The sequence below is a fragment of the Silene latifolia genome, chromosome 3 (genome assembly GCF_048544455.1).
Source record: "Silene latifolia isolate original U9 population chromosome 3, ASM4854445v1, whole genome shotgun sequence".
NCBI classification, from domain to species: Eukaryota; Viridiplantae; Streptophyta; class Magnoliopsida; order Caryophyllales; family Caryophyllaceae; genus Silene; species Silene latifolia.
This window is the reverse complement of record NC_133528.1, coordinates 11,813,871-11,880,833: the sequence shown is the minus strand read 5'-3', so window position 1 is coordinate 11,880,833 and position 66,963 is coordinate 11,813,871. Positions and strand designations below refer to the sequence as shown.

Here is a 66,963-nt window from a genome sequence, read left to right as displayed (position 1 = left end):
AATATTTTAATTAATATGATGGAAACTATACTCAATTGAAAGCAATTTTCGCAATAAAATGTAATGATTTCCGCTTTAGAATTTTTATCAAATAATTTTTTTTAACAAATTTAGAAACAAATAACCATACTTATTTAACGTAATTTAGTAAATCCGTAGCATTTATTAATCTATAATTAATATTTTATTAAGATTCTTGTCTTATTTATTACGTTATATTTAATGATTAGCTGTAATTAATGACCGTAATTAAGGCTGTATAGGACACGTGGCGCATCCACAACGTTTCAACCAGCTTTTATATATATATATATATATATATATATATATATATATATATATATATATATATATATATATATATATATATATATATAAGATATGTCAAAATTGAGTTTATTTTGTAAACAATCTACAAGTATGAGTTTGTTATATTTGCTTATATTATTATTTGTTTTTATTTTTTAAATAAATCTGATTTTGTTTATTTATTTTCGTCTTTTCTTTGAACAGAAAAGGAAGAAGAAAGGGTTGTACTTTGTAAAAGTTGTTGATGTGTTTGGAGTGATCATAGATAATTTTTGTCCTTTTTCTTCGCCATTATTTGTGTAGAGCTAATGTAAACATGATAGCTATCGGGTCATGAAATGGGTCAAGAATCTCAAAAGAGGGTCACCAATTGACCTATTCTACCCAAAGGTCATGCTAATTTGGCCCGTATTTGTGATTAAGGTGACCCAACAAGGTCATAACCTCCTTCATGACCTGGGATGGTCACAAATTGTAGGAAATATGAATTATCTGACCGATATAACCTTAATCTAGACGTCGTGTAAGACACTACCCTAAATCAGTAAGACCCTCAGACAGGTGCTCCTTGAGTTCCGTGGTCACCGATTTGAGGGTTAACGCTTCCTTCCACACAATGGTGCACTTCAAAGACGGAAGTGGGAACTATTCTCAGAATTTAAAAGATAGAAATAAATATAAGAGAGAAAGAGTTTATGTATTTTAGTGTGTCTAAGCTATGGAGGAATGAGGATTATATAGTAGAGAAAAGGCTCCTCCAACAGTCACATAGAAATACCTAAATAATGGTATTGATTCTGGTAGTGATTGACCATAATATCGGACAACGAATGTGGAATTGATTGTGTAATAAAATTGCAACTACTTGAAAAGAATTCGATGTAAAAAATTTAGACCATTAGCAAAAATGGGGCCACCACACCGCACATGTGTCACGGGACGAGCCGAGCCGGACAGACGGCGGTGACGCGCGGGGAGACTATAATCTATCTTCTATAGTCAAGTTAACACTTGTTAACTCACCTTCATATATGAGGTGGTATATCCTCCACTATTCTACTAATGTGGGACAATATTACCACACTTACGTTTTGAAGCAACATCAAACTCCAGCAATCCCCCATTTGGTCCAAACTTAAGGAATAGAAAGAAAATAAAATGAGAAATTAACTATAACTAGGTGAAATATAGTCTTGAACCTGACAATAGCAAGAAATAGGAACAACTCCCTCGAGTAACATAAGTCCCCATAAAAACCCTATCTCATGATTGCATTAGAGAATAACCCACATCTATTCTCATAGGAGGTGTCCAACACTCTGCAATCACGTAGGTGAGTCAATCAAGTGTGTACTGCACACACCACTCAAACTTTTGAGGTATGGAACTCATTAAGGACTACCACCTGTCCAACCTAACTCCGCAGTAAATAAACATGCTAAAAGGGATAAACTGAATAACATCCTTTATTCAACAAAATAAATAATATATACAAGCAATGCTCGACGACTTCCTTTGACCGCATTGAATCTGGTTAACCAGATTGGGTTTCTATCATAAAAGCACTACATAGGTGGGCACAATCCCATCTTTTTAGCAGTTTCTGAAACTAGTTTCATGTTCAAGGCCTTTGTCAACGGATCGATAATATTACTTTGCGACCTTACATAATCTAAAGAGATACCACCAAACTTGATCAAGTTACAAACAATTTATGTCTTAGGCGCATATGCCTACTCTTGCCATTATAAGCCTTATTTTTGGCTACATGAATGGTATATTGCGAATCACAATGTAGCGACACGGATGACACGGGCTTTGGCCAAAGAGGAATGTCCGCTACTAAACTTCTCTACCACTCAGCTTCTTTACCAGCCAATTCGAGAGTTATAAATTCTGATTCTATTGTAGATCTTGCAAAACACGTTTTCTTGGATGATCTTCCAGACACAACCGCTTCTGCTAAAGTGAAAACATAACCACTGGTAGAGTGTATATCATTACTCTCCAATATCTAGTTAGCATCACAATATCCCTCCAAAATTGGAGGATAAACACAATAAGATAATACAAAATCAGCAGTACCTTTAAGATATCTAAGTAAACGAATTAATGTACTCCAATGATCATGACCAGGATTATGCATAATATATCTACGTAATCTCGCAACACAATATGCACTATCAGGACGAGATGAGCACATAAGATACATGACACTACCAAGAATCTTAGCATAACCAGCTTGATCCACACTTTAAGACAAATTCTTCTTTAAGTGTAAACTAGCATCAAAAGGTGTTGTAGGAGACTCAATATCAAAATAACCAACAACAACATCAGAGCCTTAATCCCAAAATGATTTGGGGCCGGCTGATATGAATCATCCTTTAGAACCGTCAATGGGTGAACACACACCTCAAAAGTGTGAAAAAATAGACAAAAAAGTTGAAAAACAAAAGGGGAGTGAAACATAATAAGACAAAACCAGGTAAACTTATAGGTTTTAAAATTGAAGTCCGGATTTCTCTTAGGGTTAATTGACAAGAATAATCCAAACTATACCTCCTTCTCATATTAATCTATACTAAGGTTTAGCTCAGAAAAATCTCAAATATCGCCTAATTTATCCTACATTAAACTCAGCCCAACTTTTACTTGATATTACCAGTAAACTTATTGGTGATAATACAATGAGTCCCATTTTTGCTCTTTCTCTTCCTACATCTATTCGAAATTCCCAAGTCGTCTTTTTCCTTTAATTCTTCCATTTTTTTATCCTCCTTTGTCAAAGTTCTATTATAATTCTTAATTCCCCCTTATTTATTTAAATTTGTTAAATAACTAAGACTCCTTCGTCCCCAAATCTACCTTCATCATTCAAACACTCTCTTATTCCGGTTCTTTTTATTTCTTAATCACCCAAATTAAATCGACTTTTTTTTCCTATAACCTCAAAACCCCATGAAACTATATATGCTGACACAAAACCTTTGCAAATTAGCGACATCATTAGAGGTGTATTTGATTTAAAAAAAATTGGAGGTATTTTGTTATGGCATGGGTTATGTAAAAATGGTGGAAAAGTAGTGAGGAAATTAAATTAAAATGCAGAGGAGAATCAAGTTGGGGTTATGGATATATCCATGTACTGGTAGTGGCCGTAATCAGCGCGCAAGATGGAGCATGGGATGAAGTGGTTCGTTTCGGTGCCACATCTTCGTGAGTGCGGAAGATGCACACCACAAGGTGGTGTCGCTGTTGTTGTGGTGGTCGAGTGGTGGAAATTTGAGGCTGCTCATAGGGTTGCTGTAGATGTAGGAGTAGATCAGAGGTGTTGGTGGTGTGTTGACTGTCGATGCCGCATCGTCGGGTTGAAGAAACGAGCAAGTAATATGAAACTTATGATTTTTCCATCATGGTTTTATGGACATATTTGAGAAAACAACTAGAAATCCACTTGTTCGAACAACCTCAGTGAAGTGTTAATTTAGTGGTGTTAATGGAGGGAAGAGTATGGTGTTGTGAATTGAAGATAATGATTTTAGGAAGGAATGAAGGTGGAAGTGGATTATATGAGTACTAAAAAAAGAAGAAAATAAAGCAATTACCCGATTAGCAGGTACCAGGTTACTTAGTCTATTTTAAGAAGAGGGTATCTATGTTTAGGATTATTTTGAGTTAAAATGTAATTCGGATTAATATGAGCAGGTGAGCAATAGTTTGGATTATTCCTGTAAAATAACCCTTTCTTTTATAAAAACTTCGAATTTAAGAATAAAGATTAAAACGATTTTGAAAATCGGAGTAAAACTTAAGGGTCCGGAATGCTTTAAAAGTGAAGTAAGTATTAATATATAAGAAAGTTGTTGGTAAAAAGGTGTAATAAATCCGAAAAGAACAAATAAAATTTTAAAAATTAAATAAAAACATTAATTATTTCAAATGTCAAATACTAAAAATCCACATGTATCATTATCCTCCATTGTACCCTCTCGGCCACCGTTCCCTTATCAAGCCCGAGAAATCTCATATCGTGCTGTATCATTCTCAGCCATGTCTGTTTTGGTCTCCCTCTACTCCTAGCATCCTTTTCCGTTCCCCAAGTCTCCAACATCCTAACTGGTGCGTCCATAGGTCTCCATCTCACGTGGATAAACCATCTTAGTCGGTTTTCCATCATCTTGTCCTCTATTGGTGCCACTTTCATCTTTTCCCTAATCACCCCATTCCGTAATGGATCTTTCCTTGTATGGCCACACATCCACCTCAACATAAGCGTCTCCGTCACACTCATATTTTGAAATTTCTCAACATAGTGAGCTTGACTAAGATAATAACCTTTACTAGTCTTTAAAATTCTTAAACCAAGAATGACATCAACCTCACCCATGTCTTTCATTTTAAAAGAAGTTTTAAGCATGCTTTTAGTAGAATCAATAACATCTAATGAAGTGCCAAAGATAAGTATATCATCAACATAAAGTGTTATATTAATAACGCTACCACTAGCATTGGATTTCATATAGTTACATGTATCAGCATCACTAGCTTTAAAACCAAGAGAATCAATCACACTGTAAAAAATTTCATACCATCGTTTCAGTGCCAGCTGTTTAAGTCCATACAAAGATTTAACAAGTTTACAAACTTTATGTTCTTGACCGGGCACTTTAAAACCATCAGGTTGATCCATATAAATCTCTTCATCGAGATCACCATTTAAAAACGCAGTTTTCACATCCATTTGATAAACAAGCAAGTTATACATGGAAGCAACAACAAACATCACTCTAATAGAAACAATTTTAGTGATTGGGGAATATGTGTCAAAATAGTCTAAACCAGACTTCTGAGTGAAAGCCTTAGCCCACCAACATGGCCTTAAATTTATCAATAATAGTCCCATAAGATTTGAGTTTCTTTCTAAACACCATTTACACCCTATAGGCTTGCAACCACAAGGTAAGTCAACAATCTCCCAAGTATGGTTAGACATAATAGACTCAATCTCACTATCAATGGCCTTTTTCCACAAGGAAGCAAGTAACTGATATCATAGCCTCATCATAGGTCTTAGGATCTTCCTCTACAATATACATGTTAACCAACTCATCACTTAGATATCTATCATCCTCCTCCATAAGAAAGTCAGGCCCAAAATATTTCTCAACTCTAGGTCTCTTACTCTTTCCAGGTTCTAATGGTAGTTCACTAGATATGTCAACATGAGGTGGGGAGCTACCATCACTATTCTCATGGGAAGAAGCATCAAAGAACAAATACGGTCCCAAAGAAGATTTCAAAGGAAAGACGATATCATCAAAGAAAACGACATCTCTAGATTCAACAGTAGTACCATAAAATCCCGAATCCGCATCTTTGGTCATGAACCTATAGGCTACACTATTAGAAGCATAACCCATAAAAAACGAGTCAAAGATTTTAGGTCGTATTTTGTCTCTTTTGGCAACTTTAACTAAATATCTCCAAATCTTTAGAAACCTCAAATTAGGTGGATAACCCTTCCAAATCTCATAAGGAGTCACATCAAGTTTTTTATGAGGTACACGGTTTAGAACATGATAGACACATAGAATAGCTTCCCCCCACATAAAATCAGATAACCCATAATATAATAACATAGCATTCATCATATCCTTTAAAGTTCTTTTTTTCGTTCAGCTACACCATTCTATTCGGGGGTATAAGGGGTTGAAAACTCATGTATAATACCATTTTTCTGAAAATATTCCACCAAAAAATCAGATTTATATTCTCTACCATGATCAGACCTTACACGCTTAATCTTCCTATCAAATTGGTTTTCAACCTCAATCTTATAGATAATAAACATATTCTCAGCTTCATTTTTATTCCTTAACAAAAAAAACCTTAGTATATCTCGGATAATCATCCACAAAAGTTATATAATATCATTTACCTCATTTACTCTCATGTCTCTCACAACTCTTATAATCAGCCAAATCGGTATGAATTAGTTCTAACAATTCAGTTTGCCTATTGGTCACTTCCTTAAAAGACTTCTTAGATTGCTTTGCTTCCACGCATACTTGACATTTATCCATGTCACAAGAAATCGGATTAGGCAATAAGTTCATTGTTTTCCGTTTAATGGATTTAGTGTTAACATGTCCAAGTCTAGAATGCCAAATATAAATGGACTCAATGATGTAAACAAATTAAAAGAAGTAGATGTATTCATTTCAACATCAAAAATAAATAGACCACCATTACAAAAACCTTTGCCAACAAACTGACCATTCTTAGACATAACTAAACTTATCAGACTCAAACGTACGTAAGTTTAAGACCAACCTTATTAAGTAAGGCACTAGAAATCAGATTTCTACGCATGTCAGGCACATAGAACACATTGTCAAGAGCTAAAACTTTGCCATATGTGATTTTCAGATGCACATTGCCAATGCCAAGGACTGGAACCTTGCTGGAATTGCCGATATACACGACCTCTTTCTCACCAACACCTTTGAGCTCCTTATAAAGATCCCAGGTGGTGTAGATATGGCGTGTAGCTCCTGTGTCAACGATCCATTCCACCAAGTTTCCAATCAGATTTATTTCCGACACCATTACAATAATATCATCACCTTCACTTGAACCCTCGACAACATTTGCTTATGGCTTGTTGGATTTAAAATTCTTGTGCCCACCACGTTGATTGTTGTCTTTCTTTTGGAATTTACGACAGGTGCAATTATTGCGATTCCCTTGGATTTGTTGTCTTTGCTCATATGCTTTCTTTGCATTGCACTTGAAAGCGGGATGGCCAGGCTTGTCGCACCACCAACAATTTTCTGTCATTCTCTTGTTTGCTTTATCAGAACTTTATGGCTTATCGTACTAATCATAGCTCCTCTTGTTTGTACCTATATTTCTGTACTCAACAACATTAGCTTTAACAGTGTTAGTAGCATTAGTTCTGGCGCGATCCTGGCTCATAGTAGCATCCTCTATCTTGATATGACCAATTAGCTCCTGCAATTTCATAACCTTTTTCTTATGCCTCAAATGTTTCTTATAATCATCTCAACTTGGAGAAGACAACTTCTCGATAAGAGCATTAACCTACATATACTCGCACAACACCATCCTTTCACCCAGAATTTCAGAAACCAGATTTCCATATTCATGTATCTGATCCATAATCGGTTTACCATTAGTAATATCAAATTTTAGCCATCTTGCTACAACATATTTCTTAGACCGAAATCATCAGACCCATACTTAGTTTCTAAGGCATCCCAAATTCCTTCAGCGGTCTTAGTTTTGCAATAGATGTCAAACAGATTATCGACCATATAGTGTAACATGATACCTCTAACGGTCCCATTGTCTTTTGTATATTTGTTATCGGGTTTGACAATTTCAGACGAACTGAACTCTTCAGTGGATTGTGGTTCTTGAAATAGCACATAATCAATCTCATATTGCGAGAAATAAAACAAAAAAAATTCAGACCATCTCCTATTTTCCCATCTAAGGGTTCCGGCCATCTTATTAAGTTCATGAACAATTTTGTGTGGCATTGTGAAATGGTTAACATGGTTATTAGGAGTGGTGGTAATAATTTCTCGATTAACAATGGAATCATCAGAATTTCCGGATGGGTTTGTCATTGTTAAAGACGAATGAAAGCAGTAAACAATAACAAAGATCAGAAAATTCTCTTACTGATTTAGATTGTAGGATATATGAACTTATCTGACTGATATTACCTTAATCGAGACGCCGTGTAAGACACTACCCTAAATCAGCAAGACCACCACACAAGTTGATACGTGCAATTCATATAGACTTTTTAGCCTCTTATTGCACGCATTTCTATGCTATTTGTATCGCTTTATATTGCAAAATGCCCGAATTGGCTACTTTGGTTTGTTTTGTCTTAATTGCAGAAATGGACTTAAAAGTAGTGGAATCGTACCTTAGTCGTTCCATTTTGCATGCATTTTAAGGAGACGGAGATTTAGAGCAAGAGTCGTACCTCGGGAAGCGTGAGGGAAGGTCTTTGAAAGCTGACAAGACGAAGTCAAGGCTGATCTCAGTGGAAAGGGCTCGATCGAGAGCTTCTGGAGTTCGATCGAGTAGTTTGGCAGATTCTGGAGTTCGATCGAGTGATTTATATGCTCGATCGAAATATGCTGAATTGGGAGTGTTCGATCGAGAGCCTAATGTGCTCGATCGAATGGTTTTTCTGAAGAAGTCCTCGATCGAGTTGTCTGAAAGGACTCGATCGAGTAGTTAGCATGTTTACACGGGTTAACTAATCCGTGTTTAGGTTTATTTTTGTAAAATTTTGCTTCTCTATATAAGGAAGTCGTCATTAGGTCTTAATGACGTTTAACAACTCATACTTTACTCTTAAACACTGCTTTGCTTCTTAATTACTGCTGCTTCTTCTCTTTACTCCGGATTCAATCTTGTAACCTTTCTCTTCCTTTAATCTTAATCCTTCTTGTTCTTAATTATTGTTCTCTTATTTATTGTCTTTGTTTAAACTGTTTATGTTGCATCCTTATTGTCTTTCTATTATGTCTTCTCTTAGTTTATTCATGATTATTGTTATTGTTATTGATCTAAAAAGCATGGGTAGCTAATAATCTCCTTATGTTAGGATTAGGGGATCCATGGTAGTGTTGAGACGATGTTATGAATAGGCTAGATGTTTTATATGTGAGAATCTGTGACCGTAGCAATATAACTGTAACATGTTTAGTTGAGTGCACGCTTCTAAATAACTTTAATTTGGTTAACTTTGTTCCTGGATCGGAAGATTGGAATAAACAGACCTGCTATGAACAGTAGACTACCCTAATGAGGACGGAAGTTAAGTTAGTGGAAATCTAGGGTGGATAGCGGACCGGAAGGACCTTTCCCTTGCCCTTCTCACATAGATTGTCTAGACTATTTATGACTTAGTCGATAAACTGCCATGGTGAACCGAAATCCTGACATACCTCTTTTATCTGATCACTTATCTTTTATTTTCTCGCTTTATTGCTCTTAGCTTTACTTCTCTTGCCTTAAATCTTCAGTAGTTTTAGAAAACAATTTCAAAACCCCCCAATTGTGACTAGATAGACGGACTTACAGATAGATATCTTGCCTCCCTGTGGAGATCGACCCTACTTATCGCTAGCTTCTGTTAGTTATATTTATGTATTTATTTTTGGTACATAATGACCATATCACAAGTGCTCCTTGGTTTCGTGGTCACCGATTCCAGGTTTAACGCCTCCTTCCGCACAATGGTGCACTCCAAAGACGGAAGTGGGAACTGCTCTCAGAATTTAGAAGATAGAAAGAAATATAAGAGAGAAATAGTTTATGTATTTTAGTGTGCCGTTGTGGAAGAATGGGGATTATATAGTAGCAAAAAGGTTCCTCCAACAGTCACATGGAGATACCGAAATAATAGTGTTGATTCTAGTAGTAAATGGCCATAATATGGGACAATGAATGCAATGTCACTAGCTGGGCGGACGACGATGGTGGCAGACACGTGAGGAGACTATAATCTATCCTCTATAGTCAAGTTAACACTTGTTAACACACCTTTATCTTTTGTTGATACGCTGTTAACACACCTTTATAATAAGGTGGTATATCCTCCACTATTCTACCAATATGAGACAATATTACCACACTTAAGTTTTAAAATAACATCAAACCCAATTAACCCAAAGCCAAATGAAAATTTGTGATTACAAATACTCCGTACTTAAATCAGGAATATCACAAACAGTCTCCCATGTACAACAAAATTAGCAGAATCCATTTTGAAGAAATGTCAATTGTGAATGGGACCAAACACCAAACTTTGCTTTCATACATTACATTCTTTACTGCACTTTCGGTTGCCCTTCAGCCGACTTTTTGTACATTATCAATCGTTTGTCCTTTTGACCCTTTTTTACCAACAAACATCACACTAGTATCCGTCTTCAATAAAAAAAACGAGTCAAATATCTTACCATATTAATAAATGAGAAAAAGTTTTGAATTTCTTAGGTGTTTTTCCTTTTACTCCTATCTTACCCATCTAGTTGATCTCTTTTTTTTAGTCAAAACGAATATCAAGTTTTAAATACGCACTTTTCAGTCAAAATGGATATCACCGTCTTAAATCCGTAGTTGTAAACTATCTTTTGTAAGTAATGTTTAATACGTGCAGATCTGTCTTCTCACTACTTTTTTGAACTCCCAACTTTACAAATCATCCTTATGAACCTTGATGCACCTCTACCAACTTTTGTTCCCACTTTTATTTCATCAAATTCAGCAACTTAGCTCTTTGATCATCTGCTTTTGTAAAGTTCAATACTTTCTGGGTTTCCTCTACTAAATTTGTAAGAATTCAGGGCACTGATCATTTCTTAATGATTTTTTTGATAATCTCTGTTAGTAAATTTGTGGGTTTTACTTGATTAATCTGGTTATAATGATGTTTTTTTGAGATTTTAGCTGATATGTATTAAACTTAGTAAGTCAATTATGTAGGATTTTGTGTTTTGTGATTGATTGTTATGATGGGTTCTTAAATTGCATTAGTATACTCCCTCCGTCCCAATCATTTGTTTACCTTTCATTAAAATACCCGTTATAAAGAATATAAAAGCTAAACAAATGATCATGGTTGAAGGAGTATGTGATTGTTTTTCCGACCCCCCTTACCTCGCAATTTGCAGGAGTCCTGGAGGCACTAGAGTAATGTTGTTGTTGGTGGTGGTGTTGTTTATCATGTTATGGATTATCTTATTATGCAAAGTATTGATCTTTCCTGATTAAGGTTGAAATTATTGTGTTTATATGTAACAGTCAACTTTTTACAGTCCATTATAAGTATTGATTTCACATGAATTTAACTGTTTTCTATGCATTCAGCTAGAAAACCCTACCCATCTTATTGTGAGACCGTCTCGTATAAGAATTTGTGATATTCATTGGTGTTGGTTTGGCCTTAATTTGATGGGAGGCTAATTTTGCTGTTATTTTTCCTATGTTAGAGAAGCTGCTTCAGCATTCTACCGGGATCCGTAGGTTTGGCTAGGGCAGTTCAGTCGTCGTTATAAAAGCTCTGTATCCTTGTGGCTCACATGATTGGATAATTCTCAAGCCATGGGTGGAAAATTTGTGTCATCCTCAAAATTGGGAAAATTCGGTGGGTCCTTTACTGCAGTACTGGCCTCAGCCCTTCTTGAATGGCTTTTGATTTTTATGCTTATTGTTTATGCACTATTTGGGTATCTGATTACAAAATTTGCTCGTTACTGTGAGTTGCCGATTCCTTGTTTGCTTTGCTCAAGGATTGATAATATTCTTGGTGGAGAAAAGCCTGGATTTTACTGGGATATGATATGTGGGAATCATAAGTTGGATATCTCATCCTTAGTGTATTGCCATTTTCATGAGAAACTCGTGGATGTTCGTGGGATGTGTGAAACTTGCCTTTTCTCTTTTGCCACAAAAGATAAATCAAATGCCGAGACATATAGGTTATTGGTAGGTAAATTAGGGGAAAAGGATCTTAGTGGATATGATGAAGGGACTTCATTTGATGATAATCATGTGACAGAGACCCTCAAGCATTGCTCTTGTTGCAATGAGTTGTGGAACCCTAGACGTCATCCCCAAACTTTGTTTCAGACTAAATCAACTGGTGGTGACGTTTCTTTAAGTCGTGAGGCTAGCCGGGATCTTGATAGTCTGGAGAAAGATGCCATGAAAACACCAGTATCATCGACAATTATTCATGTCAGGGAAATGACAGAAGATTATAGTTTGGAAAAAGAGGCTAATAAAACACAAGCATCATCTACAATAATTCATGTCAAAGAAAAGATCGAAGATCCATTGGCTCACTTTGGATTTACAGAGCTGAAAATTTCCTCTGATACTGAATCTGATATTCAGGCGTCTGATATTCATGATAGTTTAGAGGAGGCTAATAAAACACAAGCATCATCTACAATTATAGATGTCAGAGAAAAGATTGAAGATCCATTGGCTCACGTCGGATTTACAGAGCTGAAAATTTCCTCGGATACTGAATCTGATATTCAGGATAGTTTAGAGAAGGCTAATAAAACACAAGCATCATCTAGAGTTATTCATGTCAGAGAAAAGATCGAAGATCCGTTGTCTCACATTGGATTTACAGAGCTGAAAATTTCCTCTGATACTGAATCTGATATTCAGGCGTCTGATATTCATGATAGTTTAGAGGAGGCTAATAAAATACAAGCAGCATCTACAATCATACATGTCAGAGAAAAGATCGAAGATCCATTGGCTCACATTGGATTTACAGAGCTGAAAATATCCTCGGATACTGAATCTGATCTTCAGGCTTCTGATATGCATGATAGTTTAGAAGAGGCAAAGAAATCACAAGCATCATCTACAATTATTCATGTCATAGAAAAGACGGAAGATCACTTCGGATTTACAGAGCTTAAACTTACCTCTGATACCGAATCTGATATTCAGATATCTGATCTTGAAGATCCTCTTAGAGATCTAATATTAGAGTCCACAGAAGTGACACCCTTTATTTCTATATCAGAGGATGCTTCTGCTTCTGAGAAGCCAAATGATAGGGATGTTTTGTCACGCGAGAGTTCACCAATTTCACGTGATTTGGAGCTATCTGATATCATTCGTCCTCGTGATAGTACATTAGGAGCATCTAGTCCTGCTATTGGTCATGGTCTGGAAGAACTTAACTGGCAGGATATTGATCATACACCTCGTGTAGGTGAATCAAAGGAGATGATAAATGTAATTGATGATATACCAAATCCACTAGTATCAACGGAAATGATAGGTGCCGAACTTTTGCCGAATATACAGAATGGTGTGTTTATCTCTGTTGATTCCGCAAAAGGTAAACGTAAGTTAAAAGATTTTGATCTTTAATTGCCCACTCCGCATGTTGCGTCATTTACTATATCAGCTTTTCTTGTTTGTCATAGTCATGTTATTGCCGTTAGCTTTTACCGAGTAATAATTAAACTGAATCCTTAGGATTGAGATTTTAGTGACTTATTTGGTGTCGGGATTATAAAATGAACGACTGACAATAAGTTTTATGTATTTTTGAGTCTAAATGGTTTATTTCAAGGTTATTCTACCTACAAATATTTGATTGTTTCCTTTTTAAAAATTGTCATTACCTTCTTATACCACATTACCATCTATGAGGTGGTAATCACTGGCCTTGGAACCTTTTGTAAGAAAGAGACGAAGGTTAAGAGCAAGATTGTAGTATCAGACACGATGAAAAGATAAAATCATGATGTTAAACATTCCAAAAAGGATATCCCCTCGCTCCTAGAATAAGATTCATACCTACTCTGGGAACGAGAGTATAGTAAAATAGTGAATAGTGGAGGCAAGCGGGCAATTTGGTTTGCAATTTTTTTTAAATGTGTACCCTTTGTTAGTACTAGGTCGTCCAAATCATTACCTCAAAGGGAAATTGAAGAAAGTGTAACAGCTGAAAGAGGAATATCTAAACCTTATACTGAGACAAAGGAAGTATATGGAGTGGATTTTTTTGTTTGCTTATTGACTATAGGACTATACGTCTATACCTTTTAAATTATACCCGTGCCTCTCGTCTTCATTGCCAACTGAAAATTTTGTATCATATTTCTTACAGTTGATGCTAAGGAAGCTACAGTTGAGGCTATTGCACATGTGAGTGATGTGACTGACAAAAATCAGGATTTGGAAAACTTACAACCTACTACAAATCTCAACTCTTCTGAAATGAGGTCCGATCATACTGATGGCGATGTACAAACGCCAAATTATTTGGAACTTAGTGATGCTTATAAGCTAGCTGTCAGCAGCAGGGGAAGGCAGTTATCTGAAAAATTGTCAGAGCAGCTGGCCGGGAAGAACTCATCCGGTACTAATTTGGACTTGAAACTTTTACTATCACAATTTTCTCGAGGACTCAATTTGCCTTCAACAGGCATATTAAGCCCTAGAGTTTCTAGGAATTTTGATGAACTAAAGACAGATAATTCCTCCGCCTCTATCACGATGAAATTGCTTCAAAAGAGAGCCTCCCTTGAGAGAAATGATTCTAGAAACTCCCTCGAGTCTGCCTATGAGTCTTTGGACTTTAGCACGGTAGGTGAAATGGAAGGAGAAAGCGAAGTTGATCGATTGAAACGCCAACTTGAGCATGATAGAAGATTTTTGATTGCTTTGTTAAAGGAGTTGGAGGAAGAAAGGAATGCTTCTGCAAGTGCTACCAATGAAGCAATGGCAATGATAACAAGACTTCAGGAAGAGAAAGCTGCTTTACAAATGGAAGCCTCACACCATCTAAGGATGATGGAAGAGCAAGCCGAATATGACATGGATGCTCTAGATAAGTTAAATGAGTTAGTCACAGAAAAGGAGAAAGAGATTCAGAATCTCGAAGAAGAACTTGATTATTACCGTGTCAAGTATCCAAACGAGCTGATCCAAGATGATGTAGGGGACCCACATTCAAATGCAAGCCCTCATGATCCATGGCTAGTTACTCAGGAAGAAAGGGAATATCTTTCAAAGTGTCTTAGGAAATTGGAGGAGAAACTTAGCCTCTTTAACGAAGATGGTGAGAATTCGTTTGACTTGATATCGGAGGATGCTGGTCATGAAGTGAAGGGCGAAATGGAAAGCAATTCCTTGGTAACTAAGGAAAGCCTTGAAACACTAGTTAAACAATCCAAATCTAGTGGAATACATAAAGATGCTGAAACTGCTAGCATTGTAAATGAAGTATCAAGACTAAACGAAAGGCTTCAAATACTTGAAGCTGATCGCACTTTTATTGAGCATGCCATCAAGGCACTTAACGATGGACAGGAAGAACTGATACAAGAGATTGCATCTCATCTCCGAGAACTGCATAAGGTTGGGATTAAAAGATATCGAAATTCCTTTGAGGATAAAGACGTCCTATAGAAAGGTGAGTTCTGTAACTGCTTTTTCCACTCTATCGATTTAAAAGTCTAGTTGTCTTTGAAAATCTGATGATTTTGCACATAATTTATTTGTTTCAAAACCTACTCTTTTTTACTTGAGTTTTGCTTGCGCTTCTGAAGTATAGCCGGTGCAGTTGGTTGATGAAATTCATGATGATGCAATTTTCATTGTGGCGGACTTGATTCACGGCCAGTATTCCATAGATCTTTTTCCTCCTAATCGCTGTTAACTGAATTCCCATTTTATTTTCTGCGTTAACCTGTTTAAATGTTTCTTTGCTTTTATGCCTTACCGTGTTCTTCTTTCCATACAGTATAGTGTTTTCCTTTCTCTCGTTTTTCATTGTTCTACCTCGCTTTGACGGGTTCATACGATGATTATAATAGGCTAATAGCCGTTCCTAAATCGTTTTAGGAGTAAGGCTTTGTTGTCTTGTAGACTTGCACTGGCTCACTTCCTTGCTATGTCTTACTTTGAAAATACTTTATACTAAATTGATTTTTGAATACTGGTTTTACTACTTACCCAGTTCTGATTCCGTTTTCTAATGCTGAAGTCATATGAGCGTTTTCTTGAATTGGTTTGACCTCACAAAGAATAATTTTGTTGATCGCAAAACCTATAGATCCATTTGCTAATTGCTGTATTATTTCTTGATTCTGTAGGTAACTAATGACGATGGTATCAGTAAATCCTGAATCTTCCGGATCCCTAGATACTGCATTTCATGATTTGATTATCTCATATCCGCTATCCTTTGGCTTTGGAGTACGGTACAAGAAAGTAAGACCACTTGGTCCTTTACTTACTAAATTATCTCCACTCCCTATAATCTAAATTCTTAAGTTGCAGCTGATAAATGTAGTTACCGGCACAATTTCAAAATGGTTCACCCGGAAACAACTTCGTTTTGGTGCTTAACACTAGTGAAATGAACATGTGACAGATGCATGTTATAGGACTCGTGGGCCGTGGCCCTCGGACACTAAAAAGTTAAACTTTTGTGTACATTTGGCCATTCAGTGCTAAAAGTTTTAAATTTAAATTTATGTGGTAAATATTGTTAGAATATTCGATCGGACAGTAAAGCCAAATTTTTCTAGGTCCGCCACTGGGCTAATGTTTTGGGAGTATCATTGATGTGTTTGCTTTCCATCTCCCCAACATCATATTTTCTAGTCTAGTTCTGTAGGAAGTTATCCTACAATGTCTACCCTATAGGACTGTAACAATTGCATTCATATGTTTCAGGTAGCCGACGGAGTATTATTTCCACACAGCTAATGGCGGTCTATGTGCACCCGTGTTCATATGAAGATGTAAATCTTGAGATAGTTCTCAGTTTGCGGATTTCTCTTGTTTAGTGTGAGTTTTTTTAGTTTCACATTTTTTATATATTGATTTTGTTTGGTTTGATCATTTTGGCTAGATTTTAGACGTCGGAAAGGAAATAGTGTTCATTGTAAACGCTAATATTAGCGGAATATGTAAAGGTTTCCGCCTACCGGAGAATAATTGTCCCTGAGTTGAAAACACGAAGAAGCTGTTGTTGGCCTACTTTGTATTATGTATATTCTGTAAAAGTACATCACAGCAAGTGAATCGGAATGGTTGATAAACTCGCTAAAAGATTTGCAAGTACTAAGAATCATCGTTTAAGCATATAGTACTCATTTTGATTCAGCGTGTCTTTTACAGTTATTTTTTATACTGGGAAATTTTGAACAAATTTCCAAAAATATAGGGACTCAGATGGACTAGCAAAAATTTAAATTATGTTTCATGATAGACGAAACAAAAATTTGTAGGAGCGCAAAATTCGAACTTTTAAATATGTTGTACATTGTGTTATTGTCATCAAAATAAACCTACCAAAGCTATATTTTTCATGAGAACTTAAAAGTTGGAGAAAATAAATGAAAGAAGGTTTTTAAAAGGTATTCGATCGAAATAAAAATAAAACAATAAAAGAAAAATATTGGAGAAAATAAATGAAAGAAGGTTTTTAAAAGGTATTCGATCGATCGAAATAAAAATAAAACAATAAAAGAAAAATATTGGAGAAAATAAATGAAAGAAGGTTTTTAAAAGGTATTCGATCGAAATAAAAATAAAACAATAAAAAAAAATATTGCGGTGAGCGTGGATCGAACACGCGACCTTCAGATCTTCAGTCTGACGCTCTCCCAACTGAGCTATCCCCGCTACCTGGTATAATTATTACTACTATATTATATATATGGTGTCTACTATTACTACTATATTACCCTATATATATGGTGTGTTCGTATTTGTTTACGTTATCATGCTTGATAATGGTTGGTATGATTCTTGCCGGGCATAATGTAATCATCCCTATTGACCATATATTATTATATATGGATTAGTTATTTTTTTTCTTCTATCGAAAATTAAATTAAGGTCATAGAATCGAATCATAATATATGATCCCCATAAATTATGTTAGAAAGGGAGCAAGGAAAGTGTTGGGAAAAAAGAGAAGAAAATGCTGGGAAAATGCTGGGAATGAGGCATGCATGACTTGAGAAGTACAAAATCTGGCTTTCATGTGGAGGAAGACTCATTCTTGATTCCAAAGATTTTGCTTTCCACCATCATCGGATGTAAATAAACACTTACTTATTCCGACTCAATATATTCTTTACGATTTTACTTTTGATAATTTGGATAAACGCATTAACGTTAATGTGCTAACAATGATGGACTCAAAAAAATTTGTTTCAAAACATCCCGATGAAAATATAAAGCTTATTTTTATATTTATATTAAAAAAATACTATAAATTTTGTTATTTTAGCCTAAAAATGCACAAAATATACACAAGAAGTTTGTTTACCAGTGACTCGAGACCCTGGATCAGCCGTTGTGAGCTAAAATGACTATTTTTTTTTACCGAATCTCATTTAGTTTACAAAAATCGTGTTCTTTTCCTTTAATAAATTATTTTAACCATAATGCAGCACAAAATAAGACATCAAGGCATGTATAAACATATGAAACCCTTGAAGAATGCAAGCTAAAATTAATCCATTCCAAACATAACAAAATAATTATCTAATCATATATGTTGATCAGACAAAACCCTAATCGATATTATAGTCAGTTGGTCATCTCTTATTATGATTCAATCTAACTCAAATATATATTTAGATTTTGAATTGACTGGCTTGATATTTGGCATGCAAACTAAGGTTTAACATACCTCCTTATTTGTTAAAACTCTTAAGCGAACAAAGCCTGAACCAGCATCTGATACCTTCTCTCTCTATAACCTCCCCCTTCTCTCTAAAAAAAGAAAACCCTAATTTCCCCCTTCTGACCCGCCGCCTCCCCCTTACCAATCTCTTCCCCTCCTTCTCCCCCTACCCATCGCCGGAGATGGGGTCACTCCTTGACCCATCTCCGGTGATTAATCACGAATCCTCTTTGTGGCGGCCCTTTATGGATTGATCTCCCCCATCTCTTTCGTCGGTTCGTGGTTTCAGTCATGCTCGTCCGGTGGGTTTGAATGGTTTTGCTGTGTTTGTTGCTGAGGTCGATCCGTTCGGCGTTCCCCTGTCCTGTCATTGAAGTATCGCGTGCACTCCAAGGGTGTTTCCCCTCTCCCTCGCCCCTTTCCCCACCCCTGGTAAGTCCTGTTGTCGCGAAGTTGTCGGTCGTCGTTGTGTCTGGTCGATGAGTGGGTGGTCTCTTCTGTTAAGGGTGTTGTTTTGGGGACGATCTGGTTTTTCCCCTTCCCCTCGCCCCCTCCCCCACCAGATTGGTCCATGTTCCTGGTGGTTTTTCTCGGCCTGTTGTGTTTTTAGGTTAGTTGGGCTGCACGTGTGCCGATGGTCCTGGGGGGTTCGTTTTAGAATTTGGAGTCTCAATGTCTGGTGGTTGTTGGTTGTTGGTTGGACCGTGTCTTCGTGGTTGGCTGGTCGCGTCCGGCTGTTTCTTTGTTGGGGTTTGATCAAGTTTGTTGGGGTTCGTTTTCCTGTTTGAGGCGTGTTGGGTATGGTGGTTTTGGGTTTCCGGGGATGGAGTTGGTTGGGTCTGAGGCGGTGGTCTTCTCGTCTTGGAATGGTGTTAATTTTGTTTTTCTTGTCTTTTCTTTATCCTTTAATAAACTTTAGTGGTAAGCCTTGTCCTCTTAATGGTGTTAGTGTTGCGGTGTTTGTGTCTTTGAGGGTTCGTGTTACTCATTGTTCGTTGGCCTTCTCGGACCGTCTGTTCTATGATCAATGGTGTAGGAGATTTATCTCCGTCGAGGGCATACTCCGTCTTGCTTCTCATCTTTTCTTTCTACATTCTTTTCGCAAGAGCGTAAGTTCACCTCGTCATTGTCACTCCGTCGGCTGTATGAATAGACTGTTTTTGGAGGTCTTTCGTGTTAATGATGTTGACATCAACGTTCACAACCAAGTTGTCGTCTTCTGCCTTTCTACTATCGTTTTTCCTGCTTACCTTAATGTTGTAGATTTACTTTTGAATAAAGGTTATGTAATCTATATGTATGGCTTTGTAGTGCTAGATCTAGTTTATGAAGTGTCTGGTGCTATCTAGTCGAGTAGCTTACTTTGTATTGGTACAATAATGTAAGTTATTCACCTGCTGTCAAAAAAAAAAAAAAACCAGCATCAGTACTACCCAAGACACAACAGCGAACCACAAAATTGATAAGCTCGCCTTAGCCGTTAGTATCTCAAGCCAAGACCCTGACGAAACCTGCACACTAATAGAATTGAAGACTGGATTCGTTGACACTGGTAACAGCGGCTGCATTTCCTTATGTAAGCAAACTCATTACTCATGCATTCTATAAAAGAATAGAACTATTATGTTGAAAGACTAATAAGCTTTCAAACTTCCCCTAATTTATAAGTTTTCTTTTATTCTTCTCACCTAATTATGACTCTAACTAGTTTTGTGACCCATGAGAATCACGGGTTTGATTGTTTTTGTTCTTTTATTTTTGCGGTATCGTTCATGAATGTGTTATTCGACTTGTTTGTCTTCTTGCTTATTATCTTGGAGATATGTTGGTAGGATACCTAAGCAAAGCAATAAAGAGGGTCCCTGTCACAGTTCATGAGGGTAAGATATATTATAGCACCAAAACCCATGAATCCCTCATTTTAAAGAATATACGAATGTCCATTATCTGATTTTAAAAACTGGTATTGCATATAAATTAAATGGGAAATTGTATTGCCTTTTGTTTCATTAGAGCACTTTAAACAACTTATTCTCAAAGCCTATAAGGAAAGTCAACACAAATTATGGGAAACGTAAAATTGCATTCAAACAGTGGAATATTAACTTTGAAAACTACTCTTATTTTTCTACGGTCCTCATTGTCTTTGTCCTTTTATTCAATGTTGTCTTGTTGTGTTAATTATTTTAGTCCCTTTTTGTTTTTGTTCTGTACTTTTCTTTTTACGGTGTTTAGATTGTCTTTGGATTTCGAGGGCGCTTGGCTTTGTCATGGTGGTTATTCATTTTTACTCAACATTGACGACTTTTGGCATTCTAGTACTTGATAAATTATTTTTAGTGTTGTTTTGGTGCGTTCGGAGAACCTTGGTCCTATTTCTATCCGACAAATAAACAAAATGTTGAACACTTGGACATCTAATTCTATTCCTTATTACCTAAGGTATTCTAATGAAAAAAGAAATGTAAAATAAAGTAAATATGTAAAATATATAAATGAATGGATGGTAATGATATTTTATAACTGAATTTTACATATTGCCTTTAGTCAATTAGAGACGATATGAATAATGCACAGAAAGCGCTATGTTAAAATACAACTTATGTTTATCTTACTAATTAGGTTAAAATTACAAGTTTATTTTCTTAAATGCAATGGAGTTTGTTAAACTTTTAACAAATAATACATTTACAATTCTTGTCGGCTCGTCGGTCTTGCAACATTGTCCTTGTAAATTTAATTGATTTCCAACGTATTGGGAAAAATATTATTGAAATGATTTTTGTATAACGAAATATCTTTGTGATATACTTAAATTATTAGCAAGGAGTTGATGTCATGTGACTTATACAAATAAAATTTTAGACTAAATACGCATTCAATAATTTTAAAAATAAATTTTACGTGAGCAATTTTTGAGAGGATACACGAGAAAATGTATTTGTTAAACAATGGACATCATTCTAGTTTCATTTCGACTATATCTCTTGTCAATTAGAGTCATCTCTATATCTTTGCTGTTGGTAAACTTTTATGTGAGGAGCTTTAACGCCTATCCCAATGATTTTCAAAGAAATAAGAATACACCATTTGTATTATTATACTTTTTCCATTTTTTAAATTATCACCTTATTTGCTTGTGTGCAATAATTAAGATTAAGAAAAGATAAAAAGTAATTGAAAATAAAAGGAAAAAGTTTGCAATTGGTGGAGTAATGTGAGAATTCTACCCTTAAACGATGACATTATTTTGTAATTTAAAAAAAAAAGTTATAAGAAACGTTGGTAAAAAGTAAGTCCCAAAGTAGAAATTAAAGAAAAAGGGTGATAATATAGAAATGGACAAAAAAAGAGAAGTGGGGTGATAATTAAAAAATATTCGTAACAATTGACTATGAGAAAACAAAAATATATACAAGCAAAAAAATTAAATATTGAGAGTGCTAGAAGAAAATATTTGATGGAAAACAAAAAATGATTTATGGTGGGGTGTTGGGCTCTTTGGGAACACCGGAACAAGGTTGTCTTTGACCAAAGAGAGGTTGATCCGGGGGGTGTGATTAAAAGGGCTTGGGACGTTGTTGAAGAGATCGATGGTGGAGGATGGGGGAATGAGGGAATAGGTGGGAGTGGGAATAGAAGTCAGGGGCAGGTGCGAAATAAGGGGTGGAAGAAGCCACCTGATGGGTTCTTTAAAGTTAACGTCGACGCGGGGGTTAAAGAGGATGCTGGGGTGACGCTGGGGGTGGTGTGCCGTGACAGTGAGGGTAGGGTTCTTTGGGCCGTCTCATGTGTGCAGGAGCAGGTTTGGGAGCCACAAGTAGCTGAGGCCGTGGCCGTTCTCGAAGGAGTCATGGAAGCACGTCGGAGAGGACATTCTATGGTCATGATCGAAAGCGATTGTTTGCAAGTTGTTGAAGCTCTCAAAAGAAAGGCGAAAGGAAGAAGTGTTTTTTCTCTAGTCATAGACGATATCTTAGCTGTTAGCATTTCTTTTCATTCTGTTTTATGGTCTCATGTTTGTCGCATGAACAATAGTGTAGCTCATTCTCTTGCTCATTTAGTTCCTAGGACCGTTGGTAGAGTCGTATGGTCGGATAGTTTACCTCCGATCGTTAACAATGCTGTCTCGTTTGATTTATCTTTAATGCAGTAACCCTTTGGGTTTTCCTCAAAAAAAAAAAATGATTTAAAGGCTTGAAAGCATTCAAAATAGAACAATGGATTGGAAAATGATCATTGGATTCAATAAAAAACCATGCAAAATATTTACCTTGATCCCCATTAAAAGATACGATTTATATCCTTGGTGCATATAACTTCAACACTTCCATTAAGACATTTGATTTATAATCTGTTTATCGACTAATATATTTGATTTATAACATGATTGACAAAATACTAGTTGAAGAGTACACGGAAAACTAATAAAGTGCACGAAAGGGTATAAGACAATTTATTACAATTTACAACATTTGTCAATTAATATTCCAAGGGCTGGAATATATAATGTAACATGTCACCAATAATTATAGATTCATAGTACAATTTGATATTGTGCATACATCATAATAATAATAAAAAAAAGGAAAACACAATGAAACTGAAAAATATATTCAAGTCAAAAGATAATTCCAAAGAAGTTTCATAACCATATATTTCCAGATTTCATGCAATGTTTTTGATATGTGAGTATGTCATCATCCTGCAATTTTAATACAAATACAAAAATAATAATTAAATAAGATTCTGACTATTAATTAGTTTAAAACATAATAAAAATAAAAAAGTTAAATAATTCAATTGGTTATATATGCATACTTTACCTACCAACTTTTTGGATAAAAATGAAAAATAGGATTGTTGTAATATTTATATAAGATTCAAACTATTAATTAATTCAAAACATAATAAGAATAAAAAAAGTTAAATAATTCAATTGGTTATATATGCATACTTTACCTACCAACTTTTTGGATAAAAATGAAAAATAGGATTGTTATGATATTTATATAAGAAAATTTTTGTAATTAATTATCAAATTAATTTCAATAATTTATTTGAGAGAAGAAGAATATTGTGTGAACTAAGGGGGAGATAAAAAAAAAGGTGAAATAAATACAAAGTATAATAATTGTGAGGAAAACCAAAAGACCAAATATTAAATAAAAGAAAAAAAAGTTAAATGAATATGTAAATTAATACCAAATTTATGAGAGGAAAACAAAGAGTTTGTATTAATTTGTTTTTTGTGTTTGCCACTAATATTTTTTTTATTTTTTTTGTATTTTATAAGCATTTAACACATGGTATTTAGAGATTACTTTTAGTTAGATAATTACTTACTTTTAGTTAGATAATTATGTAATTGAATTATTAGTAACCAATAGAAAAATTACACGTGGATTAAAACTTAAATGCATTAAGTATGCTTTTAACTATATTGCATAGATAAAATACAAAGAAAAATAACATAAAATGTGGCACTTAAAATTGCTTAACATGACACACGTCAAATAATAAACTACTCATCTTGCCTTTTTATTATATTGTATAGATACTAATAGTTAAGTCATTCATCATACTAAATTTTGAAAAAACAATTAATTTGGAATAAATTTTAAAGGATAATTAAACAATAAAAGTGGAATGGAGAAGGTCTCATTTAAATTATCATTTACGTGATATAATTTCATGAACTAAATACATGGTATTACTATCCTTTTAAAATTCTATTATTATTAGTGTTTAATTTACTTATGTATTTACAGAATTTGTTTGTAAATTATTTAAATTAAATAAATATTTTCATTTCCATATATTTTATATTTTCCAAAACCTTATCCTTTACGTGAAATAATTTCATGAACTAAATACACGGTATTACTACCCTTTTAGAACTTTATTATTAGTGTTTAATTTCATTTAAGTATTTACAGAATTTGTTTGTAAATTACTTAAATTAAATAAATATTTTTTTCCATATATTTTATATTTTCCTAAGAAAATATTTTATATGATATTTTATATTTTCCAAAACCTTATCCTTTACGTGAAATAATTTCATGAACTAAATACACGGTATTACTACCCTTTTAGAACTTTATTATTAGTGTTTAATTTCATTTAAATATTTACAGAAAATGTTTGTAAATTACTTAAATTAAATAAATATTTTTTTTCCATATATTTTATATTTTTCTAAGAAAATATTTTATATGATATTTAATACTCATTTGTTGATTAATTAGTTCTATAAAACATCTTCTATATACAACAAAGTTATAATAACAACAATAGTGAATTAGTGCCTTTCAAAAAAAAAAAGTAGTGAATTAGTGACAAATCTGACAATACAATTTTTTTTTTGTTTTCAACTTCATTTATTCTTCTTCGTTTTTAATTTCTTATGTATTCAGTTTTTTATTTTATTTTATTTCGAATACATATAATACTAATCCATATGATATTTCTTGAAATTATTAACATATAGTTAATGTGTATTTTTTTATTGTAGTTTTTTTGAGTTAATTAAGTTTAAAGCTAATGAAATATGGATGGATTTTTAAAGAAAATAAGTGAATTAAATTAATGCAATATAATAATAAATTGATAATCCATGTCATATTAGTTTCCCAAGTCACATTGTTATTGTGTACGTGACTTTTTTTTATCCCAGATTTCATGCAATGTTTTTGATATGTGAGTATGTCATCATCCTGCAATTTTAATACAAATACAAAAATAATAATTAAATAATATTTTGACTATTAATTAGTTTAAAACATAATAAAAATAAAAAAGTTCAATAATTCAATTGGTTATATATGCATACTTTACCTACCAACTTTTTGGATAAAAATGAAAAATAGGATTGTTGTAATATTTATATAAGATTCAAACTATTAATTAATTCAAAACATAATAAGAATAAAAAAAGTTAAATAATTCAATTGGTTATATATGCATACTTTACCTACCAACTTTTTGGATAAAAATGAAAAATAGGATTGTTATGATATTTATATAAGAAAATTTTTGTAATTAATTATCAAATTAATTTCAATAATTTATTTGAGAGAAGAAGAATATTGAGTGAACTAAGGGGGAGATAAAAAAAAAGGTGAAATAAATACAAAGTATAATAATTGTGAGGAAAACCAAAAGACCAAATATTAAATAAAAGAAAAAAAAAGTTAAATGAATATGTAAATCAATACCAAATTTATGAGAGGAAAACAAAGAGTTTGTATTAATTTGTTTTTTATGTTTGCCACTAATATTTTTTTATTTTGTTTGTATTTTATAAGCATTTAACACATGGTATTTAGAGATTACTTTTAGTTAGATAATTACTTAATTTTAGTTAGATAATTATGTAATTGAATTATTAGTAACCAATAGAAAAATTACACGTGGATTAAAACTTAAATGCATTAAGTATGCTTTTAACTATATTGCATAGATAAAATACAAAGAAAAATAACATAAAATGTGGCACTTAAAATTGCTTAACATGACACACGTCAAATAATAAACTACTCATCTTGCCTTTTTATTATATTGTATAGATACTAATAGTTAAGTCATTTATCATACTAAATTTTGAAAAAACAATTAATTTGGAATAAATTTTAAAGGATAATTAAACAATAAAAGTGGAATGGAGAAGGTCTCATTTAAATTATCATTTACGTGATATAATTTCATGAACTAAATACATGGTATTACTATCCTTTTAAAATTCTATTATTATTAGTGTTTAATTTACTTATGTATTTACAGAATTTGTTTGTAAATTATTTAAATTAAATAAATATTTTCATTTCCATATATTTTATATTTTCCAAAACTTTATCCTTTACGTGAAATAATTTCATGAACTAAATACACGGTATTACTACCCTTTTAGAACTTTATTATTAGTGTTTAATTTCATTTAAGTATTTACATAATTTGTTTGTAAATTACTTAAATTAAATAAATATTTTTTTCCATATATTTTATATTTTCCTAAGAAAATATTTTATATGATATTTTATATTTTCCAAAACCTTATCCTTTACGTGAAATAATTTCATGAACTAAATACACGGTATTACTACCCTTTTAGAACTTTATTATTAGTGTTTAATTTCATTTAAATATTTACAGAAAATGTTTGTAAATTACTTAAATTAAATAAATATTTTTTTTCCATATATTTTATATTTTTCTAAGAAAATATTTTATATGATATTTAATACTCATTTGTTGATTAATTAGTTCTATAAAACATCTTCTATATACAACAAAGTTATAATAACAACAATAGTGAATTAGTGCCTTTCAAAAAAAAAAAAAAGTAGTGAATTAGTGACAAATCTGACAATACAATTTTTTTTTGGTTTTCAACTTCATTTATTCTTCTTCGTTCTTAATTTCTTATGTATTCAGTTTTTTATTTTATTTTATTTCGAATACATATAATACTAATCCATATGATATTTCTTGAAATTATTAACTTATAGTTAATGTGTATTTTTTTATTGTAGTTTTTTTGAGTTAATTAAGTTTAAAGCTAATGGAATATGGATGGATTTTTAAAGAAAATAAGTGAATTAAATTAATGCAATATAATAATAAATTGATAATCCATGTCATATTAGTTTGCCAAGTCACATTGTTATTGTGTACGTGGCTTTTTTTCATCCCATGTGGCATTGTCTACGTGACATTTTTATCCTAGCCTTTTAATAGTATTTATAGATATACTTTAATTACTACTTCAATACTAATTTTTCTCTGGCCTAATATTATGAATAACTAACAAACCATCTAGCTTCCCTTCATTTAGAAGTCGTTCTTTTGTTCTTCTCAATTATGTCTCCATAATAATGTTTTTTTACTTAATTTAATTATCCAACCATATATATATAATAAAAAGGCAAGACAAACCATATAAATAAATTACCTCAAAACAAATACTAAGTAAATTTTGGGATTTTATTGTTAGTATAAATTTTACGAACAAAATCATCATTTATGACTTTCGCTTTATAATTATCACCACATTCTTTCAAAAGAATGTTAATTATTCAATCTACCTTGAATTATAGTTCGTAAATAAAAATATAGAAATTTCTATTTTGAAATGGATCTTTTAGATTGAATTAATTACATAGCTAACTGTTTTTAATGAAATAACAATAAGAGGTAAACAAATTAGCGGGACAGATGAAATATAATAAAAAAGAGGGGGGGATCAAATATAGCAGCAACAACAATAATAAGAACAATAATCGTAGCAAAATACTAACAAACATGGCAATACTCGTGACAAAAGTTTAATAAATTGCGGGCTTGTGCGTTGTGGCTATATACATATATAACATAAACAGTAAGTCTTGATTAAGGCGAACATTATCTGTCTTAAGCTTAACAAATTGGGTGATTTGATATGTATTTGACTCGTTTTAAACTTATGACGGATAGAGAATTTGTGTAACATAAATATACTTTGACAATATATTATGAAAATATACGTATTGATTACTAAAAACTTTTTTTTCTTACGAGTACTTTTGTCCACAGGGTCCGATACGATCGCAATCCCTACTTGCATAACACCACCAACGTGACAACATAACTAGCCCCGTGAATTTCACGGGTAATAGAACTAGTTACTATGATTATAAACATAATAAATGGAAAATGCATTTTATCACTATTCTAAGAAATAATCATCATAAAATTCATACGATAAATCTCCTTCAATCTTAAACTCACATTACTGATAAAAAGTTGACTATAAAAGGTAATTCTTTCTTATTTTCAAGGTTTTTTCCAACCAATAGGTAGTTTTTTATGTATTAGTTTTTAGTTTTTATATTAATTTTTATTTTAGTGTTGATTAGTTTTATTAAAGCCATATTCTTCATTAGAGTAACCTTATTTTCTTTAATTTTATAATGGTTGTTTTGCAGGAAAAATAGAATCATGACTCATTTTTTTTTAATTAAGGCGTAGTACAATATAACACGTGATGGTTAGTAAGTTGTCCATGTAGTTAATTAATTTTTTTGTTTACAATTAAATTTGTTATTACAAATATAATTATTAAGTTTGTTTGTAAATGTTTTTTTAGGTTGATTTACTTGATCATCTTCATTCTCAAATCACAATTTTTTTAAGGTATGTTGTAGTTGTATATCCATTGAATGTTGGTTAGAATTTTTTATTTTTTATTTTTGAATATTGAATATGAATTTTCATACAAAGTCTAAGCATATTAAAATCATCGGAAATAACCCATAACTACTAGCGACTTTGATAATCTATAGTGAAAAATGAGTTCATATTCGTGTGAGTTATGTGGGATGTGCTTCAACTTTAGTTATGTATGAATGATTTCTTATTCAACGTATAAGTTTATGTTCCTTGATAAGGTTATAAAATCAAGGTTCATGTAGCTATTGTAAATTTTTTAATCTACCTAGTATAAAAGCCAGGTTTTTTGAAGGTTTCCCATTGGCTGAAAATTTTCCAAAATTTGGCAACATATAGGACCCACCACTTTCTATACACCATTTAATTACCATCTCTCCTCTTATCTCCTCTCATCTCCACCCAATTCAAATCTGAAAAATTACTCCGAATAAAACGATTTTAAGTTTATTTTGCACGTTTTTTTATAATAAAATCAATTTATGAATACTAAGCTAATCTAATTTGAACTAATATAATCTAATCTTTTAAATGATCTCAAGTAAGTGATTACAAATATTTAACATCTAAAAATTACTTATTTTTTTGAAAAAATTATTTTAAAATCTTCAAAAAAATCCGAAAGCTAAATTTAACAATTTATTTCAAAAAGTTCTCTTTAAAAATCCTGTAACTATAATAGGAAAAACATGCCATTAAAAACTTATATAAAAATAATATTTAGGAATTTAATTGATAAATACTTTCAGAAAATATCCAAGTCATTTAAATTTAATAGATTTAATTTTCATTCTTAGAAATACTCTATTCGTTTGTCAAAAAAAATAAAAAAAATTTCAAAAAAGGGGAAGATTACATTCAAAATATGGGATTTTTTTAAATTAACGAAAATAAGTTTTAAATAAATGAAAAAATAATTTAAACGTAATATAGGCAACCAAATAAAGTAAAAAGAATATTATTTAAAAACACATACTTACTCATATTGAGTAATTTTATTTAAAAAAATAATACTCATTAGATCTATAATATTCACTAATAATTTTATAAAAAATAAAAAATCAACTTTTAAAAAAATAACCATCAGATCTATGAGAAATTGAATAGAAAAAAAAATCAGAACAAAAAATGAAACAAACATAGCTGATAGTGAGAGAGATTATCAACTGGGTAAACATTATAGAGTAAGGAGATGATATATTGTTTAATGAATGAGGATTATAGAGAGAAATTATAGGTTTGAGGGAGTGATCTAATGACCGTGACTGGTGAGGGCGTGTTTGATGAGAGAGAGCGAGGGAGAAAGAGGCGTGTGAAGTATGTTTTGGAAGTATGTTAGGTTAGCATTGCTAATTTACTATAAGGTGAAGGTGGGGCCTTTGGCGATATGTACTGAGATTTTAATGGGTTAGTTTGAGGTTGTTTAAGCCTATTTTAATCATATTTAGATTTTGAGCCAACAGTTTGTTATTGAGCCTATTTAGATTGACACGAATTATAGAGTAAAACGAATCACCCTATGAGACGGTTCATTTCAACAAATAAACTATTTATCTAATACTAATAAGTAAGTTGTTTTTATATACAACGAAATCGTCTCACCGTGTAAAACCGTCTCATGTAATAACGACTGTATTAATGTTATTGTCTTTACTATATTCTTACTTACTTAATTTTGTATATTTGAATTTCAATATTTCTACATTTTCTCCATTCATAATTTAATAATAACAATTGTTTAACAAGTAACCCCGTGCAATTTTTGCACGGGATTAAAACTAGTTACACTAGTAAAACGTTAAAAAGAAAAGTCACATTTGGCACTTGTAAGTCGGGGTAACTAGCCTTGTGGCCACTAATTAGTCTGACCTCTAGTAAATGATAAACTTGGCTGAATATGTTTGGTCATTAAAAACTAATCCATTGTCAGTAGTCATTATATTTATTTATTACACATAATGGTTGCATAAGGCCGATAAATGAGTCGACATTCAAACAAGATATTTAATTTTTTTTAAAATATCAAGTGCTTAATCTTAGAAATGCAGTTCTTTAGAGTCCGATTTATTGTCATACGGCAAAATCTGGAATAGAGAGAAAGAAATTTCCGACCACCCTAAAATACGGGAACACGCCAATGGCTACTCCTAGTTCTGCCACAGCCATCTACACGTGAAAGATATAAGACCGATCTGCTCATTAATTCTTATATGCGACGGTCTCATCATAATTTATCGGTATTACGAAAAAACACCTAATCGTTAGAATTAGGTTAGACAATCAAAAACGACAAAATTAAATAACTATGGATAATCTCAAAATGTAAAAACCGCAAACAACATAAATTTTGGACAATCTAGTTAATCAAAAAATGACTTCTGACCAAATCAACCAGTAACTATATTAAATTTTAAAAAGACAAAGGAAAAATGAAGATACCTAACAAAAAAGCCCGGCCCACCGGTATCCTTTCAAAACCGATGCTTTTGGCAACGATGGTAGTTCCGTACCTAAAATGATGAGCATAAGCTCAAACCTCGAAAAAAAACAATCAGATAAAATTAACTAAAAGCAGTTAAGATGAGAGAATGACCCAGGGAATGTTGAGCGCGGAGCAAGATGGGTGGCCAGGGGAGTTTCAAAGGTGACATCCACCAACCACTAACGTCACCAATTACGCCACAACCACCCTGAACTATGGCCAATAACGATCGCCACCAAAGAGCATAGAACACTCGCCTACTACAAACACCATCAATGAACCGATCAGAGCGCAACTAGCTTTGTAAAACAGTATTAAGTCGCGAAGGAGGAGAGTTGATGGGTAGTAGTTGAAAAGTCCTAAATCATTGCATGCAATCAATTAAAACCTAAAAATAAACAATAAATTATTTACTTTAACTCAAAATCAATAATCCATCTTAACTCACAATCAAAATCAGAATAATGAACAAGGCAACTTATCTACAACGTGTTCGTATCAGACGGACTGACTTCGTGATCGCCATTGTTGATAAGTGAGTTTCCTCGGAAAAGAAAGAAGAAAAAAGTCAAAGAAAAGGAAAAAAAAGGAATGCTGGTTATTGATTTGGCTAGGTTTGGGATTAGAGTTCGCACAAAGAAAGAAGATTTCGCCATAATATAGATCGCTCTTGATGAAGAAATTAGTAAGCGGATGAAACGAGAAAGGGGAAAGGAACATAGCGCCAGAGTGAAGTGATAATAAAACGGAGAATGAGGGAAAAAGAAAAGGAGAAAGAAGACCCAAAAGGATCGAGAGTTGGAACGAAGAGAGGAAAAAAAATGCAAAGCAATGTAAATAATCAATGACAGAGGGGCAAAATCGGGAAAAACACTAAAAATTACTGTTACGGGAACAGTAGTCATACTTCTGGTTTTTAAAGGAGTATGGATTTCCAGATTTGTTAAAAGTAAGCTAATGAAATTATTTATTTAACCCCTCGATCTTCTTTGTGAGTATGTTTGTGCCATGTTATAGTTGGACATATCAAATGATGTATTTGTTTGATATCTTTTAAGTTCGTAAATATTCACAAGTAAATAATATTTTTCCAATATCTTTCGCTATATTATTAATGTGCATTTTTGTCTTAGCACTTCCAATTGGACACATGTTGCTTTCGAAGACCTCAAGTTAAATTTGAGCAATTGCTATGGATTGCTATGGTACGAATGGTTCGTAGATGGTGAAAGATTGTCATTGAAGGCAAAAATTGTTACTTATTCTTGAAAGGAGTTAATACAATATTTAACTGTTATTTATATTTGACAAAGAGTTAGTTAACATAAAATATATTTCAAATTTGAGTAGAATAGGAATGTACGAGGGAAAATGAGGGAGATGAACATAAATGTTTTGGAGTGATTGTGAATTGTTCTTACTAAATTATTGAAATTTAGAGGTATTTAAAACTTCTCTCACTAGAATTCTCTCTCACTTCTCTCTAAAAAAACCCCAAAACCTTTTCTCTTTTGATCCATCGCAACCTCCTTTCTCCCTCTATCCCCTTCTCTCCCCCACCCGTCGCCGGAGATGAGGCTGTCCTTTGGCCTATCTTCGGCGATCTGTTTCAATGTCCGACCACTATTTCTACCCATTTTTATCCCACAAATTTCTAGTTATGTTCTTTTGATTTAAACTACTGGTCCCTTTAATCGCATTGATAAGGCTTATAGCTTTGTCGCGTCGAGTCGCCATCTTCCCGTTCATCCTTCTCTTCGTTGGATCCTAGTCAGGTTGTCCTGCATTGTGACACCCTTAAATCTAGCCTTAAATAAATACGTAAATTCTACAGAAAAACTGGTAGGATATGATTGTAAATGGTTCAACTAGTCAAAAACCTGCAATTTCAAAAAACATTTCTTCCTAAACCATTCACAACCAATCCAACTCAAGAAGAGTGTCAAAAACCCTGCAACAGCTGATAAACTAATTTACATACATAACTAAAGACGCGGAAATATAAGGATACAAACCAACATAGGAAAGGGAGACATATGTCCCTTCAAATTATATACAAAACCAAAAGGAAAAAGGTTTGCTAAAAGAATAGCCAAACTAGGTCCAAGGTTCCTTGCTCACTAGCTCGTCTGTGACCCCAACAAAGCATCAACAACCTGTCAATCGCATTTTATACAAACACGAAAGCCACAATTCAGTGGGGAGTAACTTCGAGTCCTCCCAGCCACGAATCGTCAAAATTAATGTACATGTAGTAAAACATGTCAACAAGGTGATAAATAATTCAATTATCAATAATAATCTAATCTATGACCCTTAAACTGACCAAACTAAACTATCATGTGAATCATATAATTCAAATAGTAATCCAAACTTTATCAACTGTAACCGGCTTACATCTCACCTATTACAGTTCATAAAATCACCATACAAGAAAGGGCAATATATCAAAGACAGGCATAAGTTCTTAGTACGGTCAATAGTCACTTTGTAACTCGAGTCTATACCACGAGGTAGGGAAGGTAATCGAACCGGTATCTTGGCTCAGCGGTTAATATTAATAAAACATGGCCAAGAGACAACACAACCCTAGCCTAAAATCTGCGCAGACCTAGACACGCGGATACACACCACCGCACCCAAGACCCACAATTTTTCTAAAAACAAAGTGAGTACCCTAAGGAGTCCACCAAAGGGTTGGCTAGTACTTAAGCTGACCCCATACTATCAAAATAAGTACCTGAGGTCATGCCCCAACTTGGATATAAATCCACTAGTCAGGAACACAAAGGCTATCAAGCAGTGAACATATACTCGTCAGAGACTATAAAGACCTATCTATGATGAAGGCCGAAATACTCACCTAGGACCTAGTCCCGACTAGTCCCACTTGAATACTTTAGCCCACACCACACAAGACTCACCACACAAGTCAAGTAAGACACCCACTTAACCTTAAGAGGGCAAAAAGTCCTACTTACCAACATAAATTCTAACATTCTATCATGTGAAAGGCTATATAAATGTCTATTCAGCAGATAAACCAACAGAATCCTCAATACAAATTTCCAATTCCAACAATATTAACCAAATTAAAGGCTTCAGAGAATCTAGGGCCGTTTCTACAATATAAGAAGCTACTTAAATTCAACTAACTACACATGTGAAATAGAGATATAATAAATGGCCTAAAGCAAGAAAAAGGCCGATTATCTAATTCATACAACCGAATTTTTACCCGCAACCCCAGCCTGCGACAGTGCGGTTAAATTGCGGTGACCAAATCACTCAATTAATCGACATCGCATCAGTCAAAGGGACTAAGGCTCAGTTTTCGGCACAATCAACAAATCATTACAATTATCCCTATACAATTCATTTTGAGCCTATTATTTACAAATTCATTTTGTAAACTATCCTAACATGTGATAACTATTAACATAAGCATAGTTTTACCATTAACATAATTTTTATTACTTATATGCTTCAATTCCTAAAATGTACTCATACTAACTATGTCATTAATAAACCTGAAATGACAAATTTTGCAAGGAAAACCGCGAAACAAGCAACGGACCGACCCGGGCCAGCCGTGGGCCAGCCACGGGCCTGCCGGCCTGCTGCCGCCACCCTTATACCCTTTTTTTTTACCGTTTTTCTTCATTTTAACTCGTTTTAAGCATTATCTAATCGTTCCCATATCATTTCCATGCTATTATGATAATTTAATCTAACAATTGACATGCATGCAACCATTTTAAACATGTGAAAATTACTATACAAACAAAAATCATAAAACATATAAAAACAACACAACATGTGACGATCTTTCGTCGAGTAACTCGAAATATGTTACCTTAAGCTAGAAAATGAGCAATTAGCACCTCAAAACCCAAACCCTAACGACAACTAGCCGCTATCCTCTACAATATACGAGTCCCCGAACTCGTCCTCCAACTCTTCACCTAAATAAACAATTAAAACACAAAGATAAGTATATAAAACGAAATTTCCGAAAATTGGTCTTAAAACAACTTCAAGAAAACTGAAATTAAATTATACCAAGTTGTAGATCTCGGCGAGGGGATTCCGGAAAGGTAAATTTCGTGAAAATCCGATAAGAAACGAAGAAATTATGGCCAAAACAGCTTGAATTTTTGTTGAAATTTGTTTGGTTTTGGTTTTAGAGGATGAAGATGACTTAAGAACAAAAAAACAGAAAAAAAGAAAGAAAAGGGGGAAGGGGAGCCGGGTAAGGGAAGAAAGGAAGGAGGGAGTCGGGTTTTTAGTCGGGATTTACGAGTCGGGTTTGACTTGTTTTGATAATAATTAAATCCGTAAGTCAAACGCAAATTCCGTCAAGACCAAAGTTTTTAAACACGAGATTACAAGAAAATTGAATATTCATACTACCCATTTCCAAATTCGTTTACCCAACGTTCAAAAGAATTGTCATTTTCCCTCCGATACGCCCCTAATTCGAAATAAAAGATTTTACACGGTTTAAACTATTTTTAAACATCTCAAAACTATCAAAATAAATACTTTTCTTCAAAATATAATAAAATTATATTTCTTTGAATTATTTTTACTTTAAATACTTAAATATTAACTTTTAATTGATTAATAAATCATTTCCGAAATATATTAACGGTCCGAAATTACGGGGCGTTACATGCATGCTGTAGGGGGTTTTCTCTCTCCCCTCGCCCCCTCCTCCACCCCTGGTAAGGCTTATGGCTATGTCTGGTTCCGTGTCCTGTCGGCTTTCCCATCTAGAAGTCTAAGGGGATAACCCTTCTTTATCTTATGTTGGTCCGTCCTTTATGTGGTGGTTTAAGGTCGATTTAGCGTTTCGCCTTCCCCTCGCCCCCTCCCCCACCAATCGGTTCTAATTCCGATGTTTTCAAGTTAATTAATTCGTTGTTGTCACTTTTCTCTCGTTGTATGTGGGGTTGTAGGCGTCAGTTGTTGTCCTTAGGTGTGTCTTTTGGGTTTGGAAAGGTGGTTGCGTTGTGTTTCATATCTGCAAGTAGGTCTAGCTTGGTGTCAATGGGGATGGTTATGTTGGGTTTTTGTAGTACTAGAACGTTGGGTTGGTGGGTGGGTTTGAGTTGAGTTGATATTAGGTTGGTCGGGTTTGTTGTGATGGATTTCCAACCATTCACAATGTTTTTTCTGGTTTGTTGTTTACTGTTTCTTCTGTTCCTTTTAATAAGTTTCCTTTATGGAAAACCTTTTCTTAGTAACGCTTGTGGTATGACTACGGTGACTATTTCATTGGGTTGTGTTAGACTCTCCCAAAATCAGTGTTTTGGGTTGCTTTTGGCCATGAGTTTGGCAAAGGGAAGCTCCTTATTTGCTTTTTCTTGTCGACTTGGCTTCCGATTTGCTTACCATTTTCCCTTTCTACGCGCTCGCGTAAGTGCATCTTGTTCTTGTCCCTTGACTTCTCATTTGTTCCGATGGATCCTGGGTGTCATTAGTCTTGAAGAGGTGGCGAATGAAGACTCTCGTGCCCATCCTTCCGTACTCCACCAACACGTTGAAGATACCCGTTGGAGTTACTATATATAGTCCATCCATACTATTAGAATGTTGTTTTTCCTTGTCTTATGTAATTTGGTTTTATGTTGCAGTACTATGGTATAACTCACTAAGTTGTACCACTGAAATGTAAAACTCTTTCCATCTGACACAAAAAAAAATGTTTTGTAATTGTTTTTCTTTAATTTAGATTATTCTATATGCTATAAAAAAAGTTAGTAGATAAGTTGTACATAATAAAAAGAATCATAGGCGAGAATATATGATTACAATGCATCAACATACATCTCTTGCCAGACTTGTCTTTGTTCAAACTATATGATTTTTCATACGAAGCACATTTCAACTAATTGAATTAATTAAGTCTAATATCACTGGATTTTATATGACAACAAGATATCCCTAACTTTGAAATTCATAGAATGTATACATGGTTGAACAAAGACTTTTGTCTTAAATGTAGATGATTCATTGATGATTTATACGGTTGTTGTAGTTCATAAAACTTTTGTTACGCAGATAAAAAAATTAGACAAGGAAATTTAATTTATGTTACACTTTTAATGTATCATAATCCTCAGTTATGACAAAAATCTCGCATAATATATTAGGTAACCACGAAATGATATCAACAAGGATCAAACTCACATTAGATAACATTAACGAATCTGCGAATTTCGGGGGCAATAAAACTAGTTGTTTTTTAAACACTTATGTTATTATACCAATAGTTATTTTTTTTTATTTTTTTGAACAATTCATAATAGAACGTCATACGGCACATACAAAGGATAAGGTATAATGGAAAGTCAATCTAATGGAAACCAAAGAAAAATAACTTTCTTATAAACTAGGGATCTCAAAACATGATCTGACAATTCGGCTTGTCCTATTATCGCTATCTTTATATAGTTTTTGAGGGGATCCTTCGTTATTATGAGATAAAATTTACCTCTGACTGATTACAAAGATCGTTGACAAATTACTTGTACCCTTTGAAAGAACACGCTACGAACCATCAACAAGCTACTCTTGACTATATTAATGATGGGACTAAAGCCACGAATGAATGGAAAACCCCTGAAATAAGGGACGGAAAAACGATTCTCACCAAAAGAGAAAATTTTATTAAACAGAAGATAGTTATACATACTATATAGTAGTATATCAATAGTTACTGAGTAAAACCAATAGATCAAAGCTACTAAAAAAAAGTCAAAGCTAGGCAGATAGATACACTCTCGCCTTACCGTCTGAAACCGTCTTTTTACCATAAAAATACTCATAAATTAATGAGTGTTAGTTTAACCAATAAAAACAATCTCACATCAATAATAAAACCGTTTTATTTTATAATTGAATAAATTAAAAATTACTCCCCCTTTTAATCCAATTTTTTAAAATTATTCCCTTATATATATATATATATATATATATATATATATATATATATATATATATATATCAATACTATATATTAAATCCAGAAACCAAGGGACTTCAATATAATTAAAGAAAATTATACAAATTAATTATACTATATAGTTTTAAATCACTAGCACTGTGTGATGGACCCGATTAAGGGATCTCAATGCAAATATTATATAGTTTGGATTAAAATTAAATTATATGATAATTTTCCTAAACATTTTTAAGAGACTAAAACATGGTCAATTTCCTTAAAATAAAATAATTAATTAAGATGATCAATTTCCTTAAAATAAAATAAAATAATTAATTAAGATGATCAATTTCAAGGAGACTAAAAGAAAGAAATGCTTAATTGGTAATTTTCCTAAATATTTATAGAAGACTAGAAGATGGTCAATTTCCTTAAAATAAAATAATTAATTAGTATAAACATGCACACTTATGGTATTAATTATTATCATCATAAAATTATATATAATCCTCTTAAAATTGCATGCCTAAGTAGTAAAAGTAATTTCGTCAGTAAAGAAAAGAATTGTAGTAACATTGGATATATAGTTATATGATAGTAATCACTCATTTGAATAGTAAAAGTAACAATATTATCAGCGAGATAGTGAAAGTGGTAGAAACAACAACGGGAGTAGTGAAATAATCAATATTAATGCGACAATAGTGAAAGTAACAATAATTACGGCGGGAGTAGTGAAATTATCAATATTAATGCGGTAGTAGTGACAATAACAATAATTACAGCGGAAGTAGTGAAAGTAACAATGATTACGGGCAAGTATTGAAATGTTATTACTATTGTTTCATTAATAAGAGTAAAATATTCATAACGGGAGTAGTGAATTTGTCTCAAAATTTATTTTATCGTAATTTTAGGATATGTCATAAAAAAATATATTAATGATAAATTTATGGGTTATGCAACTTTAAGTAATTTTATTTAATGAAAAAAAAAAATTAATGGTAAGTAGAGGTAGCCCGGGCGAAGCCGGGCACCAATACTAGTATATATATATATATATATATATATATATATATATATATATATATATATATAGAAAAGGGATCCTATAAGTCCACCTTATTTAGGTGAGTCCTTGAGTCCTCATCCAAGCCCTTAGATCTAAATAATGGATGGCTAGGATTAGAGCAAAATAAAGGGTTGTGCTATAAATACCACAAAACCCTAATCTCTCATTTCATTCCCTCACAACACAAATCTTTCACTTCTCTCTCTTCCTCCCATCTCTCTCTAAACTGCCGCCAGCCCGCCACCACATTCCACTGCCGCCACACCTCCACCACCACGCCAATGTTGCAGGCCGCCGCCGCCACCACTCGAACGCCGCCACAACTCCACCACGGTCTCCTCCACGATGCCGCATCCCTCATCTTTTCCATTTTTTTCAGATCTGAGAAACCAACAAAACCACCCCCGTATCCCTCACGCCGCCGCCGCCGCAGCCGCAGCACTTGGACCGCAACTCCACCATGCTGCCGCCTCCTCTTTCCCCTTTTTTTTAGATCTGAGAAACCCCCCAATCTCCCTCACCCCGACGTCGCCACACCGCCACCACCATTCCACTGCCGCCTTCACTCCGTGCTCCTCTTCCCCCTTCGTTCTTTCTCATATCTTCCTCCTTGCAAATCTGTTTTTTTTTTCTTTTTTTTTTTATTGCGTCAAAGTTGGCGGTCGTCCTCCTTGCAAATCTGTTTTTTTTCTTTTTTTTTATTGCGTCAAAGTTGGCGGTTGTTGTTAGTGTTGTGGTGGGGTTTTTTGGTCTTTGTTGCAGGCGTGGGTTGGTGGTGGTGATGAGGACGTTTTTTTTTTAAAGTTTGTTGCTGGTGGTTGTTTGGTGGTCGGTGAGAAAGAAGGGTGGTCGTGGTGGTGATGGTCCTGACTAAAGTTACACTCTTATCGGACAAAAGTTACACTCTTACCGAACTGAAGTTACACTCTTATCAGTCTCTTTTTTACACTCATATCGGACTAAAGTTACACTCATAACGTATTGCAGTTACACTTATATCGGACTAAAGTTACACTTATTATGACTATAGTTACAATCGTAAATGAGTAAAGTTACATAAAATTGTGTTAAAATTAAATTTCAACATAAATTAAAAATTACATAAATTTTACATAAAAAATGACTTAAAAAATTAAAGTTACATTCTTAAAATACTAAAATTACACTTGTAAAACAGTAGAGTTACACTCATAACGGATGGAAGTTACATAAATCGTTAAAATTACATAAATGTAAATTTATATATTTAAAATAAGATTATATAACATAAATTCAAATTTTTGTATAAAAAAATGACTTAAAATGAACAAATTCAAATTTTTTATATTAAAAAATGATTTAAATGATTAAAGTTACACTCGTAAAGAATTAAAGTTACACTTAAAATTACATAAATGTAAGTTTATATATTTAAAATAAGATTATATAACATAAATTCAAATTTTTGTATAAGAAAATGACTTAAAATGAACAAATTCAAATTTTTTATATTAAAAAATGATTTAAATGATTAAAGTTACATTCGTAAATAATTAAAGTTACACTTATGGGCTAAAGTTACACTCATAAAATACTGAAGTTACATCTAAAAAATGAGTGGCTAAGATTAGGACTCAAGGACTCAACCAAATTTGTGGACTTATAAGAACTCATCTCTCTCTCTCTCTCTATATATATATATATATATATATATATATATATATATATATATATATATATATATATATATATTTATTTTAAATTACTCCCTTAAAATACACTCTTATAAAAAATCGCTTCAAAACTCAAATTTAAGTAACTTATTCCGTATGGTTTTTAACTTATTGCATTTGTGGCTTAGCCAATTTATACTTTGAAAGTTATAATTATGTAGACAAATGGAGGGCGATTTCAAAACAGGACGGAATAAGTCATTTACGTTAGAGTTTTGAAGCAATTTTTGATAAAAGTGTATTTTAGGGGATTAATTTTAGAAAAAGAAAAATTATATGCAGTATAATACAGTATAAGAGAGTAATTTTAAAAACCTGGATTTTAAAAGTGGGTAATTTTTAATTTACTCTTTATAATTTGTGTATACATTTTAACTTATTGGGAACACAAATTATTCTATAGGACCATTTTATGAATAAGACTAACCCGTTTACAAAAGGCCCAACTAAAATAATTAATACATTTGTATAAAAATATTTTATTTTAATAACCTAATATTATATTTTGATAACTTGCACATTTAAATATGTCCGAGTTCATCCTACGATATTAAGTTTCCAAAATAAAATTAAAATGCAAATATAATTAACTATTAAGTGTGGGCTATTCTCTTATTGGGCCAGTCATATGCTATAGGACGGTTCTATAGAAGAGTTGTTGTATCGGGAATCGAGATACTCAATGGACTTTGGTTTGTATTGCTTATATGGGCTGATCCAGGCCCAAAATATTACAGTGTAACTTGTAACCCAAGACTTCTTTATAAATCTCCTCTTACTAGCCAATATTTAAAGTATTTTTTCTACAATGAAGACTAATTCTAATTCTAATGCTAAATTCCGCGCTTTTGAATTCAAACCTTTTCTTATTGACTTTTTACTCCATCTACTCAAAGTCTCAAACTCCTACTACAAATCTACAACTATTTAAACACTTATTCTCTCAACCTTTACTAACCATCATCTTTTCTCTTTATAACCTCCCAAAAATATCCACGTACCAATTTCTGATAAATCCTCAAACCTAGAGTTATACCTTAATAGCTCCATATTCTCTTGTTTTGGTAAAAATAAAATAAAACTAAAATCTGAAATACTCCAAATTCAAAATTAAATATCACGAATATTAAGAAATTATTATATTTTAGACGAATGACGTCCAATAAGATTATGAATCTATTGAGAACGATATTAATTTTTTATATTATTTTTGGAGTAAGCTTCCAACAAATAATGGCAATACGACCTTTGGTGGTGGCGATGGAGACGAATGAATTATTGGTTCAAAGAGGTCTAGTCTTTAACTCACTTCCGAAGGGCCGGTTTCGACCATCTACAGCCTCACCATGCACATTTATTCCAATCAAAGGCAGAGGCAGGTGCACCATTGAAGTAAATAACGTCGACCTTGTTGGTAAGCTTGAGGCGGGTTCGAAAATGGCTAACCAAGACCAACAATGAACAAAAAACCAAGGTTGTTTATGTTCATGCTTACGAATTAAGTTAGCTAAAACATTGTTTAATTTTTTCCTTAATTTTTTTTTTGGACTACTTTAACGTTGTTCATTAATTGTTTAATTGGTTAGTACTCCATATGTAAATTGTACAAAATATTTCTTACTGATTTATAGACGTATAGTTTTGGTACAAAAGAGGGTAAAAACACGAAAATAAAACTAGCTAGAAACAATACGAGGAAGAGCTACACCGAGTAGATCTTCACGCAAAATAGAACGAAGTGGAGGAGTAGGGGCATCAAGATGAGTTATGTTTGTAGACGAGACGACTCCTTGATTAGCAAGCCAGTCACTAGCTAAGTTTGCTTCTCTGTAACCATTTATAGACATATAGTAGTACGGTAGTAAACCTCATGTACATTATAACCATAGTTATAAAAAAAAAAAACACATTTGTTTTAAGTAATAATACGGAGTATGACTAATTTGATTGTATATAATCAAAATGTGCCATTATTATAATATTGTTGGTATTCTGAAAATCCTCGAAGGCATGGTCTACTAGATAAATTTACGATTACTCGTTTCATATCATTTATTTGTTTACTTTTTTTAATTATTTGTAAGAGTTAGTCTTATGTAAGACAATTTTACTTTAATATAGTTGTATTAACGGTTTTAAACACAACAACATTTATTGGTAAAAGTAATGCCTAAAAAATCTCGTTTAATGTAAAATCGTCTTGCACAAAGCTTGACATCACGTTTTATACAGTGAAAACAATTGATCAACACAGTCTTTGGTCCTGACTCCTGACTTGGAATTCTATGATTTAAATCTCTTAACATAGACGGCTTTTGACTGGGCCGCGGTGAAGTTGATTAGCAAATCGAGATAAAACCCAATCCAGTTTAGAGGCCCAATAAGTTGCTGGCTGGTTGGAGGTATTTGCCTATCACAACTTGTTGCATGAATCCGTTTTTGGCATAAGACTAACCCAATTACAGTACACTTTTGGAAAAAAATGTACTTTAATGAGTAAATGCGTACTGCGAAAATAAATTGCGTATTCCCTTCTATTTTATATTTTCTTCCATATTTCCTTATTCGGTTATTCGGGTTTTCTTCCATATTTCCTTTTTTGGGATGATTTATGTGGCCCAAATTCAATGGCATGTGGGATAGTGTGTTTGTGTGGTCCAAATACATTTTTTTATTTCTTGTGTAAAAAGGAAAGGAGAAGATAATATAGAATAGGAGGGAGTATTTAAATACGTAATAGTCACCAGTAGTAATTTTATGTAATTATTTAGGGGTTTGGGTGGTTAAGTTGCAGATGTGCGGCGTCACAATCGACCAGAGGCGGACCTTGAGTAAAATGTCAAGGTGGCCGAGAATCAAAGTCGGTACCTCTTAGACCATGTTTATCAGTTATTCCTGCAGCCCTACTTAGACCTAGTTCCTGCATTAAAATAATAATATACATTTCTTAACGTACTTACAAGACCTAGTTCCTAATTTTGTTATTTTATCAAGCCCTGCTTAGACCTAGTTCCTATTTTTTAAATATCATATATTTTTATTATATCCTTACATCATAATTTATTTTGATAATAGTTATAAATGTATTTACGATTAATAATATAAATTAAATTTTCTAGATAAAAAAAATACAAAAAAGAAACACGGTTCTATTAAATAAAATATACTCGCTACTAAAATAACGATTACATAGAAACTTAAAAAAAAAACAATTATCTTGAAAAGAAGTACAACATGACACTAGAATATAAGAAACGTAATTAAAAAGATTTTACCATACGAATAACTAAACTAAAAGTCAATTGGCCAATGGTTTTCTAGGGTTTCTCTCCTAGGGTTCGGTCCAGGTCTAGGGTTAGGTCTAGGTTTTCTCCTCCTGTTTTGAGGCTTCTCTCGCGTTTTACGTGAGTGTGGCAGCGTTGTTTCTTTCTTTTTGTGTCGTGTTGTGTCGTGTCGTTTGTGCAGGTCAAGAGTTTGGTGTGATCCGATGGCTACATCTCTGGAAAAGGGTAAAGGAGTTATACACAGTGATGATCGAAGGAGTGCAGATTCATTTTTTTGGGATGAAGGGACTGAGGAGGAAGAAGCGAGGGGACAACTCATGCCGATAGGGCGAATTTGGGCGCAAAAATCGATTAAAGTGAAAGCGGCTATTGAGACGATGATCAAATTGTGGAATACATTGAAGCCAATAATTGGGAATGTCATTAACGCAAAGGAGAAGATGTTCGTCTTTCGCTTTGGGACAATGCGGGATAAAGATAGGGTTTTGGAGAATCAATCATGGCATTTCGGCAAGTTTGTTTGGTGCTTCAATGAACCGACGTCGACAGGTAAGCTAACTGACATCCCCCTTTTTCATTTACCACTATGGGCAAGAGTTTATGATTTACCGATTTCGGGACGGAAAAATGAAGGAAATGTGAGGAAGATAAGGGTGATGTTGGGTACCTATATTAATATGGAGTTACGGCCAAATCCAGAGATGGATAGGGCAATTAGGGTTCTAATCTTACATGACATTCGAATACCTTTGAAGAAGATGATTAAAATTTTGATGCCAACTGGGAAGGAAGTGTGCTTCGATGTGAAATATGAGCGTTTACCGACGTTTTGCTATGGTTATGGGAGGTTAGGGCATGGGGAAAAAGATTGCAAGGAGGGGCCTTATGAAGAAGATGAGTTAAAATTTGGGGAATAGTTGAGGGCATCCCCGTGGAAAATTACGAAAACGGTTAAGGAAGGAAATGGGAAGGCAACGAGGTCGTTGCAACCAATGTTTGATGATATTCGGAGGAGTGATGAGGAAGCTGACATTGCCAAAATAATTGATAAGCTTCAACATATTGCTGCGAGCTTTAAAGCTAAGAAGAAGAGGGACGAGGGGCAGGTGGGGGAGACGCCTGGTGATGGAAGTATGGGGAGGGGTGGGGGTCATACTCGGTATGAAGAGGAGTAAGCTCTGGAGGTGGGAGTGGGGACTGGTACGGTTGCTGAACAGGGGCAGAGAGGTTTAGGGGAAATGGATATGGTGGTGGAGGGGAATGTTAGGGTGGACGAGCAGCATGAAGATATTGGGCAGAAGGTTTTGGTGAGGAGGGAGGTAGAGGATGAAGTGGGAATGCAGGCCGTGGATAATAGGGGTGTGGGGGGCAGTGGGAATGGGAAAGGGCGTACATGGGTGAGGAAGGTGGGAGAGGAAAGGAGTGGTCCTATTAAGGAGAAATTGGCCACGGTAGGGGGGGGGGAACGAGGTAGAGAGGAGGAGGGGGCTGTGTTGTTGGGAAGAAAGAAGTCGAAAGTTGTCAACGACGGGGGCGTCATTGTACCCGAGGCGGTGGTTGAGAGAGCTCAACCCCACCGGGCCCAATGAGTATCCTAAGTCTTAACTGCCGGGGATTGGGCCACCCCGATGCAGTTGGTGCGCTCCGTCATTTATTACGACGGGAGGCCCCGACCATGGTGTTTCTTTGCGAGATGAAACTAAGTGGTCGTGAAATGCGGATTGTTCGCACGAAATTTGATAATTATTATGGTAAGGAAGTGGATAGTGTGGGCAGGTCCGGTGGGCTCGCGTTTTGGTGGAACAAGGAGATCAAATGTGAGTTTTTATCATCATCCGTTCATCATATGGATTTTATAATTAGGGAGGAGAATGGGGACTAGCGTGTAACGAGTTTTTATGGATGGCCGATGGTTGCGGACAGACACCTTTCTTGGGAGCTTTTATGGATCCTTGAGCGGCAAACAACATTGCCTTGGATGTGTATTGGGGACTATAATGAGATTTTATTCGCTAATGAGATAAAAGCAAGGCAACGAGCTCAATGGCAAATGAATAGATTCCGTGACGCGGTGGATGAGTGTGGCTTGGTCGATGTTCAATTTGAGGGATATGCGTTCACATGGGATAATGGGCAAGCGGGCGAAGACAATCGTCAAAGTAGAATTGATCGGGCTATGGGTATTAATGATTGGATGGAGCGGTTCTCTTATGCACGGCTACGACATTTGGGGCGGGAGTGGTCTGACCACTCGCCACTTAAGCTGGTCTTGGATAGGCGGGAAAGTACGGGGCAACACGTGAAGAGGTTTCGGTTTGAGCAGATATGGGTGGGTGCTGAGGGGTGTGAAGAGGCGATTACGAGAGGCTTCGAGCGTGGGAGGTATGATCTTGTGGAGGCTTTACAAGAGAGTGCAGCGGAGTTACAAGCTTGGAAACGGGTGAGTATTGGCAAAATTGTGAATTCCATTGCAACAAAGCGAAGTCAAATAGCGAGGTTGAATGAAGGTGGCCATTCTATCGAGGAGGTAAGGAAGCGGCGAAAGTTGGTGAGGGAGGTGACTGATTTGTGCCGGCAGGAGGAACAATTTTGGAGACAAAGATCGAGGGCTCTATGGCTCAAAGACGGGGATCGGAATACGAGCTTTTTCCATAAGCAAGCGGGACAGCGGAAGGCGAAGAATCATATTAGTAAATTAGTGGATGATGGGGGTATTGTGAGGAGCGGTGATGAGGCGGTTTCACGGGTTGCGACGGACTATTTTACTGAGTTGTTCACGGCATTCCCTGTACGCGAGTTTGGTGATGTGTTTGATGGCATGGAGGGGCGGGTGAATGATGATATCAACCTTCTGTTGACCCGAGAGTATAGCGAGGAGGAGGTCCTTGAAGCGCTTAATAAGATGCACCCTTTAAAGGCTCCTGGACCGGATGGTATGAATTGCGTATTCTACCAGACATATTGGCACATTGTGGGTCCGTTGGTGACGAGTACTGTGTTGGGTGTTTTGAATGGAGCACCAATGCCGAGTGGCCTTAATCATACTCATATAGTCCTAATCCCTAAGAAGAAGGCGCCTGATAAGATCCGTGATTTTCGGCGGATTAGCTTATGCAATGTGGTGTATAAATTAATTTCGAAGATTCTTGCAAACTGGCTCAAACTGTTCTTAAATGATATAGTGTCGGAAAATCAGAGTGCTTTTACACCGGGAAGATTGATTACGGATAATGTCCTTATTGCGTTTGAATTGTTCCACTACATGAAGAATTCGAAACATAAGGAGGGGCATATGGCAGTTAAGCTAGATATGGCGAAGGCATATGATCGAGTCGAATGGGATTTTTTGGAGCAGCTGTTGAGAGTCATGGGATTCGATACGAGGTGGGTTGATAGGGTGCTTATGTGTGTCACCACGGTTTCTTCAGCTGTTCTTATTAATGGCAATATAAAGGATGTTTTTCAACCGGCGGGTGGCTTGAGACAAGGTGATCCGTTATCCCCATATTTGTTTATTTTATGTGCGGAGGTTTTGTCCAGTTTGATGAGGAAGGCTACGGAAATTGGCTCGCTCCATGGGTTATGTATTGCGACCCAAGCACCGGTTATATCGCACTTATTATTTGCTGATGACAACATCTTTTTCCTGAAAGCTGGCGAGGAGGAGGCAACCGAGGTGAGTACAATTCTTCGCCTATATGAACTTGCTTCGGGTCAATTGGTAAATTTGGACAAAACGACTGATTCATTTAGCCGTGGGGTTTCTGAGGGGCGTAAGGCTAGAATAGCTGAACGGTTGGGTGTGGGAATAGTGGAGGAACAAGAGAGGTATCTGGGTTTACCTACTGTTGTGGGACGGTCGAAGAAGCCGATAACTGACATTGTGCGCAATAAGCTCAATAAACGTTTACAATGGTCGGTGGCGTGGGAAAATATTGTCTAGGGCGGGTAAGGAGATCCTTATAAAGGCGGTAGCCAATTCGCTCTCTACCTACGTGATGAGTGTGTTTAAACTCCCTGCTTCTTTTTGTGACGAGCTTAGAGCAATTGTGTCGAGGTTTTGGTGGAGGCATGAGGAGGGGAAGAAGAAGAAGAAAATCTCATGGGTGTCGTGGAAGCGTATGTGTACTCCGAAATGTATGGGGGGTATGGGGTTTCGTGACTTTAACGCTTCGAACCAGGCTCTCTTGGGAAAACAAGCCTGGCGGTTGTTTATGGAGCCAGGGTGTTTGTGGGCTTGGCTTATGCATGGCAATTACTATGGAGGGGGTGACTTCTTGGCGGCGGGGATTGATAATAATCCGAGTTATACTTGGCGCGGGATTATGGGAGCTAGAGACGTGGCAGTGCGGGGGTTGAGACGACGCATTGGTGACGGGCTAGGGACTTTTGTGTGGCATGATGCATGGATTGTGGGCTCTCAAACGGGGAAGGTGTTATCACCGTGTGTGGAGGGGGGTGAAGACATGAGGGTGGCTAAGTTAATGACGAGTGACGGCCGCGGCAGGGATGAACAGAAGCTGGTGGACTGTTTTCTGCCTTTCGAGAAGGAGCGTGAAGACTCGTGGTGTTGGATGTTGGAACGGGATGGAGAGTATTCTGTGAGGTCCGTATACAAGCTGCTCGCGGGTGAGGAGGTTGAGACGGTGGAGACATCGAGTTGGGAAAGGAGTAAATGCTTATGGAATAATTTGTGGAAGGTTCAAGTGTGGCCTCGGATCAAGCTTTTCTTTTGGCAATTGTGCAACGACGCACTAGCAGCAAGGGTAAATTTATACACTCGTGTTGGTCATGATGATGTTTTGTGTCCGTTGTGTAAGTGTCAAGTTGATTCGAGTCTTCATCTCTTTCGTGATTGTGGGGTTGCAAGGGGGGTGTGGGAGGCGGTTGGGCTGCTGGGAGAGGAGGGTGCCGGGGTGGGAGATGTCCGTGACTGGGTGGAGGGTTGTTGGCGTGAGTTGGGGAAGAAGGAGTATGGATTGATGATGGTTGTTTGCTGGGCGATATGAGGGCAAGAAACCGGGTCATTTTCGATGGAGGAGGGGTTGTGGTAGAAGACATTGTGAGGCGGGTGCAGAGGGTGGTGGAGGAGATTGAGGGTGAGCTGGTGGTGCGGGATGGAGGTGGTGTGGGACAATAGGGGGCTGGGGGAGTGCGTGTTGAAGACCGGCGAGCTCCAAATCCGGGGTGGGTGAAGCTTAATCTAGATGCGGGGGTAAAGGACGGTGTAGGTGTGGGTGTTGGGGTGGTATGTCGAGACAGCTCGGGGAAGGTTTTATGGAGCATGGCGCACAACAGGAGGGAGGTTTAGGAGATCCATGTAGCGGAAGCGGTGGCAATCCTTGATGGGCTCGAGCAAGCGGTGGACAAAGGTCACGAACATGTGGTGGTGGAGAGTGATTGCTCGCAAGTTATTGAAGCGTTGAAGCAGCGCAAAATGGGACGGAGTTTGTTTTCGCTTGTTTTAGATAATATTTTACGACTTTGTAATTCCTTTTCTTCAGTTGTTTGGTCTTTTACTAGTAGGCGTAACAATGTAGTGGCTCACACGTTAGCACATGTGTTGCCGGTAGGAACTGGTAGAGTTATTTGGGTCGACAAACTTCCCGAGGTTGTTGATCGTCTTATTGTTTCTAGTTAATGAAAGTACCCCGGTGGATTTCAAAAAAAAAAAAGAATATAAGAAACGTGATTTTATAAATAAATAAACAACTTATAAATAATACTGTGAGATGATCATTGTTTAAAAAGATAACTCATTTATAAATAATAAATCAACAACTATTTTATAAAAGTGAACCGTCTCACGAGATGCAATCGACTTACACTATAATTTTTGTATAAATAAATAAATAACATGTTCAGCGTCAATCATATCATATCATATCATATCATACATTTCTTTAATACAATAGCCAAAAGTGCTGATGTGTCATCATAATTTTTCATTCAGAGTTGATGTGGCAGCTAAATAAAGCACAACTAAATAAGGAAAAAACAAAGACTAATTCAAACCTGCCATTTAATAAAAAAAAATTACTCTGTATTACAAAATATCATATATTTCTTTAATACAATAGCCAAAAGTGCTGATGTGGCATCATAATTTTTCATTCAGAGTTGATGTGGCAACTAAATAAAGCACAACTAAATAAGGAAAAAACAAAGACTAATTCAAACCTGCCATTTAATAAAAAAAATTACTCCGTATTACAAAATATTATATTGAATCCTTATGTTCAATGGCCTTTAATGCTTTATAAATGTCTCATTGAATGATATATTACATATCTATTTTGAAGTACATTTTAACTGAATTTATAAGACTTACAAATTACGACTACAATTGTACTAATTAAAAGAGGATTAAAACGTGATTTTCCAATAACTTTTACGAAATTATTAATTTCTTTTCCGAAAATTAGCAAAAATTATTTTGAAAAATACTAAGTAACTTTTTTTAAATAGACAAAATTTTAGCTAGCCATAGCCTATTTTAAAAATATTTCAACTACTTTAAAATGTTACAGTATAAGATATACTCCCTCCAAGTTTTAATGTTCTTTCCATTTTATTAAAATACTACTCACATGTAATAGAGAAATAGGAAGAACATATATATTTGGAGGGAGTAATTATTTTATGATCCCTATACCATTATTCAAAATATATTAATGGACACAAATAAAGAAAAAACTGTATTTATGCATATAAATTACATATGACAAAACACTTTATATTAAAAAAAATATAAATATCTTATTGGGTTCTTATATATTCGAGACAGCTAAAGTTAATATTATAGAATATTTATATATAGATAGACAAAGTGAACAATCGTTAAGTTGGGATAAAAGAGATTAGTTAATTGGTGAATTTGGTAAGCATTAGTGTCACAATAAAAGAAAATTTCTTAGGTGTACCCGGGAATAGACGTTATCATGCACTTAAACCTATTAGAAGATTGTAGTACAAACAATAACTTCCATTGTCTTAAAAACGAGCGCGGTCTTATTGTTTAGGGCGTACAAAAACATAGTAGACTTATACACATAAGAAACTTTGTGAGTAAAAAATCGAGAATATACATAAGTGATAAACTTTCTTGATGCTCTGACTTCACTTATACCATATAATTTTTTTGTATTTCAATATAAAACAAACTAGTATTGGTGCCCGGCTTCGCCCGGCCAACATCTACTTACCATTAATTTTTTTTTTCATTAAATAAAATTACTAAAGTTGCATAACCCATAATTTATTATTAATATATTTTTCTATAACATATCCTAAAATTACGATGAAATAAAGTTTGAGACAAATTCACTACTCCCGCTATTAATATTTTACAATAATAAATAAAACAATAGTAATAACATTTCACTACTTGCCCGTAATCATTGTTACTTTCACTACTCCCACCGTAATTATTGTTACTGTCACTACTGCCGCATTAATATTGATAATTTCACTACTCCCGCCGTAATTATTGTTACTTTCACTATTGCCGCATTAATATTGATTATTTCACTACTCCTGTTGTTGTTTCTACCACTTTCACTAATCTCGCAGATAATATTGTTACTTTTACAATTCAAATGAGTCATTACTATCATATAACTATATCCAATGTTACTACAATTATTTTCTTTACTGACGAAATTATCTTTACTACTTAGGCATGTAATTTTAAGAGGATTATATATTTTATATAAATATATTACATATATGCATTAAATCAAATCGAAAGAATTATGCAATATTATATAAAATTGCATAGATTTTAAATTTAATATATAATTTTATGATGATGATAATTAATACCATAATTGTGGATGTTTATACTAATTAATTATTTTATTTTAAGGAAATTGATCATCTTCTAGTTTTCTATAAATATTTAGGAAAATTACCAAGTATCTTTTTTCTTTTAGTCTCCTTGAAATTGACCATCTTAATTAATTATTTTATTTTAAGGAAATTGATCATGTTAATTAATTATTTTATTTTAAGGAAATTGACCATGTTTTAGTCTCTTATAAATATTTAGGAAAATTACCAAGCTTCTATATAATTTAATTTTAACCCAAACTATATAATATTTGCATTGAGATCCCTTAATTGGGTCCATCACACGGCGTTAGTGATTTAAAACTATATAGTATAATTAATTTGTATAACTTTCTTTAATTACATTGAAGTCCCTTGATTTCTGGATTTAATATATAGTATTGATAAGAAATCATGATAAATATTTATAAGATGATAGTATTAAGTTTTATGAATATTAATAATGAAATTGCAATCTTTTATACTAAATATTTTATATCAGACTCGTGAATTTTCACGGGTTTAAACCTAGTTATCATACACTCATACTGTCATCCATGCATCAAAATTGTATTTATCCCACTTTATTGTGAACAATAACTTTTTGGGTGTTCCACAAGTAGTTCCAGGTGGTCTATTGTGGAACTTGTGGAACGAGTTTTACGGCCCAAGTTCCTGCATTTTCTTTTAATTTATCTTTTCCTTTTAATTTTTATTTTGTCCTTATTCAATAACTAACCCTTGTTGATGAAGCTGGTAGCGTTTTGTGGGGATGGGCGGAACGACGTATGGAGGAGTTTGAACCCAGAGTTGCGGAGGCTGAAGCGATGTTGGTCGGGCTGCGGGTGGCAAAGAGAATGAGGTGCCAAGATGTTTGCGTGGAAAGCGATTGCAAGGAGCTTGTTGAGTCCTTAATATCTGGCTGTACGTACGGGTCGTCGTGATTTCCATTTAGTTGTTGCAGAAATTCGTTTATTAAGTAGTAGCTTTAATTCCGTAGTTTGGTCGTTTGCTAGTAGAAATGCTAATAGAGTAGCTCATGAACTGACTCATTTTTGTAAGGTTGGATGCAGTTTGCTCTTCGATACCTCGACAATTCCAAGTCGTGTTATTGAGCTAGCCGCTGCAGATTTGAATGCAAGTTACTAATCCCGTTTTGAGGTTTTTCTCAAAAAAAAAAAAAAAAAAAAAAAAAAAAAAAAAAAAAAAAACTAACCCTTGTTAGCCCTACCTATAAACGTAGTCTTACATATACAATTGTTAATATTAAAAATAAATAATGGGTTAATGTAACATGAGGGATTCGATCCTTGGTCTCCTCGGTGATATATTGCCTTGCTACCACTGAATCACATTAAATTACATGCTTAATATGGTCACTGTAAAACATATAAGCAGAAATTTGTGGTGGGCTGGGCCCAGGCCCACATGACCTAAGATCCGCCATTGCAATCGACAGCATACGCGACCTTAGACGGAGGGGGTGGAGAGAGTGGGTGTTCGCCGGTGAGATGAAGGTGGCGAAGTTCGCTGGTGTGCGCAGGTGGTAGGGAATGTGTGCGCGCGAGGGGGACATTGTGCGCATGTTGTAGGGCTTTTCGGTAGTTGTCGTTCGAAACACGCCTAAAGACATGCCAACAGTTGGTAGTGGGTGGCCGGAGTTGGGGTGGTTTGGGTGGGTGGTTAATTTTTTTATTCTTGGGGGACAACTATAAGAGCAGAGATACGAGGGAACATGTTTGAGAAATAAAAGGGGCAAAATTATCAAACAATTCTATACATTTGCTTTATACACGTATATCAATTTTCGTTTTTTTGTTCATATCTTTAGTTACATATTACTGAACATTATAAAATTTTGATGTTGATAATGTACTCAATAAGACAAGTTAAACAAGATCTCACATGACTATCTTTTATGTTATATATTGGAAGTTGTATTGAAAATTCTACCCACTTATAAAGAGTGCCCAAAAAGCAAACATATAGAACTGAATGGAATGGAGTAAGTAGTATAACTGTCTTAGATCAATGTCAGTATAAAAGCCTTTTTCTTTTGGACTTGATTTTGTCAAAAAAAAAATTAAACTAACTTATAGGATCTGAACTAAACGTATAGAAGCGGAACTTAGGGCGGACCAACGGTCTAAGACCGGATCGGACCAAAGACCGAAAAAATAAATTTAATGGACCGAAAACCGGACCTAAAAGTTTCCGTCTCAAACCAGACCAAATCCGAATTTTTCAGCCCGGCCCGATCTTTGACCGAAAAGTACGGCTTGTCGCTATTTAATACTATGATTATTGAACTTTAAATTCATCAGATCAAAGAAATTAGTTACTTGAACTGTTGTTTTATTTTAATAATCATTATTATTGAGTTTATAATGACTTTTTAGCGTAAAATATTTGATTCATTTACAAAGTTCCTGATGGCAGTAGCATACTCAGAAAGAGCAAGTAACACAGGTTAGTTGGAGACCAGGAAAGCTAGAGCTGTCCACACGGTTTCCTAACCGTCTATTAGCAATTATGTCTAGTTTTGTGTTCATAATTTAGTTTTCTAAAATTAGTTTCCTAATTAGTTTAAGGTAATTGTTGTTTCTTTCCAAATTTCAGTAGAGGCAAAAGTAAGGCAATTTTGCCATATAGAAATCGGTTTCCTAATCACAAGAGAGCTGTTTTAGGGCGTTTTTTCTATTAAGTTTAAGGATATTTTAGTCGCCCTAATCTACTATAAATAGAGGGCTTTGTATTCAATTTTATTCATTCAAGTTTGAGAGAATAATACAAGATTTCTTGTTGTGTTCTTATTGGTTGCGAGTTATAAGTATTTAATTTTCTTCCTTGCGAGGTTGAGAGTTGAGTGTGAGTCTATCCGTGCGAGGTGAGAGTCATACAAACCAGTTAAGAGTTGTTACAAATTTCTTGCGAGGAAGGAGTGCAATTTACTTCATATCCCTTTACTATTTTTGTTGTTTACATATAAAAACCAAAAATATATACTTTAATTGTAATATCCGGATATTGTGGGACCCGGAAAGGAACCTTGGGATGCGTGAGGGAACCTTAGACTAGACTATAGGTGACTTGGGAGTGAGGTATAACTATAAAGTGGACCGAGTATAACCTATACTAGACTTAATGGAGTTGTTATAATGTCCGCCTATAGAAGAGTCATCTTAAAACTGTCATAACTTGAGATCTATATATTCTATTGATGTTATTCTAATTGGACGTGATAGCTTGTTCTCTTACGATTCCAACGGTAGGTCACACGCCTAAAATGACCAAGAAACGAGTGAGATATGATTGTTTTACGAAAACCGGTCATTGTTGAGAAATGTGTCGCACTCGATCGAGTGAGGTTCACTCGACCGAGTGGACTCGACACTCGATCGAGTGAGTGACACTCGACTGATTGGAATCGCCACTCGACCGAGTGGCGCTAATTCAGAACACGAGATAAGGAAATCTTATCTCCTTATCCCCATTCATTCTATCTTCTTCCATTTCACTCCAAACTCTCTCCCTTCTCTCTAAAACCCTCACAAACACCATATTATGGGATTCAAGCTTAGCTTAAGGTATTTCTCACCTTGCTCTTCATTCCATCCGCCTTGTAAGCTGAGATTTATCTTTCTCTAGTTAGTATGAACCCTATTTTTTGGAGGTTTTTAATTGAGTTGTTTAATTAGTAATTAGTATGTATACGTGGGTAATTAGTGGGTAATAATAAGGGGTTTTGTATTATGTTATAGTGTAGGATGATTTGTAATAGTTATTATATGATATTGTAGGATGAGACGGTCTTATGAGACGGATCTTGCTTATTAATTGGATTGCTTGTGAAGAATGCTAAAAGGTAGGTTTATCCTACTCGGTTTCAATATTTTGTGTGCATATTTGTGTGTCTTGCATCATTATTGTTATGTATGAGTCGATTGGGATAACATGTTGGTATTTAAGGAAGTTTCATCCATGATATGTTGGGATTGAGTTCATGATGAGTCATATAATTGGTGTCGTGTTGCATTTTCCATGTATGGTCATTGTTGTGTTGTGTTGGAGATCATTGGTGTTGTTACTTGGTTATTGAGGAGACGTAAGACGGTTGGGAGACCGTCTTACGCTTGAGTCACCTCTTGGAGCTTCCCACTCCAAGAGGGATGTGCACATTAATGGCTTGAGTTACGGAGGGACTCGTGTGGTTGAGACATGACGTCTGGAAGGGGATCCGGTTGGCTTCCGGACCCGGTACGTCTGGGCGTGTCCCGGTACCTGTTTGTGGTTGTTGGTATGTTTGGGCGTGTCCCGTTACCGTGGTGGTGGTTGTTTGATAGCACGTCATTCATGTTATAGTCATGTTGCATACTCACACACTTTGAGCCGTGTCACACTTTATTTATTTATTGAAACTAACGTTTGTGTGTCTGTGTAATTGTCACCTATTTCCGAGGTGGCCTATGTCGATCCATATGATATTTCCGATCATATGGGGAGCAGGTTGAGTACAGGTTTGCTTGTTGACGTGATCGGGATTTGGGTCGTGCCTTGGACTCGAAGTCGAGTAGTGTAGCATGAATGACATAGTCATAGCCGAGTTGTATTTCATTTATTCATTAGTTTATGTTTGTAATAACTAAACTTGTTATTTGTTTAATGAAGTTTCTTAATTGTAATTCCGATTTCACTGCCTCGGGAAACCGAGACGGTAACATTTCCTAATTACCTTGGCCGGGTAAGAAGGGGGTGTTACATTAATTCCGTTGCGACTTTATTATCGGACAATCTAACGTACTGTCCAGTATTAAATCGAGTAATTTTATATCAATTTGGTAAAATTCGTGGTTATTTTACATCAGTTCCAATAAACAAATGTGAAAATCATATTTTTCAATCCATTCGTGTGGACCTAAAATAACCGGTCTTGGACCGAAAATCGAAACTTCAAAAACTACGGACTAAGGAACAGACCTAAAAGAATTTGGCCCGGATTCGGTCCAGATCAAATGATCCAATCCGATCCATTTTACTGGTTCGGACCTAAACTAGCTAGCTCAACCCTAATTGAACGTTTTTGAACTGAATTTATAAGATTTTAACTGAACTTATAGGAAAATGGGTATGAATTGAATTAAACTTTTCTAAACCTATAGGATGTAAACTAAACTTATAGGGTGTATGAATTGAACTAAACTTTCTTAACAGAATTTATAGGATCTTAAAATGAACTTAGGTGACTTTAAATCCCAAAAAACAGGGCTAAAATCTTATTTGATTCGAGTTTTGACGGATTTTGAGTTGTGCTTTGACCGAGCTGATTACACAAGTGCTTTTTACAAGTCAGCTCAAATCCTCTATATAGCAGAGCAGATCCTCTGTCCGATTTTATATCCCATCTCTGTCCCATTTTATATCCCATCTCACTGCTCTACATACAAAGAGAATAAGAGAGTTGAAATATTTTTCCTTCAAAATGCACTCTCTTATATAAGACAACAAATGAAGTTAGATTTTCATTAATTAATCTTTTATCGTTTCATTAACATATACTCCCTCCATACCAGACAAATGGTAACGTGGTAAAAATGGGGTTTTTAAAAAAAGAGGGTAAAAGCAGGGGTAAAGAGGGAAAAAAAAATAGGTGGGGTATGTAATTGTGGGTTGATAGGTGGGGTATGTAATGATATTTTGTGTAAATATAAAAAAGGTATAAGGATAACTTGGTAATGTTGTGGGCCAAATAAGAAATGTTACCATTGGTGTGATACGGCCGTATTAGGTAAGTGTTACCATTGGTCTGATATGGAGGGAGTAATCTTTTCATGAAACTATAAATTTTTAATCGAACTCTAAATTATAATCCCTCCATAGCAGACCAATGGTAACACTTATCTAATACGGCCGTACCACACTAATGGTAACATTCCTATTTGACCCACAACATTACCAAGTTATCCTTATACCCATTTGATATTTACAGAAAATGACATTACATACCCCACCTACCAACCCACAATTAAACCCACAATTACATACCCCACCTATTTTTTCCCTCTTTACCCCTGCTTTTACCCTCTTTTCTTAAAAACCCTTTTTTTTTTTACCATGTTACCATTGGTCTGGTATGGAGGGAGTAATTTTTTAATTAAAATAAAATAATATTAGTATAAACACATAAATTACAAGTTGCTAAATTTTTCATTTGGTGTTATTATTAGATAAGGATTTAATGCATAATCACTCAGTATAAAACAAAATTTAAATTGTTGTTATAACTAGCTTCGCTAAAAATAACATTTCCTACATTACTCAACTTTTCTGATTAGTTTTGCAAATTGAGTTTTTTCTCAAATCAAAGTATATCGAGTTGAAATTTAAAAATTAATGAGCTGCCAATTAAATTTATAAGTATTAAACTAAAAAGTAAAAATCTGTGTATATCACGCATAGCCGCATACATTGCACGGAATCTGAATTAGCTATTAACAAATACAGTATATATGACTCAAATAAGAATTTGTATGCACAATCTAATATGTTGACATAACCCCGTAGCTTAATATTCTTTTTTTTTTTTTTGAATAAGGAAAAAAAACCGCAGCCGTTATTTTTAATGCGCACTGAGGAAATGCTCGGATAATCTTGTAGCTTAATACTAGTACATCTAGCTCGGATAATCTTGTAGCTTAATACTAGTACATCTAGCCGTGGGCCTTTGATTGCTATGTACTCATCGTTGGTCACATGACCAAGGACGAGCACTGTCGTCAAATAACCATCCTGGGGTAACCAAAAAAAAAGTAGTAGTACTACACCACTACGTACTTCATCATGTATAATTAATTGCATGACATTCAAAGTTCAAGGACAAAGACCATGGCCCTCGTAATGTTAATCATGAAAATGGAAGTTTTAAAGTGCTAGTTTTTTTATCCCTCCAAGACCTTATTTGACAAAGTCCTTACATGTGAAGGTTGTCTCTATTAATGTCTTTCATTTGCAATTATCACTATACTGTGAAAAAAGTGATTATAATTGACAAATTTGAATTTTAAAAGGGTATATCGGTCTTAAACATAAAACAGATCAAATATAGATTGTCTTGGAAATGACAAAATGTCCTATCTAACAATATGAGTTAGTATTTGACTTGTTTTAAACTTCAGACAAATATGACTAGGGCCGACCAAACATTCCGGCCAGCTAACCTTGGAGCGGGCCATGCTTGGCTAGACAAATCCGGAATCGGTTCGGGTCCGGTCAGGCTGGTTGGAGGTGGACCCCGAACAGGCTCGGGGTAGGGTCCTCCGCAGCGGGCTTATAGAATTAGGTGCATAAGACCGGCGCACAAGCAAGTGAGGTTCCATCGTAAAACCAATTGGTGATAGGAGGAGTAATCCACTTACTTATAAGCTAGTCCCTTCACTATTATTCTACCGATGTGGGACAATGCTCCTCACATACATATGGGAAGAGACCTCAACAATCTCCTCTTTTCACATGTGTCTGTGCTGAAACTCCCACTCACTTTGCGCTACTCCGCACCCGGCACAACCCCGTGTCGGGCCGACCAGGCTACTCCGCATAACTGGTCAACCAAGCTGGGAGAGAGTCCAACGGTGGTGCTACTTCGCAACCACGACGCTACTTCGCGCCATCTCGAGCATCGTCACCAAATCGCATCTTGCGGTCCCAAGCCGAACCATCGGCAGTGATACCACTTGTTGAGTCCTCTGCAGCGGGCTTATAGAATTAGGTGCATGAGACCGGCCCACAAGCAAGTGAGGTTCCATTCTAAAACCAATTGTCGGTCTTATACACCTAATTATATAAACCCGTTGTGGAGGACTCAACACAGGTCTTGGCAGGCCTAGGGTGGGTCAGGGTCAGGGCCGTCTTTGGGCCTGTGCGGCCCGTGCGGCTGCACAGGGCCCCAAAATTTTGGGCTTCGAAACCATAGTATGTCTAAGATAAATGTATGTTGCACATGAGATAAACAATGAAAGGTATTGGTGTTGTGGTCTAAACTTCACCTTTTATTCACAAGGTCACAGGTTCAATACCTTATAGCGATCTTTTTCTAGTTTTTTTGGGGCTCACATTCATATACCCATTTCTTTTATCGGTCAAATTTTCTTAAAAATTAAATATGATAAATGTAAAGTATTTTAATAAGCAAAAACTAAATATGATAAATGTAAAGTATTTTAGTAAGTAAACACATAGAAAGACCCAAAATTTAGTATTAATAACATGTTGGAATTTTTGAGTTATATTTAGGATGGTGTCACTTGAAATTTGGATAAATAGAATTTTTTTAAAAAAAACATTAATATATTACATGGAGCCTCATTTTTTAATTTTGCACAGGGCCCCTGAAACTACCAAGACGGACCTGGTCTGGGTCAAGGGCAAGCTGTGTTTAATTTCCTGGACTCGGAACCAGCTTAGGATGGATTAGGGCAGGCCGGTCGGGATGCACACGAACCTGGTTGGCCGGTTACGGGTTGACAGGGTCGGCCCGCATGTTAGACCAACCCTAGATATGACCACCTTAAGGGAGATCACCTTACCCGCATGTTGGACCAACTCTTCTTTAACTCAAGCCTGAGAAAAAGGATTGTACATCGGATGTACTACCTCAAACTTAATGAGTTTTATTTTGTGTATTTTTTTAGTTTTATAGAGTTTAAAAATTATATTTTAGTTTTATGACGTCAAAAATGAAATTTTTCTGAGGTTATATGTAATTTTTTTGAGTTATAATGTAACTTTTTGTGATTAATGTTTAAATAATTGAACTCAAAAACTTTATAATAAAACTCAAAATTTTTAAATTAAAACTCAAAAACTTTATCTTAATGCTCAAAAACTATATCATCTGATGTACTACATCAGATGTATAATCCACTTACTGCTCAAGCCTTTGTATTTTCTACTTTTTAAAAATAATATATGATCATGTTCTCTGATAATATTCACAAAATTTCAGTGTTTTCTATTTTTCTTTTGTTTAGATCGTAAAATAATATACGAAACACCTAATGCACAATTGCACACTCTCTATCACATTCACTTGTTTACCTTTTATATTTTTGTCAGGAAAATTTACTTTTAATCAAAAGGTAAACAAATGACTGATACAAATACACATTTGGAAATATATTAGACTATGTTCTGATAAAATTACTTGAAAAGATAAAAAAAATGAGACTAAATTTTGTAGGTTGTATTTTAGCTAATGTATCGAAAGAGGATGAAATTGAAATATTTCATTTTTTGACATATAAGCCTCGTTGAAATCTCCTCATATCCTGGATTTTTTCGTCCCTAACTTTCACTACCCCTTACTAGGGATGGAAATGGATCCAGGATCCGCTCCAGATCCGCAGGATCCGACCCGCATGGATCGGATATGGATCCTAATTTTTGGGACCGATTGGATATGGATCGGATATGGATCCATTACTTATAAAGAGGATATGGATCTGGATCTCACCACTCAGATCCAGATCCGATCCGCAGACCCGTTTTCAATAAAAAAAAAAAACAAATTACTCATTTACTTACTTCACAAGTCATAAGTTTATAGTATAAAAAAATAAAAGTTTGTAGTGCATAACGTAACTTAGTAATTGTTACTAGTTATGCCACTTAATTTGGCCACTAATATTGAATTTTGTAGACTCTATGCCACTTCGTAGTTTTAAAAGATGAAATTGAAATGTTATTGTGTGCGGATAATATGCCACTGACCTAGTTTGTTATTGGCACACTTAATATCGTATGGATAATTCGTGTTACTTAACTTCTAACACTATTGTGTTTATTGTTTATTTTGATATTGTCTTAGATCCGCATAGGATCCAGATCCGACCCAGACCCGTCGGATATGGATCTGGATCTGAGAAAATTGGACCCGTCGGATATGGATCGGATTTGGATCCAATGTGGAAAATGCGGATCTGGATCTGGATCTAGCTAGATCCGGTCCAGATCCGGCCCGTTGCCATCCCTACCCCTTACATGAGCTTTGATCAACAATTTACTAACCCTAAGTAGTCCCTAACAACAAATTAAATAGACGCAATAAAAATCTATTTGGATAAGGAAAAAATGAAAGGAATTCCAATATTCTTCTAGATTGAGATGCTTTAAGAAAATCATGGTTAGCAAGCATCTAATTCTAAGGAAAAGTAACGCCAAAAAAAAACAGGCTAGGATCCTCTTTATTTTTTTAAAAGAAATGGACAATCCTTTACATTTAAATATTTAATATATTCATTTTAGTATTATTTCTTTTAGAAATCATTATCCATTACTTAAAATTGTGACTGTTTAGATCATTTTCGAAAAATATCAAATAATCGCGAAAATTGCAAAGAAATAAACTAGTCTTTCACCTTTGCATTGATGGCTAGGGAAGTATAGAACATGAAAAAAATTGAAGACATTGATGGACACAACTCACACAAGTACCTTTGTGGCTTTGTTCGAAAAGATGAGCATCTTCCAAAAGAACAAGGCTCTCCTCCACGAATCATATATAGGAGAAAAGCAAAGGAAAAGTGATGAAAGGACACAAGTTTGAAAGAGGTCTTATTATCAAATTGTGAGATTTGTGACACCTAACAACCCATCATGTTGGGAGAATTGGGAGCAATATTTTCATCATCATTTTCATCTTGATTTCTTTTTTGAATTGCTATACAAGGAGCCTTCCTTGTCATGTCACGGGTCACAATTACTCGGGCTAGTTAAAATCGGTACGTACGCTCATGGGTCATGGCGAATACTTCCTCCATTCAACTCCACTCTACCTATTTGTATTTTGCACAAATATTAAGAAGGGTGGGGTTGGGTGGAAAATATTGTAAATAAATAATAAGTTATAATGTAATTAAGTTGGGTATGAGTGGAAAATGGTGGAATTTGATGTAGAAGTAGTGGGGTATGAGTGACAAATATTGTAAATAAGTAATAGAGTATGAAGACAAAATGGTCATTTGACATTCTTTTTTAGGAAATAGGTAGAGTGGAGTTGAATGGATGGAAAAGGAAAGATGGTAGAGTGGAGTTGAATGGAGGAAGTACAAGATTTCATTTGTTAATAACAAGTGACAGTTGTAAAAACAATTCGTTTTATGGTAGCAAACTCATGAATTTTTTTATTAAGAACTTATAATTACAATTAACATTTTCTATTTATATTGTTAGGCAATAAATCTAACTCTTCGGCATCCACCTTGCCCACCACCATTGCTCACTATTTTTAGTCCGTCAGTACAAGTACTGAAGTACCACCATTACTCACTATTTATATTGTTAGGCAATAAACACAAAGTACCATGTAGATAAATGCTTTTTTCCCTAAATCATGTTTAAAAAAAAAAACATTTTCTCATTTATATTTTTCTTACTTTACCCTCGACCAAGGGCGGATTTAGGGAGGGCCCGAGGGTAGTTGCCTCCACAAGTAAATATTTACTACTACTCCTATCAAGTATAGGCATTAAGATGTGGTGACTTCGTTTGCAGGATTGTTGTTTGGGAGGTTTGAACCTGAGCCCCTTGGGAATTTCACTCAAACTTTTACCACTAGACTCCACCCTTGCATACGTTAATACATAAATTTAAAAGCATTTAAAATAAAACTCTATTTAGTAGGTATTAAAAGAATCTCTCAACCATACATTGAGACACTAATGTCGTTTCTTTATTGAATATATACTAAAAAACATTATACCATATAAGAAATATTATTCGGTAATATATACATTTATCTAAATTTTAAAGTATTTAAAATAAAATCCAAAATAAAACCTTTATTTTGTATTAAAATAAATTGTTGAACACTAATTATTTTCGATTTCTTTTTGGCTCTACAACAATTTTTAGGGGGGGGATTCAAAAATGTACCAAGCCCTCCTTCATGTGGCGGATGTTGCGAATCACCATTAGACGCACCATAGAGAGGCACCATGACACTAGATTTGAAAAAATACAAAGTTATCTTGTAGAAAAACCCAAAATGTAGTTAGCCTAGTCACAATCATGTCATTTCCTAAGCACCATTTAGTCGGATACCTACTTAATGAAGGAAATAAAAATTAAGGCCTTAAGGGTCACACGTTATAACTTGTAAGTACTTAGGCTTTGTTTGACACGACATTTCAAGTAGCTTATTTGACCAATGTAGCTTATTTGACCAAAATTTCAGCTACCTGATTTTTTTGCAAGTGTTTGGCAAGCAGGTTATTTGGTCAAATAAGGTACCTGAAATGAAATGCTACCTCATGTAGCATTTGAGAAATAAGGTATCTGAAATTACTTATTTTCCATTTTTTACCCCTTTATTCTATAATATTAAATAATTTTCATATTCTTTTACGTTATTTTACCAAAATCAGCTACCTTTTCAGCTAGTTTGTCAAACACATTTTTATATAATCAGTTACCTTATCAGCTCCTAATTTTCATCTACCTTATCAGTTAGCTTTTCAGTTTTCAGCTACCTTTTCAGGTAATTTTGACAAACAAAGTCTAAGTATGATTTTTAAAAAGTGTGATTATTGTGTGGAATCAAAGGACATTGAGTTACGGAGTACCATATTGGGTAACCTATTTGATTTTCAAACTCTTCATCTATGAAATCACAGTTATTATTTGTTACGATTAAGGTATCCGTCTTAATATTAAAATGGGTTAAATATCATTTCACTTCAGCATATAAGAAAAGTATTTTGCTTTTCTCCATATTTTTGTTTTGTTTTATTCTTAATATTCACTAGTCTCAAGTTTAAAACACACAATAAGTAATTGTCATGAGTTGACACAAATTCATATTTAAGACGGCAATATTCATCTTAAGGTTAAGGCGGGTCAAGTATCACATCACTTATGTATATAAGACAAATATATTATTTTTCCCAACGGATCCTTATATAAATAACTGATATATATATGTACTTGACTGATCTTATACTTAAGACAGATTCATTTTAAGGGAGAGTTACTCGATGGATGAAACTATGAGTTACCAATTTTTATTTTATTTTATTGTTAACTTGTGCGAGTCCTCCTATCAACTCTTTGCATAATGTTAAGCAATAAGCACACGGATTAATTGGGTACCCACGTAGTAATTGCATTTAACGAGGTACATCATGAGTTAATTAATTAATTTAATCTCTAGGTGTTATGTACAGTATTGTCCATTCTCCTACGAGAATCAATGTCTCGCCTAGTTCAAAGCATAAAAAGCTGTAATTATATGCTGGATTTTTTGGTATTTTACAATATCTTTACGCACTAATTTAATTAACTCTAATTAAAAAAAAGAATCAATTGTTTGGCTCTTTCTATAGCCACGTTAATTTCATACCAGTATACTTGTATATATCAATAGTTATTGTAATACTTTACACTGTAAGGCGATCCCATTGTATAAAAAGATAACCGATTGGTAATGGCGTTAACGGTTTTATACTACAATTTGTGATATTTATTAAACTAAAGCACTTGTTCACCTGTCCCTATGCCGTACACTTCATTGGGAATATGGACTGTCCTAATTAGACAATTGCATGAACATCAATTTGATACCAATATATTTTAAGATGAGTATATCTGTCTTAAAATAAATCAATATATAAATAAGAATAAAGCAAAATGCAAAGAAAAATGTATTAGATTTGTCTTCTATATATAAGTGAGATGATACTTAACCTGTTTTAATGTTAGTCTATAAGGAGACTAATTGGAATGCCAGAGTTAATTCATACTATGTATATTTTTCTCACAAAATAAACCAAACATAAATTATTCATCAGGACGGAGGGACTACATCACATGATTATATTAGAGAGAAGCTAATTTTTTTTTTATGGTAGGTGGAGTTAAGGATGCAGCAAGCTGGAGAATCATACTTTCAATGTTTTTAATTAAAATTTCTGATTTTTTTTTTAATTTTCTTATATTATTACTCGTTTGCTCCCGTTAATATTTTTCACCCCACTAAGTTTAAATCTTTGCTATATGTAGAGTTATAGATTTCACTTTCATTTGTTACATACTGTTTGTGTAGCTGAAAGGCCTATGGGGCAATGTTGTCATGATCGTGATTCTACTTTGGATCAATGAAGTAGGTAGGATCGAGTCGGTAGAATCGAAATGTAGGATCGTAACCTACAGACTCACTAAATATTTTTTTTTTTAAATTACAAAAAAACAAGTTCCTTAAAAATTTAGTCCCTTAATAATTTAATTACAAACTCACCTTTTTCGTCTATCTCCAAATTTTGTGTAAGGTAGTAGAAACATTTTCATACAATGACACTAAAATTATTTAGTGAGTTTGTAATCCTCAATAAACCTTAGTGAATTTGTAAGATATTAAGATCCTACGATTCGATTTAATGAGTTTGTAGGATCTTAAGATTCTTATTGCTCCCATCTTCTAATCCTCACTAAACCTTGTAAAATGTTAAAGAGACACATATCTTATACAAATTAGAATAAGGTCCTCCTCTTTTCGGCTTACATTTAGTTTGATTTAACTCACTTCAACTTTATTTAATTCAATCCAACTTTATTTAGTTAAGTCCATCAATTCAACTCCATTTTGTTAATTCAATTTCTTTCAACTCAGTTATACATATACTTATCTTTATAGTTTGACACAATTCAATTCAACTAAACGCATTTCAGCTTTGTTCCCTTGTTCAATCTAATTTAATTTACTTTAGCACATTTCAATTTAATTAAACTTAATTCAATTCAGTTTAATTACTTTTATTCCAAAACAAACATGCCTAAGCATATGAGTCGAATCGAGTTGAGTGATATTTGAAAACCCTAGTTGCAT

At 34.4% G+C, this 66,963-nt stretch overlaps 3 protein-coding genes, 1 long non-coding RNA gene and 1 other non-coding gene across 8 annotated transcripts; 3 read left to right on the top strand and 2 right to left on the bottom strand.

Moving 5' to 3' along the window:
* The first annotated feature begins 10,318 nt into the window (after positions 1-10,318).
* Positions 10,319-16,968, top strand: LOC141647209 (myosin-binding protein 1). Of its 4 annotated transcripts, none has more exons than XM_074455321.1 (5): positions 10,319-10,501; positions 11,358-13,243; positions 14,015-15,322; positions 16,005-16,122; positions 16,591-16,968. In XM_074455321.1, the coding sequence occupies exons 2-3, from the start codon at positions 11,470-11,472 to the stop codon at positions 15,316-15,318; spliced, it is 3,078 nt and encodes a 1,025-aa protein (XP_074311422.1). In that variant the 5' UTR covers positions 10,319-10,501; positions 11,358-11,469; the 3' UTR covers positions 15,319-15,322; positions 16,005-16,122; positions 16,591-16,968. The 4 variants fall into 4 exon arrangements, with proteins under 4 accessions (XP_074311422.1, XP_074311423.1, XP_074311420.1 ...); XM_074455322.1 differs by having other exon boundaries at positions 10,501-10,700; positions 11,358-13,237; XM_074455319.1 differs by having other exon boundaries at positions 10,501-10,700.
* A 503-nt stretch (positions 16,969-17,471) lies between these two features.
* TRNAF-GAA (transfer RNA phenylalanine (anticodon GAA)) lies at positions 17,472-17,544 on the bottom strand. The gene has a single exon. It is a non-coding gene; the product is annotated as a tRNA-Phe (tRNA).
* Positions 17,545-22,037: 4,493 nt separating this feature from the next.
* On the top strand, positions 22,038-22,712 carry LOC141648670 (uncharacterized). The gene has a single exon (XM_074457394.1). It carries the CDS (start codon positions 22,038-22,040, stop codon positions 22,710-22,712), a length of 675 nt encoding a protein of 224 aa, XP_074313495.1.
* A 10,499-nt stretch (positions 22,713-33,211) lies between these two features.
* Positions 33,212-35,477, bottom strand: LOC141645910 (uncharacterized). The gene is made up of 3 exons (XR_012545224.1): positions 35,307-35,477; positions 35,101-35,209; positions 33,212-33,400 (listed from the first exon to the last, which is right to left on the bottom strand). It is a non-coding gene; the product is annotated as an uncharacterized LOC141645910 (long non-coding RNA).
* An 8,987-nt stretch (positions 35,478-44,464) lies between these two features.
* On the top strand, positions 44,465-45,178 carry LOC141648669 (uncharacterized). The gene has a single exon (XM_074457393.1). The coding sequence runs from the start codon at positions 44,465-44,467 to the stop codon at positions 45,176-45,178; it is 714 nt and encodes a 237-aa protein (XP_074313494.1).
* The last annotated feature ends 21,785 nt before the right edge of the window (positions 45,179-66,963 follow it).

Excerpts from the sequence above, each read along its gene's own strand:
- LOC141647209 (XM_074455321.1), top strand. The coding sequence starts at position 11,470 with ATGGGTGGAAAATTTGTGTCATCCTCAAAATTGGGAAAATTCGGTGGG. Across the intron at positions 13,244-14,014 it reads TGATTCCGCAAAAGGTAAAC|TTGATGCTAAGGAAGCTACA; the intron begins GTAAGTTAAAAG and ends TATTTCTTACAG.
- LOC141648670 (XM_074457394.1), top strand. The coding sequence starts at position 22,038 with ATGGTGGGGTGTTGGGCTCTTTGGGAACACCGGAACAAGGTTGTCTTT.
- LOC141648669 (XM_074457393.1), top strand. The coding sequence starts at position 44,465 with ATGGCTACATCTCTGGAAAAGGGTAAAGGAGTTATACACAGTGATGAT.